This window comes from Miscanthus floridulus, chromosome 2 (genome assembly GCF_019320115.1).
Source record: "Miscanthus floridulus cultivar M001 chromosome 2, ASM1932011v1, whole genome shotgun sequence".
Lineage (NCBI taxonomy): Eukaryota > Viridiplantae > Streptophyta > Magnoliopsida > Poales > Poaceae > Miscanthus > Miscanthus floridulus.
Window position 1 is genome coordinate 130,826,092 of NC_089581.1, and position 71,651 is coordinate 130,897,742.

General features: G+C 45.9%; 4 protein-coding genes, 1 long non-coding RNA gene and 1 pseudogene across 14 annotated transcripts; 3 read left to right on the forward strand and 3 right to left on the reverse strand.

Moving 5' to 3' along the window:
• The first annotated feature begins 4,502 nt into the window (after positions 1-4,502).
• LOC136539688 (E3 ubiquitin-protein ligase ATL31-like) lies at positions 4,503-5,783 on the forward strand. The gene has a single exon (XM_066531653.1). It carries the CDS (start codon positions 4,503-4,505, stop codon positions 5,781-5,783), a length of 1,281 nt encoding a protein of 426 aa, XP_066387750.1.
• A 25,642-nt stretch (positions 5,784-31,425) lies between these two features.
• LOC136539690 (uncharacterized) lies at positions 31,426-33,609 on the forward strand (annotated as a pseudogene).
• A 576-nt stretch (positions 33,610-34,185) lies between these two features.
• LOC136537067 (indole-2-monooxygenase-like) lies at positions 34,186-39,789 on the forward strand. Its single transcript, XM_066529155.1, has 3 exons — positions 34,186-34,557; positions 34,647-34,817; positions 39,694-39,789. The coding sequence occupies exons 1-3, from the start codon at positions 34,186-34,188 to the stop codon at positions 39,787-39,789; spliced, it is 639 nt and encodes a 212-aa protein (XP_066385252.1).
• Positions 36,214-39,586, reverse strand: LOC136539689 (uncharacterized). 7 transcript variants are annotated; one of them, XR_010779736.1, is made up of 5 exons: positions 39,086-39,586; positions 37,683-38,991; positions 37,471-37,532; positions 36,939-36,983; positions 36,214-36,586 (listed from the first exon to the last, which is right to left on the reverse strand). It is a non-coding gene; the product is annotated as an uncharacterized lncRNA (long non-coding RNA). The 7 variants fall into 7 exon arrangements; XR_010779733.1 differs by having other exon boundaries at positions 36,214-36,983; positions 37,471-37,515; XR_010779735.1 differs by having other exon boundaries at positions 36,214-36,983.
• Positions 39,790-42,971: 3,182 nt separating the features above from the next.
• LOC136530100 (transcription initiation factor TFIID subunit 10-like) lies at positions 42,972-49,710 on the reverse strand. 4 transcript variants are annotated; one of them, XM_066523050.1, is made up of 8 exons: positions 49,390-49,709; positions 49,140-49,324; positions 48,992-49,056; positions 48,791-48,853; positions 45,918-45,975; positions 45,765-45,815; positions 44,005-44,056; positions 42,972-43,291 (listed from the first exon to the last, which is right to left on the reverse strand). In XM_066523050.1, the coding sequence occupies exons 2-7, from the start codon at positions 49,275-49,277 to the stop codon at positions 44,051-44,053; spliced, it is 381 nt and encodes a 126-aa protein (XP_066379147.1). In that variant the 5' UTR covers positions 49,278-49,324; positions 49,390-49,709; the 3' UTR covers positions 42,972-43,291; positions 44,005-44,050. The 4 variants fall into 4 exon arrangements, with proteins under 4 accessions (XP_066379147.1, XP_066379145.1, XP_066379144.1 ...); XM_066523048.1 differs by lacking the exon at positions 44,005-44,056 and having other exon boundaries at positions 49,140-49,303; positions 49,390-49,710; XM_066523047.1 differs by lacking the exon at positions 44,005-44,056.
• Positions 49,711-64,516: 14,806 nt separating this feature from the next.
• LOC136539691 (cellulose synthase-like protein D2) lies at positions 64,517-68,029 on the reverse strand. The gene is made up of 2 exons (XM_066531654.1): positions 67,140-68,029; positions 64,517-66,591 (listed from the first exon to the last, which is right to left on the reverse strand). Exon 1 carries the CDS (start codon positions 68,003-68,005, stop codon positions 67,700-67,702), a length of 306 nt encoding a protein of 101 aa, XP_066387751.1. The 5' UTR covers positions 68,006-68,029; the 3' UTR covers positions 64,517-66,591; positions 67,140-67,699.
• Between the last annotated feature and the right edge of the window lie 3,622 nt (positions 68,030-71,651).

Consider the following 71,651-nt stretch of genomic DNA (forward strand, 5'->3'; position numbering starts at 1 on the left):
CAACTTTATTCCTTGCTAATGCCAAATGCATATCCCTTTTTATATAATTTGGGTAAGTCCTACGGAGTATAATCCTATACACATGTGATGCTGTTAAGTTGTTTTGTAGGTACCTAAGGACTTTGGTGGTGCCATGTCATCCCGCCAAAGTCAGCAAGCAGATTAACTCAAGTTATGGTGATTTGGAGTTCAGGTGACACACATTTAGAAACTTTGGGAACCCATACATGCATTTTGTAAGTTTATGGACTTGGATGATAGTCCCTACCAAGACCGAGGACTGACAATACATTTTACTCTATGATTTCCCTTCAAATCTGTAGCTTTCTGGTAAAATACAAAAGGGAAACTAAGGGAGGTGAATAGCCAATTATCGGTGTTTTGTAAACCGGACTAGTAAACTTAAACGATTATCGCGCTACTCTAGGAAGACAATGGTTGCATCCAAAAGATACGAGGATTTATACTGGTTCAGGCCGAAGTCCTACGTCCAGTCTCAGAGATGATCGAGTGCGTGTTCCTCGCTTGAATGCTCTAAAGTTCTTACAATGGGGGGTACAAGAATGGTGGAAGAGGCAGGAGATCTAGAGCTAGGAGATGGGCTGCCCGAAGGAAAGCTTCAGGAGCCCTTCTACGGTGTAAGAATGAGAGAATAAGAGTTGGATTGAATAGTTTCGGATGGGTGCCCTAGCTGCCCTTATATAGAGTTCGGGGCCAGGGCGTACACAAAGAAGGAGGTTCTCCCGACCAAAGGGTTGTGAGCCTGAGGGAGGTCCTAACTAACTTAGTTTCCAAGCTACGCCGTCTTGTGGAGCATGTCTGGACGTGGTTGTCGTCATTATCTTGTGGCCACGTCACGGCATGGTATGACGTGGTGCTACTGTGCCGACCATGGCGGCACTGTAGGCATGGTGCTGGTTCGCCAGCCGTCCTGTGCGACGTGGTCCTCACCGTGGTCTTCGTCATCACCTTCTGGTTTCCTAGGGCGTCGTACAGGAATTGGTAGCCACCCCTGGGTCATTGATCGCCTTGTTGGTTTGAGGAGCTGAGGGCCACGATCCCGATCGTTGGGGTCGAGGCTCTCGTTGGGTTGGATGGCCTCTAAATCAAGGCCTTCGTCGTGGATCCCATCCCGTGGTGGGTAGAATTGTACATGCGTCCTGTGGAACCGTATTTGGACAGTGGATCGCCGTACCGGTTGTCACCGCCGTGCGGTGTTGTCTTGTTTGCACAGCGTGGCGCAGGGATGGCGTCTGACCGGACCGAGGCGACCGTTGTCCCCTCGGTCCTTGCGGAGTCAGAGTAGCGTGCTTACTTTTGTCAGAGCGGGCACGTTTGTCCAAGCTTGACCTTTCCCCGTCCCTCCGGGGGTCATGACGGTGGGGACGTCGTGAGTATCTTGCGCGTCATGCGGCTGAGACGGAAGGAAGGGGTGGTGGCTGACCCTAGCCTTGGTGTCTGGCCTGGATCGCTTGACTCAGTTGGGCCTCAGTCATTCGGGATTTTGCCAGCTGATATATTATGGGCTACGCGGCCTGCCAACTAATCGGTGCCTTGAGACACCCCAGGGTTATGACCCTGACACCAATAAAATACCGGGGTCTAATGAATTGTTAAATCAGATTAAAAAATTAGATTCAATGCCAATAAAGAGTGATCCAAGCTCATGCTTTGAAAACTGCAATGTTTCCCTCTCAAGCACAACGATGATGATAATAAAAATGATAATTTCATCACATGCTCCCACTAGCTAAAACTACTTTGTTTGATCAAAATCCGGCTAAACAGCTGAAAGTTTAAACCGGTTCATTGTAGCTTCAAACTATTTAGTTTGCTTGGACACATGAAAGTGATATGCGTGGTTTTATTTCAAAAGTACTTTCACAATCTAATACTACATGTTGGATCTAATTATCTAAAAGTACTCTCACAACAAGAAAAATGGTGGTTAAATTTAAAGCTTAATGACCACACAAAGACTAAGCACGAAGTATTTATAACCAAATGATGTCAGGACAACGTGAGAACGAAAGTCTAGTGTCAAAAAAAAAAAGAAAACAGAAATGCTATACAACACATATGTATTTTAGCATAAAAAAAACACATAGATTTTTTTCACTACTACAAAAACGATTTGTAGCAACGCCTTTTTTTCTTTGTAGGGGCGGCTCTATATTGAGCCGCCCTTACAAATTGTTGTCAAATGAGCCGCCCTTACAAATGAATTTGTATGGGCCGCCGGTGTTATCAGCCGCCCCTATAAATGACCCGATTTATAGGGGCGGCTCTATATCCAGCCGCCCCTACAAATCGGATTTTTAGGGGTGGCTTAATATTGAAGTGCCCCTACAAATAGACGCTGAGTATTAAAAATTAAGCACTAAAATTCAAATTTTGTAAACGACCTCGGATGGAGAAATAACCAAAATGAAAGTTATAGATCTCGAAAAGTTATGAAACTTTATAGTTGACAACTTTTTGATTTGAAATCATCTTGTCAAGGAAAACTATATTTGAATTTCCAAAAAAATTGAATTTTGAATTTTTTAAACGACCTCGGATGGACAAACAGTAAAAATGAAAGTTGTAGATCTTGAAAAGTTATGAAACTTTGTAGATGATAACTTTCTCATTTGAAATCATCTTGTCATAGAAAACTACGTTCGAATTTCTCAAATTTAAAATTCAAATTTTATAAGTGACCTCGGATGGAGAAACTATCAAAGTTGTAGATCTCGAAAAGTTATAAAACTTTGTAGTTGACAACCTTTTTATTTGAATTAGTTTAGGGCCTCAAATAATCAATTTATGCTCAGTTTTGTATAATATGTGGGGAACCAAAATGAAACATAGACATAATTGATCGTGAGGTGCAGTGGTAGAGGAGTTTACGCGCGAGCGAGAGGTTGCGGGTTCGAAACTCGACCGACGCAAAGTGTGCAAAAATCATGAAAAAATGTTGCAATGATAGAGTGGGTGTGTGTGGTTGTCGGTGGAGACCTCCTCGGATTAAAAAAATTACTATTTTTTTACCCCTTTTTCGTGATTTCTGAAAATTAATTTGTAGGGGCGGCTCAATATCCAGCCGCCCCTACAAATCGATTTGTAGGGGCGGTCTGGAAATCGCCTCTACAAATCAACGATTTGTAGCCACCCTTTCATAGGGGCGGATGAAAAAACCGCCCCTACAAAGAGTTATGAGCCGCCCCTAAAAACCTTTTCTTACGTAGTGTTTATATCTCTCTCCCTCTATCTTTCTCACCGGTGACCAATGTTCCCCAGCCCGGCGTTGGCCAGCGCGGAGTTGACGTTCTGCATGGCAGGGAGGATGTTGTTGGTGTCCCCGCCGGAGACCTCGTTGCCCACGGCGATGTACTTGAAGTTGACCCCCGGGAACGCCTGCACGTTGCTCTGCACCCACGTGGCCGCCGCGCTCGGGTCGGAGGCCAGCGAGGAGAGGTCTGAGTTGGGCACGTCCATGATCACCCCGATGTTGCTGCCGCTCAGCGCGTTGAGAGCGTTGGTGTCCAGGAAGTAGATGCGCATCTGGTTGATGCCGTTGGACTGGTAGAGTTGCACCACGTCGCTCACCGACGGCAAGTTGTCGCCGTTCACGCTGTAGCACACGCCGATGGCATGGCAGCGGCGATGGCGGCGACGGATCTATGATTTGTCCTTCCATAGAAAAAAAAATTATGATCTATGATCTGTGATCTGTGGAGGCTGGAGGTAGAAGAAAGGTGGAGGCTAATCTTAATCCTATGGTGCAAAAAAAATCATGTGTTAAAACTGCATAAAATATATGGTTGTATCGCAGACAGACTCAGAGCAAAAGGGTTGGTTTCCCATCTCACCACGCGGCTGGGCATACAACGGGGGTGGTTTGGCTTTGGCCTAACCACTCATGTCAGCATTGAACTCTCTGGGGTTCTCCTGCGTCAACAAGGTCAAACGCAGCAGCCCATACTAAGGCCTCCTTTAGATGCGGAAATTTTTAACTTTCGACTACTGTAGCACTTTCGTTTGTATTTAGCAAAAATTGTCCAATTATGGACTATTTAGACTTAAAAGATTCGTTTCGCTAATTACGGGCAAACTGTGCAATTAGTTATTCTTTTTACCTACATTTAATGCTATATGCATGTGTCGAAAGATTTGATGTGACGAAGAATTTTGAAAAATTTTAGATTTTGAGTGGAATCTAAACAGGGCCTAAACATTACTCCTTCCCTTGGTATATATTCTCTGTCTGTCCTCAAACAAATGAGGGAGCTCTGGCTGGCTGGCTGCTACTCGATCGTTCCCACGTCACTCCTAGCTCCCACGTCTCCACCTCCTCCGTCCTCCGCCTCTTCATATTTTTCTCCCCCTCCTCACATCACCGTCGTCACGCGCACGCCGCCGGCCGCCCCACTTCCCTCCTCACCAGTCACCGCCGACCAGGCAGGCACCACGCATTTCATCATTCTCTCCACACCCGAGACGACATCGCATTCACATACATGGCGCCCACGCCGCCGACCAGCACGTGGTGGCCTCACCGCCACCGCACATTCCTCCGGCCGCTGGCACTCGTGCTCGCCATCGTCCGCCCTGCCTCGTCGCAGCTGCTCCAGCCGCCGCCCGGCGCCACCGTCTCCAGTGCATTCTCACCACCGTCACCACCACTCATGGACGGTGACGGCGGAGGGGGTAGGTTTACCCTCACCACCTCGCTCCTCTTCGTCGGTCTGATCGCCACACTCTTCGTGCTCGGTTTCTTCTCGGCCTACCTCCGCCGCTGCTCCGGAGCCGACACGCACCATGGAAGGCGCGGTGCCCTCGCCGCCAACGCCGCCGTCGCGGCCGCAGCGGCCGCCGCGTTCGCGTCCGTGGCGACCAACGGCGGCGGGAGGAGGCGAGCCGCGGGGGCGGGGCTGGACGCCGCGGCGATGGAGGCGCTGCCAGTGCTCACGTACGCGACGGCGTGGGCGGTGAAGGCGGGGCGCGGAGCGCTCGAGTGTGCCGTCTGCCTGTCCGCGTTCGATGACGCCGGCGAGAAGCTCCGGCTGCTCCCCGGGTGCTGCCACGTGTTCCACGCCGCGTGCATTGACGCGTGGCTGGCCGCGCATGTCACCTGCCCCGTCTGCCGCGCCGACCTCTCCGACCCGGCCGTCGCGGACGCCGGCCACGTCCTGGCCGCTGACCTCGCTGCCCAGTCCCTGGCGGCCGCGCCCACCGACACGGTTGTCATTGTCAACGTGGACGGGTCAACTCCTGCTCCAGGAGCAGGAGCAGGACAGGGCACCATGTCGTCGGACGAGGGGCAGCAGGCGGAGACGGCCGAGGAGCGGGTGGACCGGTTCACGCTGCGGCTGCCGGAGAGGCTCAGACGGGAGATCGACGAGGCCAAGCGCCTCCGCAGGGCACTGAGCGCAGTGACCGCGTCGACGACCGCGCTACCGAGCGGCGGGCCGTTGGCGTCGTCGTCGGCAGCGCTGCGCACAATGTCGGCGGCGCGACCGAGCCGGCGATGGTCGGCGTTGTTCCGGGCGTTGTCGGGATCTCAACGGATGAGTGAGCCGGACCGTCATCGGAGGGTAGTGCCATTGCCTACGGCCAATGCGGGCAACGGGGAGGTGGAGGTGGTGGTGGTGCGAGACGACGTGGACAAGTACTACGCGCACAGCCTCACGTTCGCTGGCTTCGTCATCGACGGAGACGTGGCGGCTGGCGACTGGATCCCGGAGGTCTTCCAGGTCAAGACCGACGTTCCGGCCGTCGTGGCATCGTCGCATCGGTGAAGAAGGCGTCAGAAGGATGTTTGTTCATTTCAGCGATCCGATAGTTAGAGGTAGACAGATTAATTGCACCTTGTTCGATGAATATACAGCAACTGTACACTTAGAGTTATGTTAAGTGCTCTTAATTTGTACATAAGTATGACTGAGTTGTTGAATAAATACTTCAGCCATGGAGAATACAGTTTACGAATTTGCTGGTTTCTTTATCCGGTACGTTCACTGAAGTAGTGTGACGAGTTTGTTCATTCGATCGAGGCTCCATTTCAGTTAATCTATCGTCGTCGCCGACGATGTTTACCTGCTGGAGTGCACGCATCAGCAGTTAGCACTTAGCACCGTGGAAAGTGGTTGTTTACATTTCTCGAGTAAAGTAGTACTCAAACAAGAGCACACAATGACACAATCATAAGTAACAGATCCATCTTGGAAAAAGTCAGCAGCTTGTTGCCGCCCCTGAGATTCCGAAATCAGAAGAGGGCGATTATGCTTCACAAGACCGACATGATCCTCATTAGCAGTAAACCATGAGACTGACACCAAATTATGCATCTAGCTAGCTAAAGTCAAGGTGCTAAGCTTGAATAATGTTAAATGTGCTGTTTAATTATGCAGCTAAGATGGCAATTGACCTGTTGCAGTCTATGAGCTAGTACCAGTGGATCCATTCCCCCATATCTTGGCAAAAAAGAAGGCCTCTTAGACAAGTAAGCTTCATACTTTATGATCTTGCATGATACAGATGCAGATAATTTATTTTTAAACCATACCGACAATATTTCAGATTATGCAGAGACTACTCTTTCAAATTATGATAAACTAAGAGTACAATATTTCAGAAAAAAATTGTTAGATATCCAGGTCATTACAAGCGCACTAGCTAATATACATCCTAGAATAACCAAACCCAAGTCAGGAAGACTTGAAAACTTGAGTACCTAGGCAGCAAAATGCAATGGAATGTATTGTATATACCCAACTGCTAATTGAATATGTTGTCAAAAAAAACTGCTAATTGAATAGACTCCCCACGGTCAACACAGCAGGCTAGATCTTAGTCAACTCTTGTGTATTTTAATCTTAATTTATTATGTCCTTGCAGTGCTGTAACACATCGAACCTTTCCTAGTTCAACTCTCCTGCCGAATGAGTAGTGGAGAAGAGCTATATAAAGTTTCCAGCAATTGTGTATTTTAATTAGAGTCGCAGCTCTTAGGTTGCTGTATTTTATTTTATTTTATTCCGGAGAGACAGCCCCCGATCTATACGGACGACGCGAGATATGTTAATGTATATACTCTCTCCGCACAAAAAAAAAAAGTCGTTTTAGACAGCGACATGGTCTCTAAAATATAACTTTGACTATTTATTTTTATAAAGATATTTATCAAAAAGTGATATATGTAAATTTTTTTGAAAGTATTTTTTCAAGACAAATCTATACATATGGTTTTCACATTTTCAAACTCAACAACTTAAAAGTTATTCATGATTTATATTTCTAATGTTTGACTCAAGCCTTGTTCAAAACGACTTTATTTTTTAGCATGGAGAAAGTATGGATCAAGTAGTTCATATAAATGGGAACTATACATATAAAGTTTAGTTATTGTTTAACAATGTAATACCGAATTCTAAGGAGTCCATAAGGTGGGTGTTGACGCTGAAACACGTTACACACTTAGAGCATGCTATGTGCAACCAGTACCTGTACCCCTCACCGCTCTCGTTGTGGAAACTGTCTGGGTCAGAGTTAGGAATCAACTAGGCCGGTTTTGTCTGTCTTTATTTAATGATTATTGAATATATAAGCAATGAGAAAGATGTTTGTCACACTTTTGTGGCAAGGGACGGCTAGGTTTACGAGCAAACTAACAAAGGATAACTATCGCACTTCACTAGTAGAGAACGGACCTTTCATCCGAGGCCAAAATGAGCTCTAGTCCCGACATTTTTTGCGCCCGGGACTAGAGAGACCTTTAGTCCCGATTGGTGTCTCCATCCGGGACTAAAGGTCCCTGCCCAACGGCTACTGCGCTCGGCACAGTGGCAGGGGATCTTTAGTCCCGGTTGGAGACACCAACCAGGACTAAAGGTGGACCTTTACTCTCGGTTGGAGCCACCAACCGGGACTAAAGGTTCTCCAACCTTTAGTCCCGGTTGGTAACACCAACCGGGACTAAAGGGTGACCTTTTAGTCCAGGTTGATATTACGAACCGGGACTAAAGGACTTCCATCCGGGACTAAAGGTCCCTCACGGGTCAATTTAAAAGTAGGAGCGGGGAGAACTATGTCACATGTGGTGTGCAGTTGAGTTGGTAAGGAATCTACGCGTGATGAGAGAGGTCTTGTGTTTGAATCCCACACAGCGCAAGCGAGGTCTTAAGGAATTCGTTTATTTTTTTAACTGAGGAGGGGGCTTTACTCCCGGTTATTGACCCGGGACTAAAGGGTCTTCCCTTTAGTCCCGGATTCTGACTCCCGGTTGGGAAACCGGGATTAAAAGGGGATGCCAACCGGGAGTAGAAGCCTTCTCTCCATCAGTGCTTACATCACAACAAGCGACTAGTTTTTGGACAAACTAACAAAGAGATCGTAGCCTCTTATGATGGCATAGCCTTAACGCTAATGGCAAGGTTCAAAAGAGGAAAGGCTTGTGGTAGATACCCTAAGCATTGATAAGACACATGGAAGGACATAGCAAGTGACAAAATGCTTCAGCAAGTTGAAAACAAGCATTGATCTAGAGATTCTAGATAGGTCAAGCTTTTGAATTTCCAACCGAATCCATGAGCAGGCAAGAGAGAACATGTCAAACTGACAAATTTTGCCAATTCGTCAGTTCAATCTATGATTTCATATTCATGGACATAGATAAGATCCCTCAATTTAGTAGCACCTTGTCATGGCATCACTACCACAATCCCGAATTGCCTTTAGTGTCCAAAATCACCAAGGAAATGATCCTTAGCCACAAACCATTAAGCAAATTCACTAAAGAATATAAGACAAGGGAAATTAATTTCTTTAGCGGTTTTGGCACTCAAGGATGGTTTCCTTGGAGTGAGGCTAGCCACCAAGAAAATTAGAACCATACTTAGTTCGTCAAAGAGACAAGAAAATATTACAGCCACCAAGTAAATTAATTTCCTTGAGGGCCAACAACCCCTAAAAATTATCTAGACCATCAAGGTAATAGTTGTTTCTTTGGCTGCCCTTCACCTCCAAGGAAATTGTGATTCCTTGGCTGCCATTGTAGTTGTGATTTCCTTGGAGGCTAGCTGTGGCAGAAACGTCCAAAATAACATGCTTACAGAGGTGCTCATCTTCCACCAGACTCTAAGCACCCCGAAAGCAAGCTACAGTGGTGGTATCCGTCGGGCACACCCCAAGAGAGAACCCGAAAGATCCACATTTTTCCCAAGGATTCAATAATGAGAACGAGTTACAATACTTGTCCATTTCATACATCAGAAGTTCTTAAAAATTACATTATTGCATTACCAAATGTTAGAGTGCGGAATAATAAATAACGGAATTTAAAAATAAACATCTAGCGATAAGAGGCGAGGATCCGTCTGAGCCCACCAGAAGAATCCTCCACACAAAGGTACTTCTCATGAATTACCTGCAACAAGGGTAAATAAACCCTGAGTACATAATGTACTCGCAAGACTTATCCGACTAGTGGGAATAATATCCTAACTTCAAGGAATATGATAAGCTTTATGGTTTGCTGGTTTTTTTGGCAGAAAGAAATACTATTAGTGAGTCCTTACTTATGATATTATTAATAGTTGTATTAATTTATTATCTATCCATTCTATGTAAGCACATGTTCTACTTTCAAGCAAGAGTTAAGCAATAAGTTCTATTTCATCATCTTTCATCTTTCAGTTCTTACTACGGTGCTAGACCCAAAAACAAGCCGTACCGGATTGCCCGGCGATTCACGAATCAGTGCCCCCAGCTGGGTGTAACAGAACCGACCAATTATATGAAATTAAGTAAGAAAATCATCCGCCAGGGCAGACGATTTAGCAAACTTAAGCCCGTATAACCCGGTAGTCCATGAAATCACGAAGGATTTCAAACCAACTCACATACCAGCCAAGATCGTAATAAGTTTAGCGGTCACCATCACATATTACATAAAAGTTCACATCTCAGATACATCAGAGTTTAAACATAGTTATTACAAAACGAGTTTAAATAGAAGTAGCGGAAGCCATTTGTTCAAAACCACACACACTCACACGGAGTTCAAATACAGTGCCAGCTAATGATCATCTCCAACAAAAGCATCAGACGAGACGTAAGGAATGACCATGCCCATGGTCCTAAGCATCACCCATCGCAGGATAAAGGCAGTTGATACAGTAGCCGTAATACATCTGCCCATCTGCAAGAAGTGGGAATAAAACCCTGAGTACGAGAAGGTACTCAGCTAGACTTACCCGACATAACCGAAAATAAATGACATCAGGGATTATGAAGGGCTTTATAGTAGGGTAGCTGACTCCTTTGCAAAAAGAAGCATTTTTAGCATTTCAAGAACCTTTCCAAAAGCATTATTGTCAAGTTAATTATTATTAACCTATCGACTAGATTTGCACCTATACTGGAGCAAACATGTGATTAACAAATAATGATAACCCATGATCATCAACAACTTCCATAATGTCATATTCATTATAATTGTCCAAGTGTTCCATTAACATTACTACGATGAAGTAACTCAAGTCAAGTGCTCACTATCCAGGAGCGATGGAGATTCGAATCGATTCCTAACCAACTGGTGATTTATTCCTTACACAAACCTCACTCACCCGCTAAAGTGAGGTATCGGTCACCGAGTCAACTATCCAGGAATCTCGAGTTTGCCAGGAACCACATGTACCCGGGGGCCGACCGACTGCACTTTGGTCTTATCATCTCGCCCCCGTGTCCTACCACACCTGCTCCGGCACAGTGCGCTGCGGGCAATCTACTCGGTCCGAATAATCTCCCAGCTTCACGGTCGAAAGGTACTTTGTTCGGCTAGCTAAATGTAAGGCATCCGTTCAACATGACTCGAGGCCCAACAACAGTTGGTCCTTAATCGACACAGACGGAAAGCACTACAGTCCAAAACTCTGTATGTCTCCGTCCGGTCTCAACTTCATTTAACACTTAGTTATACCATGACTACATAGTTATCCAAGCAGATCCAGGTAACCACCTATAGCTCGCATGTGACAGGAAATCACCCGACTTCTACCGGTCTAAGGCAGCTAAGCATTGACTCGACTACGGATACCAAGGTAACAAGGATATAGTATAACAAAAGTAGACAAGGTATCATGCAGCAACAGTTGCAAACAACTCCTGAACGTAATGCATCAATTAAAGTAAAGCATTTAATTAATAATTTCAAACCGGGAGAAAATGCCTCGGGGCTTGCCTCTCTCGAAGGAGCTCGGGCGGTGATCGGGGCACTCTGGAAGTTCCTCAACGTCCTCCTCATCGGCTTTGGTCACTTCCTGCGGCTACACCTCGAGCTCCTTGGGTATGATGACTAGGCTCTCAGTTTGCGATCTTGTATGATGCAGGTGCGTAAGTGCTTATGCAAAAGGTGCATCGGATAAAATGAACACAATGGATATGCTTGAATGCAAGGTAGTCAACATCATCCAAGAACATGTACTACAAGCACATGTCATCTACTGCATTCTCTTCTACTACTAATATGCTAAGTCAACACATCTCATTAAATGCTTCAAAGATACACCAAAGCTTCACTAATTTCTTAATCATGCATAAAACAACATTTGATTAAACCCTAATTAATAATAGGTTTGAATAGCAACACCTAATTTTATAGCTTAGAAAAATCTTAGAAAATTACCATAGCATAGTACTACCCTAAGTAGTCTACCATCATATTTTTATGGCATTTGGATAAGTGGAGTAACCAATACAAAAATGACAACCTTGGACCTAATTATGAGCATGAAAATACTTTGTATTATGAAAAGTGTCAAACAACAGATGAAATATTTTTCCTATGTTCTACACAGCAAATAATCACTGTACAAAAATTATCACATGCATGTTTTATACAAATTTTGCTCTCTAGCAAAAATAACAAAAATCAGCCATTAAAGGCACTTGAACTACATCTCACAATTTTTCTACAGGACATGCATGGCATATATTTTTCCTAGGAAGTACATTACACTAGAAGAATAACACACTTGGAAGCATATTTTTCTGAAACATATAGGTTTTACTACACATTTTACAAGATATCAGCAATATCAAGGATTAAATAAAGCTCTACAGAAAAGTATCTCAAAAATGACATGCAATATTTTTATCATGTAGATCTGGTGACAAGGAACCTAGCAAAAATTTGTTTCAACAAATTTGGAGCAAATTTGAGCAAGTTATAAATTTCCCAAGGCATTTAACAGAATTATGAAAAAGCATTTCGAAAACAAAATTGAACCCTAACGGCTACGCGTATCCGGCGCTATACACAGATCCAAAACAAAACGCTAGGTGCACCCGGTGCTATGCACCCGGACCTATTCGCACCGTTAGCACTGATAGGTGGGACCCAGCGGTCAGTCGGCCCCACGCGTCAGCGAAACAGAACAGAGGAGGCGGCTCGCGACGGTGCGGCAACGGTGAAGCTCGCCGATGGCGGCGATACTACAAGCATGGCTATTACATCCCGAACACATTGAGCTAACTAATTGGGCTTATGACCGAAGCTAGCGACCACGATGGCGGCCATGGCGTAGTGGCGGTGTGGGACGACGGTGAGACGTCGGAGGCAACCATGATAACCCAACCTAGGGCTCGTCCATGCTTCCACGAGCTACTATGAACCTATTGCGCACTCTATCAAGAAACGTGGTGGTCTGAGGTGACCGGGCCACAACGACATACCACGACGGCGAAAGATCGGCGAGGTCCGCATGGGGCACGACGGCTCGCCGGGCTACTTTAGCGAGCAAAAGCCGGTGAGGTAAGGCGATGGGTCATGGAGGAGTGGCTGTGGTGGTGAACTATCAACACGGGCGAGCTAGTGCGGGAAATGCCGATGGCGACACGGTGGTGGTCTGTGACGGCTGCTGTGTTGCTGCGAAGGCGAAGGGAGAGAGAGCGAGAGAGTGGAGTGGGGAGTGAGGAGGAGCGCAGCGCTGCTCGGTAGATGTAGGCGCGCGCGTGGAGGGCGAGGCAGACTGGGGCTGCCGCGTGGCGTGCGTCGCCGGCGCATGGCGGCCACGCGGCGCGCGTGCTCTGCCGCTGGTCGGGCATGGCGTGGCGCGGCGTGGGCAAGCCAGCGAGCAGGCGAGCGTGGAGGCAAGCCAGGCACGCGAGTTGGGCTGGGCCGAGGCAAAGGCGCGGCACGCGGCGGGGTGGAGCGTGGGCCGGCTTCGGCTGGCGGGCCAGAAATGAGGCGGCGGCCCGTGAAAGGAGAAAACCTTTTTTTTTCAAATTCTATTTTCAAGAAATTTTCAATATCAGTTTTCAAATACCCTTTTGAGCAAGAAAATAACATCTTTTGAAAATGGCCCAAAAATAAAAGTTGCTTAGAATTTAATCTTCTACAACTTTGCTTTAGGGACCAACTAAAAATTTTGCAAGATTTTGAATTGGGAAGCAAAAGCTAAATAGGGAGGATTTTTGACCATTTTCAATAAAAATCTCAAATGCATATTTTGTCAAAAGTTTGAATACAAACTTTGCTCCAAAAATTGTGCTAAATAATTCTAGATGATTTACAATTATAGCCAAACATGTTTTACTAACCTAGCAAGCATAATTAGGGCAAAAACAATTCTAAACAAGTGTATGCAACATTCATATTTCACGATCATGTTTCATATGTTTCGAAGCATGGTTTTAGTTATTATTTACATAGTTAGGCATGGATACTTAGGATGCTTGATGATGCACAATATGCATGATTTATAGTGCCTAAATGCTGGCATAACACCGGGGTGTTACAGCCCTCCCCCCTTATAAAAATCTCATCCCGAGATTTGGGTTACGAACCATTTGTTATAAAAATCTTCATAAGCTTTTTGTAGATATTCTCCCATTTCCCAAGTTGCATCTCCCTCATCATGATGATTCCACTGTATTTTGTATGTTTTCACCACACTATTCTGAGTAGCACGTTCTTTAGTGTCTAACACACGGACCGGTTGCTCACGATACACCAAATCTAATTTGAGTTTGATGCCCTGAGGTTCTATTCTTTCCTTCAGAACACGCAAACACTTCTTGACATGTGATACATGGAAAACTAGGAAGACAGTGCTCATTGTCTTAGGCAACTCTAACTTATAAGCTACTGGACCTCTTCTTTCCAAGATCTTATATGGTCCTATGAATCTAGCGGCAAGCTTTCTTCGGACTCCAAACTGTTTCTTCTTCATTGGCATGACCTTCAAATAAACATAGTCACCAACTTCAAACACAAGGGGTCTCCTTCTTCTGTCTGCATAACTTTTCTAACGCGATTGGGCCGCCTTCATATTTTGTTGAATAATATGAACTTTCTTCTCGGCCTCTTCTACAAAGTCAATGCCATAATACCTTCTATCTCCTGGCTTGACCCAATTCAATGGTGTTTTATATTTTCTGCCATACAAAGCTTCGAATGGAACCATCTTGATGCTTTCTTGATAACTATTGTTGTAAGCAAACTCAGCTAATGGTAACCATGACTCCCATGATCCCCTAGAAGACAACACACAAGCTCTTAACATATCCTCTAGAACAACATTCACTCGTTCCGTCTGACCATCGGTCTGAGGATGATAAGCGGTACTACGAATCAAACAAGTTCCTAAGCCTTTGTGTAAATGTTCCCAAAAGTGAGCCGTGAACTATGGCCCTCTATCAGATACTATAGTCTTTGGTATACCATGCAACCTCACAATTTCTACAATATACTTCTCGGCATATTGAGGTGGTCGATATTCTGTCTTGACAGGCAAGAAATGAGCGGTCTTGGTAAGATGATCCACAATCACCCAAATCGAATCATGTCCCTTTTGAGTAGTGGGCAAACCTGAGATAAAATCTATACTTATATCATCCCACTTCCAACTAGGTATGGACAACGGTTGCAACAAACCGTAGGTTTCATATGAATAGCTTTCACTCTACAACACGTGTCACATCTAGCAACATATGTTGTAACTTTTTTCTTCATTTTGGTCCACCAATAACGAGGTCTTAGTTCTTGATACATCTTACTACTTCCCGGATGGATAGATAGCTTAGAAAGGTGAGGTTCATCCATGAGTTTATTCCTAAGCTCTCGATCCTTGGGAACCACAAGACGGTCGTCAAACCACAACACGCCCTATTCATCCACTTTAAAGTGCTTAGATAGCTTTTCTTTTATTTTCTCTTTGATGTGGAATATTCCCTTGTCCATTTTCTGGCCTTCTATTATCTTACTCTCCAAAGAGCAACTAATCTGAATACTATGTAACATAGCAGGATGCATCAGATCGAACCCATCTTCAAGTAATGGCTGCACATTCAAGTAATGTGACTTTCTGCTCAAAGCATCTGCCACTACATTGGCTTTTCCAGGATGATATTGCACATTCAAGTTGTAATCTTTGATCAATTCCAACCATCTGCGCTATCTCATGTTCAGCTCTGGTTGGGTAAAGATGTACTTAAGACTCTTGTGATCTGTGAAAATATTGCACACATTACCAAGTAGATAATGTCTCCAAATTTTTAGGGCATGCACAACTGCAGCAAGTTCAAGATCATGTGTCGGATAGTTGACCTCGTGCTTTCTCAACTGACATGAGGCATAAGCAATGACTCTTCCTTCTTACATAAGAACACAACCCAAACCAGTTTTTGATGCATCACAAAACATATCAAATGGTTTCTCAATGTCCAGTTGTGCAAGAACATGAGTAGTGGTCAATAGTTTCCGCAAAGTGTGGAAAGCTGCTTCACATTCCTCTGTCCACACAAACTTGTGATCTTTCTGTAGCAAACTTATCATTGGCTTGGCAATCTTCGAGAAGTCTGGTATAAAACAACGATAGTAACCGGCTAATCCTAAGAAACTTTTAACCTTAGGAACTATGGTCGGTGCCTTCCAATCCATAACCTCTTGCACCTTACTTGGATCGACTGAAACTCCATTTTCTGATAGAATATGACCAAGGAAAGGAACTTTCTTCAACCAGAATTCGCATTTGCTAAACTTAGCATACAACTTATGATCTCTAAGTCTAGTCAAGACAATTCTCAGATGCTCTTCATGATCCTTCTCGTTCTCAGAGTACACCAGAATGTCATCAATGAACACAACCACGAACTTATCCAATTCTAGCATGAAAACTATATTCATCAAAAACATAAAGTATGCAGGAGCATTTGTCAAACCAAAGGACATGACAAGGTACTCATACAACCCATATCTGGTGGAAAATGCAGTTTTTGGTATATCTTGTGGCCTAATCTTGATCTGATGATAACCGGATCTCAAATCTATCTTTGAGAACACCTTAGCCTTGGCTAACTGGTCAAACAGAACATCAATATGAGGCAAGGGATACTTATTCTTGATGGTTACAGTGTTAAGTGGTCTGTAATCTACGCACATTCTCAAAGTGCCCTCTTTCTTTTTCTTCACAAACAAGGCGGGACATCCCTATTCAGACTTGCTTGGCCAGATAAACCCCTTTTTCAATAACTCTTCTAGTTGCTTCTTTAGCTCAACTAATTCATCTAGAGGCATCTGATAGGGTCTCCATAAAATCGAAGCTGTCCTAGGGATTAACTCAATTCTAAACTCAATATCCCTATCTGGCGGAAGACAAGGTAGCTCATCTGAGAATACATCCAAAAACTCACACACTACCAGAATCTGATGAATAGGAATAACTTCAGTAGCACATGTCACACTTATAAGGTCTGTTCTTTGAGGCAATGGTACCTAGAAAGTACCCTCACCTAGGGGATCCTTAAGGGTAAGTACTCGACTTCCTGTATCTATAACTGCTCCCCAATCCTTCATCCAATTCATACCTATAATGACATCCAGAACTAGTCCAGGCATAACTATCAAGTTCACTCGAAACTTCCTGCTACCTAATTCAAGGGTTGCCCCTTGAACCATCCGATTGGTCAAAACATCAGCCCCTGCTGAACTTATATGGTAACCATAACCCAATTTCGTGCATAGTTATTCATGTTTCTATGCAAATGCTTGACTCATAAAAGAATGCGATGATTCAGAATCAAATAGAACAACAACAGGGTTTTCGTTGACAGGAAACTTACCAGCGGTTATAGGCTCTCCCTCAGGAATCTCATCCACAGTCATACTATGCACCCGAGCATTATAGGTCTGTTGCTTCTTCTTGGGCGGATAAGGATAGAACCTTAAGAAGTGACTAGGTTGGTCACAATTGTAGCAGGGCCCCCTTACTGTACCAGCAGATCCCACAGCTCCCTTGGAACTGCCCTATACCGCAGTTACGGCTGCCTTATTAGACTGTACTGCCATCTTGTAAGGCTTCTGGGGTCCCTAGAAATTCTGACCTATCTGCTGTGGTGGCCTGAACCTAGCGCTAGGTGTAGATGGATGATAGGGAGGACAACCTCCCACAGGTGCTCTTGCTTGGGATAGACCACCTTCTAGGGCTCTCTTGCGAGTCTTAGCTATGGTGCTGGCATTGTTGTTCTTTTCCTGCTTCAGGCAATCACTGATGAAATCATTGAATCTGGCGCGGGTGTTGGTACCCACATGCTTCATCATCTTTGGATTGAGTCCTCTCTTGAAACTGGCGATTCTCTTAGCATCGGTGTCAACCATGTCAGGAGCATAACGACACAAGTTGTTGAAGGCATGCAAATATTGCATCACGGTCTTGGTGCCCTGATTCAATGCCAAGAACTCTCCCAACTTCATCTCGGTCAACCCAGGTGGAATATAAACTCCATAGAAGGCCTCAGCGAACTCTCTCCACGTAATCTGAGCATTTGGAGGGAAGGTTGTGCGATGGTGCTTCCACCACATTCTCGCTGGTCCTTGCAACTGATGTGCAGCATACTCAGTTTTCAATACCTCAGTCATCCTCAACACACAGAATTTATCTTTCATAGTGTTGATCCATTCTTCAGCATCGAGTGGCTCTATTGCTTCCTTGAATATTGGCGGCCTGGTGTCCATAAAATCTTTGAAGCTGCTGTATTGATTCACCCCAATGCCACCACCCTAATTGTTATCGCGCTAAACATTGTTGGCGATGGTACGTAGAAAATCCTCCATGTTCTTCTAGGATTGTTCCGTGTTGCGCTGACTCCCGAGAAACTGTGCGAGGAACACCTCTAGGGTAAACGGGGGAGGAGGTGGCAAATGCGGTTCATGGGGAGGCTCATTGTTGTTGCCATGGTTTCCACCACCACCACCGGTCCCCGCACCATTAGCAGCGGTCTCAGCGGCCTCATACGTGGTACAGCGAGTATTTGTCATCTGCATATTTTAGCAACAAGTAATGATTAAGTGAAGCTGTAATAATTGTGAGTGAAGGAAAAATTATGCCGTACTAAATTTACTAGAGAGAATAAATTCATACAATAAAACAGAGGCACAATAATCGCATCCCAATTAAAACAACGTCACTAATTAAATTACTTCAACAGTAAACATCGCGTCCATACAACCAAATTGCCAGCATACATACACTAGACTTTTATGCGTTCAGATATCGCATTACTAGCCAAGTTCCAATCACATGCCAAGTCTCATGATTTCGAAGCAAGATACATTAGGTTACATGCCAACAAAAGAAAGGTCATCGCGATAGGACCTAAATACTAGCGCAAGGCAACTAGCCTACTCCTTGGGGCCATCGTTGGGGTCAGAGACGTCACCATCGCCCCAGGTGAAACTATAGGCTCATCCTCGTTGTCATCGTCGATGTCCATGCTAGCGGCGTCTGGAGGAGCATATGGGCCAACCCCATTGTAGAGCGCGTGAAACTCCTCATGCAGGTTGATGTTGTACTCCTCTAGCTCATCGACCCTCTACAGTAGAAGGTCCCTCTTGTCCCAGGCTTCATTCCTCTCCTGAACCAACTGTCCAATCATGTGGTCTGCATTGTTGTTGACTTGAGTCAACGTATGCACCCGCTGCATAGCTCTATCACCTCTCTCTACCGCCTGGTTTCGCTATAAGTTCATATCAGCCAACTGCTCCTGCAAACTAGCTATAGCACGTGCATGCTGCTTCTTCTGCTTTCTCACCTTGAGCTTATCATGACCATGTAAGCCAGTCAAAGTCTAGTAGGTACTCTCAAGACCCTCATACGCTCTGATGGCGGCGAACATAGCACTCATAGCATGGTTGTCGCTAGCCTATCCCTCAGCTGGACCTCTGACCAAGGCACTTCCCTGAGGCTAAACCCAAATAGCATCACGAGGATCATCCCTAGGAAAGGTGCCAGCTAGAGCTGCTGCAAGCTCACTGGGAAATCTGCTCATGATATCCCTGATGACACGGAAAGCTGCTCCCTCTACACCCTCAACAGGAGTGCGACCTTCAAACTCCAAGTGCCAACCATCCCACTCTGGAGCATCACCAAGAGCAGGAACCATGATTTCTACAACTGCAAGCCCATCCTCTGCTAACTAGCTCTCGTTCCAAGAGTACACCAGCTCTTGACCCTCTGGGTACCCCACATCATGGAGCACTCTCCAAAGCAAGGTCAGCATGCCAAACTCGCTCAAGAAGGTATCTGTGGTGTGGTGCTCCCTCAGGGCCAATGGACGTCGAGGTGCTCTTCCTCCGGTGGACTTACGGGCGGTCTGCTTCGTGCGGGCCATCTATAGCAAAAGTTCTTTTATTACCTCGTGGAAACATATTTTTGGTGATACAACTTTTATCAAAATGAGATAATCAATTTATAAGGGGAGGAATGCATGACATGAATGAAATGCACAAGTAATATGATGTATGTACGTGCCGTACGTTCTCACAAACTTATGAAATAAATAATTTCTAGCGACGAATTCGGTGGCATACAAACGATCTCTCAAATACGTAGCTAATATGTTCTACACGATAACGTTGTTATGTACCTGCAGAAGATTCATTTCAGCCCAATTCTCGATGAATGCATAAAAGCAGTAAATTTTATCTACACGTTCTACATGAATCCCCAGATATGTGTACAATGGTAGTAACTACCCGAACCATCGTCCTATTGATGGCATCGCCTCAATAGACAGAATACCCCCACATGAGATACCTTTGTAAAACATGCATAGAACATGTAATTACTCTAGTATCATATAAGCATTCACCCTAGATCGGCGGTGTATCCAATCATGCTCTCACAACTCACCGTTACCGAGGCGTAGAGGCAAATGATCCATATATTACCACTCAAACAAGTGGCACTCATATAATAGCATGCCGTATGAGCGATGAAAAAGAAATATGATGCAAAAACCCCAAGTCAGTACTTAATTAAGCCACCAAGAGTCCTTAACTAGGCATAAAGGATATGACCACGGGCACACTTTTTAGTTTGGAAATCATGTTTTTCAAATGCCTTTTTGTTTTAAATACACTTGTGAACAGTAACATGCTAAACCATGCTCTAATACTAGCTGTAACAGAACCGACCAATTATACAAAATTAAGTAAGAAAATCATCCGTCAGAGCAGACGATTTAGCAAACTTAAGCCCATATAACCTGGTAGTCCATGAAATCACAAAGGATTTCAAACCAACTCACATACCAGCCAAGATCATAATAAGTTTAGCGGTCATCATCACATATTACATAAAAGTTTGCATCTCAGATACATCAAAGTTTAAACATAGTTATTACAAAATGAGTTCAAATAGAAGTTGCAGAAGCCATTTGTTCAAAACCACACACTCACACGGAGTTCAAATACAGTGCCAGCTAATGATCATCTCTAACAAAAGCATCAGACGAGACGTAAGGAATGACCATGCCCATGGTCCTAAGCATCACCCATCGCAGGATAAAGGCAGTTGATACAGTAGCCATAATACATCTGCCCATCTACAACAAGTGGGAATAAAACCCTGAGTACGAGAAGGTACTCAGCTAGACTTACCCGACATAACCGAAAATAAATGACATCAAGGATTATGAAGGGCTTTATAGTAGGGTAGCTGACTTCTTTGCAAAAAGAAGCATTTTTAGCATTTCAAGAACCTTTCCAAAAGCATTATTGTCAAGTTAATTATTATTAACCTGTCGACTAGATTTGCACCTATACTAGAGCAAACATGTGATTAACAAATAATGATAACCCATGATCATCAACAACTTCCATAATGTCATATTCATTATAACTGTCCAAGTGTTCCATTAACATTACTACGATGAAGTAAGTCAAGTCAAGTGCTCACTATCCAGGAGCGATGGCAATTCGAATCGATTCCTAATCAGCTGGTGATTTATTCCTTACACAAACCTCACTCACCCACTAAAGTAAGGTATCGGTCATCGAGTCAACTATCCAGGAATCTCGAGTTTGCTAGGAACCACATGTACCTGGGGGCCGACCGACTACACTTTAGTCTTATCATCTCGCCCCCATGTCCTACCACACCTGCTCCGGCACAGTGCGCTGCGGGCAATCTACTCGGCCTGAATAATCTCCTAGCTTTGCGGTCGAAAGGTACTTTATTCGGCCAGCTAAATGTAAGGCATGCGTTCAACATGACTCGAGGCCCAACAACGGTCGGTCCTTAATCGACACAGACGAAAAGCACTACAGTCCAAAACTCTGTAAGTCTCCGTCCGGTCTCAACTTCATTTAACACTTAGTTATACCATGACTACATAGTTATCCAAGCAGATCCAGGTAACCACCTATAGCTCGTAGGTGATAGGAAATCACCTGACTTCTACCGGTCTAAGCCAGCTAAGCATTGACTCGACTGCGGATACCAGGGTAACAAGGATATAATATAACAAAGGTAGACAAGGTATAATGCAGCAATGGTTGTAAACAACTCCTGAACGTAATGCATCAATTAAAGTAAAGCATTTAATTAATAATTTCAAACCGGGAGAAAATGCTCCGGGGCTTGCCTCTCTCGAAGGAGCTCGAGCGGTGATCGGGGCACTCTGGAAGTTCCTCAACGTCCTCCTTGTTGGCTTCGGTCACTTCCTGTGGCTGCACCTCGAGCTGCTGCTCGGGCTCCTCGGGTATGACAACTAGGCTCTCGGTTTGCGATCCTGTATGATGTAGGTGCGTAAGTGCTTATGCAAAAGGTGCATCGGATGAAATGAACACAATGGATATGCTTGAATGCAAGGTAGTCAACATCATCCAAGAACATGTACTACAAGCACATGTCATCTAATGCATTCTCTTCTACTACTAATATGCTAAGTCAACACATCTCATTAAATGCTTCAAAGATACACCAAAGCTTCACTAATTTCTTAATCATGCATAAAGCAACATTTGATTAAACCCTAATTAATAATAGGTTTGAATAGCAACACCTAATTTTATAGCTTAGAAAAATCTTAGAAAATTACCATAGCATAGTACTACCCTAAGTAGTCTACCATCAGATTTTTATGGCATTTGGATAAGTGTAGTAACCTACACAAAAATGACAAGCTTGGACCTAATTATGAGCATGAAAATACTTTGTATTATGAAAAGTGTCAAACAATAGATGAAATATTTTTCCTATGTTCTACACAGCAAATAATCATTGTACAAAAATTATCACATGCATGTTTTATACAAATTTTGCTCTCTAGCAAAAATAACAAAAATCAGCCATTAAAGGCACTTGAACTACATCTCACAATTTTTCTACAGGACATGCATGGCATATATTTTTCCTAGGAAGTACATTACACTAGAAGAATAACACACTTGGAAGCATATTTTTCTGAAACATATAGGTTTTACTACACATTTTACAAGATATCAGCAATATCAAGGATTAAATAAAGCTCTACAGAAAAGTATCTCAAAAATAACATGCAATATTTTTATCATGTAGATCTGGTGACAAGGAACCTAGCAAAAATTTGTTTTAACAAATTTGGAGCAAATTTGAGCAAGTTATAAATTTCCCAAGGCATTTAACAGAATTATGAAAAAACATTTCGAAAACAAAATCGAACCCTAACGGCTACGTGTACCCGGCGCTGTACACAGATCCGAAACAAAACGCTAGGTGCACCCGGTGCTGTGCACCTGGACCTATTCGCACCATCAGCACTGACAGGTGGGACCCAGCGGTCAGCCAGCCCCACGCATCAGCGAAACAGAACAGAGGAGGCGGCTCGTGACGGTGCGGCAACGGTGAAGCTCACCGATGGTGGCTTCTTCGGTGACGGCGGCGATACTACAAGCATGGCTACTACATCCCGAACACATTGAGCTAACTAATTGGGCTTATGACCGAAGCTAGCGACCACGACGATGGCCATGGCGTAGTGGCGGTGCAGGACAATGGTGAGACGCCGGAGGCAACCATGATGACCCAACCTAGGGCTCAGCCATGCTTCCACAAGCTACTGTGAACCTATTGTGCACTCTATCAAGAAACATGGTGGTCTGAGGTGACTGGGCCACGGCGACGTCCGCACGGGGCACGACGGCTCACCGGGCTACTTTAGCGAGCAAAAGCCGGTGAGGTGAGGTGGTGGGTCACGAAGGAGCGGCTGTGATGGCAAACTATCAACGCGGGCGAGCTGGTGCGGGAAATGCCGATGGGGACACGGCGGTGGTCTACGGCGGCTGCTGCAAAGGCGAAGGGAGAGAGAGAGAGTGGAGTGGGGAGTGAGGAGGAGCGCAGCGCTGCTCGGTAGATGTAGGCGCGCGCATGGAGGGTGAGGCAGACCGGGGCTGCCACGCAGCGTGCGTCACCGATGCATGGCGGCCACGCAGCGCGCGTGCTCTGCCGCTGGTCGGGCGCGGCATGGCGTGGGCGAGCCAGCGAGTGGGCGAGCCTGGAGGCAGGCCAGACGCACGAGTTGGGCTAGGCCGAGGCGAAGGCGCGGCACGCGACAGGGTGGAGCGTGGGTCGGCTTCGGCTGGCGGGCCAGAAATGAGGCGGCGGCCCGTGAAAGGAGAAAACCTTTTTTTCAAATTCTATTTTCAAGAAATTTTCAATATCAGTTTTCAAATACCCTTTTGAGCAAGAAAATGACATCTTTTGAAAATGGCCCAAAAATAAAAGTTGCTTAGAATTTAATCTTCTACAACTTTGCTTTAGGGACCAACTAAAAATTTTGCATAGATTTTGAATTGGGAAGCAAAAGCTAAATAGGGAGGATTTTTTACCATTTTCAATAAAAATCTCAAATGCATATTTTGTCAAAAGTTTGAATACAAACTTTGCTCCAAAAATTGTGCTAAATAATTCTAGATGCTTTACAATTATAGCCAAACATGTTTTACTAACCTAGCAAGCATAATTAGGGCAAAAACAATTCTAAACAAGTGTATGCAACATTCATGTTTCACGATCATGTTTCATATGTTTCGAAGCATGGTTTTAGTTATTATTTACATAGTTAGGCATGGATACTTAGGATGCTTGATGATGCACAATATGCATGATTTGCAGTGCCTAAATGCTGGCATAACATCGGGGTGTTACACTGGATACCCCTAAAACACATGCCCCGCTTGTACCCTAGGCACAAGCAGGACTAACCCATCATCCTCCTGTCCTAGGTGTCTAGGTTCCCAACCAAACTTAGACTCCAAGCCCCCACTCCTGAGTCCTGGACTCAGTGCGGTGCAAGGACCTCCACCATCCCTGCCTCTAATCAGTCGGTTCAGAAAGAGCCAGATCCACAACAAGAGAGCAACGAGTCTTCTCTGTGCCCATACCCAAGTATGTGCTTGGGATAATAGATCTATGGCTTGCCTCGAGACTTATGCAACGATCGGTCCTTAATCGACATAGACAGGGAAAAAGTATAACCGAGCTATGCCCTGTTGGCCACATGACACACCTCTTTACACCCACCAATACCCAAACCATATCTCTGCCCAGTCACCATTTACCTTTCCATCATTTGATCATGAGTGATCATAATAACCTATTTTTGAGTAACGGCAGGTTACTCACGATACTGATATCCTAAGCATAGCAGCTACCCGACCTATACTAGTAGGACTCATAGGTAATTATATTTATGCATGTAGTTTTCATAAAATGCCTGTACTTAAATGCACATCATATATATGGCTCAGTGATCAGTAAAAATATGGGTTATGCACCAGGGCTTGCTCCTGCACGAGGATCTCCTCCTCGTACTCCTCAATCACTTCCTCGTACTCCTGTTTGTCCATGGACACGAACTCTATCAACTCGTGATCTACATTCTTGAAATGATGGTGCAATGCTTAGTAATACGACAACGACTCTTAAAATAAAATACATCTATCTAACTACTAAGCTAGTGCTACCGACCAAGGTACTAAGTTATCTATTGTTACCAATAATAAGTATGAAGCATGACATACATTATCATAACAACTGCAAGTATTCTTACTCCTAATGCTGGTTTACGCTATATATGATAAAACAAGGATAATAGCTACTCTATTTATCAACCGACTCTAGGACTACAAAATTTACAACAAGCACAGAATAATCTAATGAGCCTACTATAAAATTTTCATAACTATAGCTATCACCAATTTACCACAAAAAATCCTACAAATATTAATCTACATAATACTAAGCTTTCTAGTTTGGATTTATGACCCCATCACTATCACAGCTAATTGTAATCTAACTACACTAACAGATAGATGGTATTTTTGTGAACCTAACAAACTTGGTTTCACTATTTTTGGACCTCTATAAGATTTACTATAATTTATCAAAGTTTAGCTAAAAATTATATTGAATAAACATTTGTAATTAACTGGAGAATTGAAAAATGAATTCACAGCGTGGCCCGCAAGCGACGGCTCAACCCACCCCGGCATCCCACCTGCACGCATGCGCTGCAACCGACGTGGCCCACGCTACGTGACCCACGGTGGAGCGCGCGCGTGGTTGGCTCTTTTACGAAAGAGCCCCTGTTCTCTACCCTATTCATGAAACCCACTCGAGCACTATTTCACCGAGTCATGGAGTTTGCATCTACCATCCTACTCTTTTCCTTCTTTGCCACGACCACGTCCCCCGGCACCCGTGCGCGCACCGACACGACGACGCTGGCATCGGGCGGCTACGTTGGCCACACTAGGACCCTCATAGCCCTATCTAAGGAGCCGATGCTCACCTCGATGTCAACGCGAAGCGGTAGGAGGCGATACGGTGAATGGGGACGCTATCCCGAGCTCCCTCCATGATGGTGGACTTCTCCCTACGACGGCGGGCATGTTCCCGTGAGCCAAGGTACCAACATCATGAACAAGCTCAAGTATGGGCAACAGAGACTCACCCCAAACCTACCGGTCATGATGGCTTGACCAGAGACTGACCGAGCAAGCCTGGCCACACACGCCCAGCAAGCCTCATGACAGCGGCGATGGCACAACTACGGCGGTAGCGATGAGCAGGCAGTAGCAGGGCGAATTGGGGTGCGCACGGGATAGAGTGGAGCAGGGTGAAGGTTCAGTGCCAATGAATTGGATGGAGGTGGACTGGGCTAGGGGAATTAGGCGGGCACTGCCATGGGGTCTTAAAGTGACCGACGATGAAGGAATTTTGAATTGGAGCTCGACACCGGCTGGCTACAGTAGTGGACGGGTTCGGCACATAGCTAGGTCTCTATTCCATCCTTAGGCGCATGCAATTTCACTGATTTGGCCGACGCTACGTGCATGCCTCAGCGTGGCCTGACGACAGAGGAATAGGGAAAGTAGACAGTGTTCGGCTCGGCGCTGTCGTGGCGGAATCGGCCATCAACTCTAAGTACAAGCGCGCATGGGCGATGGGGAACAGCAAGGCATGCACAAGACGCATGGCCACACTGTCACAACCCACAAGCCGACGGTGGCATGGCACCGCGCCACAGCGGACGATGCCAGCCCAGTGAAGCAACAGCGCAACGTTGACTCCGAAGGGATGGCAGAGCAGGCGGCACTCCCACGCATAGCAAGGCAACGTGCGGCAGAGCCAAGCGTGGCCACACGGCAGTGACACGGCACCGTCGGGCGAGCGCGGGGCGACAGAGCGGCCAGCGCGTGGTACAGCGGTGTGGGTCCGCATGGCTGTGGACGAGCGTGTGCGTGCGTGGCGTGCCAGGGCAGCAACACGGCGCGGTCTGCAGCGTAGGACCAGTGACATGGCCAGCCTTAGCGGGGCGGGCGACGGTGGCTAGAGGCAGGCCTGGCAGCGGTGCGTGCGCTTGTGCATGGTGTCCTAGGGTAGCAACGACGGCGTGGCCAGTAGGGCGGGGCTAGTGGCAGGGATGGCCAGTGTGGTGGCAGGCACGCGGGCGATTGGCCAGGGCGCGACAACGGCAGTCGTGGCAGGTAGCAGGCGCGGTGACGCCGAGCGCCGGCACGGTGCCGCGCCCAGACACAGCACCCGTGTCCTGCACGCATTTTAAAGCATCCCAAAAACTCAAATCCGATGACTCTAAAGCCCAACCAGTTGTTCTACACTCAAGAGGGTACATAGGGCTATCAAACTAAGCCAAAACATCTTGCCACTACTTCGTCGACCCCTTTTTAGACTTACGAGAATTGACTAAGCTTCAAACGGTTTCGCGTCGAATTCCATTTTAAGCTACTTGATACACTAGCTAGCGAACCCCGTCCTCGATCGCACATATTTCATCATCGCCTACGAAGTTCGTGCTACAAACTCTACTAACGTTCCACATATGCGTTCCATAGCATTTCTGTCCAATAAAAATTCCTTAGAACCCTAAGTAATACAATGCGGCATGAAATGTAACATGTGTTTCGTGTTTCAAATGAACGTTTCAAGTTCTGTATATTGCTTTACGCTCTATAACTCATATATTTATACATAAGTATGATGCTCATGTAGTGTTTTAGTAAAATTTGAACAATGTAACACCGAGGATGTTACACTAGCCCTCAAGTAAATGCTTACTGCCAACAAAAAATATGCTTGCCATAATAATTCAAGATTCTAATCACTAAAATCAATTTGGCACGTGATGACATGCATATAGATCATTTTATTGTGAATCCCAACCATGATATTGATTCATCAATGTATCAATATGAATTTTACAAACTTGCATGCAATCACATATACCAAAGTCTGCACCCAAAATGAAAAACTGATCAAGCAATACAAGCATTATCTAGGTCAAAATATCACTGAATTTGGATTTCAAATAGGCTCCTTAATGCTACTTTCTTCCTTCTTCATTTCCTTTGAGCTTCCAGTTACACTCCTTGTCGTGTCACCCGTTGCATGGTCTTTACATATATCAAACTAAGCTTCCTCCTTATTTTTCACAAGAATGATGGATTCAGGTGTATATGAAGAAAAATAATGTTGGTTTGATTCTACAAAATTGCAGCAGCAGGCAGACTGGTTAATGAAATGACCAAACATGTGCATCCAATTGTTCAATATTGCACCCTTAATTTGTTAACTACCCAAGGTAACAATATAAAGCTAGCTAGTTATCTTGGTAGAACTCACTGGTGCGGTTCTTCTGTGAACCTCCCCAGCGTCTACTGGCGAGAACAACATGGCAGAGGATGACATGTGGGCCCCACATGTCATTTTCTAGGAGGATGGTTTTAGATGGCCTGTGTTTACGTAGTGCTGCTAGAGAAAATAACAAAAAATAGGTCATATTGAAATAGGTGGCTACCCAAATAGACAAGTAGGGGGTCTGATTTGATAGCACTGTTGGAGATGCTCTTTAGCCTAGCCTAGCTTGGTGGAATCGCTCGCCCCACTCATTTCAACTAAGCTAGGTCAGGACCCTCTTTTGGCTTGCTGGAGTCTGGCTATGGGCCTTTACAGGTAACAAAACAGGCCCACAATGCATTGCTAGAGTATGGACAAGGGGTAAGCTAAACAACCAAACACACCCATAATAATGATTAACTTATCTTAGATCCAGAATTTACTAGAGTACCATCTAGCATACACATTTTCAAATCCCATACTTTTGTTGTGAAGTCAGTTATTATCCATCCCGCAGATGCGCCCACTCTCCTCACCACTCCTTGCTCCACTTCTCTCATATGGCCACACCTAACTACCTAGTGAGCCCCGTCGCACGGTCAATGGTCCCCCTCCCGACCATGGCAGACATCATGACGGCGTCTCGCGCGCGTGCCTTCGCACGGCCAGCTCCTTCTTCCACGTCACGGCCACCCACGGTGAGAGGGAGGACACCATGGAGCTTGGTCGCGCTGAGGGTGGCGTCCAGCCATGACCTGGCGGCGCCTGCTACACCTTGACTCCATGCGCTGATTCCATACAACACCCACCTACTTCAGAGGTAGCAGTAACTCAAAGTAGAAAGCTATATAACTCATCATCTGGTACAACACTATAGTCTTATGATGTGTTGCAAATTATATGATCTTGGGATACTTGATGGTCAAGGGGTTAAAAATTTGTAATCTAACACGAGTTATAGAAATTATGGATCAAGATTTCCATGTGGGGTGCTTGATTTGGTTGTAATCTAACACTGATCCTCTCATCATCACTAACCATTTCCCACTTTTTCTTTCTTGTGTCTCAAACAGAAAATTAATTCAATTATGTTCATTTTGGTGTGGAATGTGGTGTGTGGGCGTTTCTATGTAGTCTCAGTTGATGTTCTACAACCCTAATGTATCCTCAAGTGGGAGCCTAGGTGTCCTGCGGTGCAGGGATTTTGTATGGTCACCATATGGGGTAAAAATACTAGGGTGCAATAGTATCAATGTGTCCTTCGAGTACAACATCATTTTTAGTGATGGTAGGCCAACGACTGGGTCCTCCATCATCGAGGCACTACAATTTGATCAGGTGATGGGCAGACACAACCTAATAATGCCATTGTCACATTCACGTGAGTCAGGTCATATCAGTACATCGCAATATAATATTTTTTTGTTGGACAATATTCATCGGATGAGCTATTTTGCTGCTCAGCAAAGATTAGCATGATCGTTGACCAACTGGAAAATAATTAAAGGAGTACCGTAAACATAGGGAGGCTTTTGCCCCCCCTCCTTCCATCCCTGATCATGACATACCTTCTAGAATTAGGTTTTCAAAGTAATGGACGCAAAGAAGTCATGAAAGCGGAATGATAGATCCTATCCTAGTTTGTCCCTGGTCATGACATACCTTCTAGAATTGGTTTTTCTAATATCTACTCAACAACAAGAAGGGGGAGCCGGTGACGTCGAGTGACAAGGGGACATCTGAATCGACTGTATTGAACTGAGCCGTAGCAGATATTAGACATGGGGCTTAAAGACGTGCATCTCACCGGCTTCGAACGAGATGTTGAGGATCTGGCTGTCGCCCTTGTATAACAGTCTTGGAGGGTGAAAGGTCTCATTACATGTGAGGCTAAATTGGCCCTACCAAGAACAACACTTGTAGTCACCTGATGCTGAATGGGTAGGGAATGTCTACATTGCCACAATTGTGGACGCATTTTGGCTCCGAACTGTGAGGGTCCAGAGTGCTAATCTAGCTAAACCGAGTGTCATCCACTTGACCGACTCGCTTTAGTCTAAACCCACACTATGGATCTTCATGAAGATGTCATCCGTACCTCCTCTTTAGAATCTTTTATGGTTGAATTACACCACAAGAACCAATCATCAAGTGACTCACATATCAAGATCACATTATACGAAAGGATTTTTACTATTCACTGAAACGTCATTACCATAAAACATAACATCTACATGATCATGTAGTAACCCATGTTCTAACCAATGGCATGCCGGCGTGGGCGCTGCAACCGGCAATGCCCCTCCCTAACGCAGGAGCGGGACACCCACCCGATGCGGTAGCACCTCCCCGGCGGCCCTTCTTGGTGCAGCCCTTCCCCAGCGAACCTCCCAGCATCTAAGGTGAAAAGAACATGAGAGATGATGACATATGGGCCCCACGTGTCATTATATAGGAAGATGGTTTTGGATGACCTGTTTTAGATATTGTTGCTTTAGGAAACAACATAAAAATAAGTATTATTGAAATAGGTGGCTACCCAAATAGACAAGTAGAGGTCCGATTTAGGTAGCACTACCTGTAGATGCTCTTAGTCCATGCTGGAATCGCTCGCCCACTTGTTTCTACTAAGCAAGTCCAGGACCCTCTTTTTGGCTCGCTGGAGTCTGGCTAGGCCTTTACTGGTAACCAAACAGGCTCAAACTGCATTGCTGGCTACGCAACCAAACACACTCATAAACAGTGATGAACTTATCTTAGATCCGAAATTTACTACAGTACCATCTAGCATACACAGGCGCTGCTCGGACTTACCTTATATATAGGCTTGCTCGGCTTCTTTTTTTTTTAACTGGACAGATAATTTTTCTCGTCACAATAATTCAGTCAATAGTTCAGTTACCAGCGAGCAGGGCCACATTTTCAAATCCCATTGTTGTGAAGTCAGCATTATCCACCCGACTGCAGAATGCAGACGCGCCCACTCTACCCACTACTCCCTGTTGCATTTCTCTCCTATGGCCGCACCGACCTCCCCAGCGAGGCCCGCCCCCGCCGCGCGCCTCCCGACCATGGCGGACATCATGGCGGCATCGCGCGCGCAGGGCCTGCGCGTGTGCCTTCGCACGGCCGGCCCTTTCTTCCGCGTCACGGCCACCCGCGGTGAGGGGGAGGACGCCGTGGAGCTTGGCCGCGCCGAGGGCGGCGTCCGGCCGTGGCCTGGCGGCGCCGTGCTGCACCTTGACTCCATGCGCATGACGCGCGCCACGCTGAGCGTCCCGGACCGGCCACTGTTCGGGCTGGGGATGCTCCTCGGCGCCGTCGCCGTGCCGGCTTCGACGCCGGTTGCAGGCGCGCCGAGCTGCTCGCCATCAACGACACGCCGTTCTACCACGACAAGGTATAGTATAATCTCTGTCTCTATCCCCTGGACGTGCTTCTGATGTATGTTGATTTGGCAATGTTGGCATGCCATGAAATTCCTACGGTTTGGTAGCTTCAGAGTTTGCAGTGTAGTAGTCTAAATTCACTTGTTCTGACTTCAAATTCAGTCGATAAATCAATCAGTATTGGCAGTGTGGTGTTGCGGACCGTAAATTTACTTTCTGAGTTTGTGTCAAATGTTTGAAATGGAGAAGAAGCAAGGATGCGTGAAGTTTGAAAAATACTATTTGCAGTAGAATCATTGACAACAAATAGTCTCAGTATTTTAATAGTTACTTCACACGTTTTTGCTTGAAAACTGAACATTGGTCCCTATTCTTGTCAATTCCCATATCATTCTTGCTATTACCTTCCCTTTTTTTTAGAAAAATAATAATAATATTTTTTGCCTACTAGTTAATGGGATGCAATGATCTTTTTTTTTGGGTGGGGGTGGGGTGTGTGTGTGTGTTGGGGGGGGGGGGGGGGGGGGGGGGGGGTGGATGCAATGATAAAAAATTGGAAGCTGCAACTACTAGACGTAGATTATTACAGATTCATAAAATTAATGCTTGCTTTTTGGAGTGCCTGATCTCGACACAAGATGTCACATTTTGAATGCATGATACTTCCCATGGTGGACTCGAGCAACACATTTTTGAAACTTTTTTTTCATTTTTGTCAGCTCGTTAGATTTTACACGAGGATGGGTTTCAAAGCAGTTCATGAGGTTGATGGATCATCAATCAGTGATCTTGGTCACATGTTGGTGTGGGGAGGTAGGGGTACAAGAATGGATGCTAATATTGAAGAGCTCCTTATTAAGTGGGGAAAAAGATTCAGACCACAAGATTAAAAAGTGGATGCTAATACTGATAAGTTTTGTTGAGACATGCAATTTTTGCAGCATACAAATCTTGTTTGGATGCAGCAATAAGGTACAAGCCTTGCTTCAATTTTTCTTAACATACAGTTACTTTACATCAAGATCATGCTATGTCACAGTTGTTCAGTGTATCCAATTGAATTTGTTATAAAGTTTTCAATACAGTGAATGTGAATACATAAGGTTATCTCCTTACATTCTAAAATAGTGGTGAGCTGTTATTTGATTGGGAAAGTGTGAATTACATTTGCCTACAAGGACTTTCCATTTTATCTTGATTGAAATGGAGTGAGTAAATTTTCTCAGAGAATTTTAGGATTCTGAATGAGTTTGGTCCAAAATTTCCCCATTTAAATAGAGCTACGAGGTATGAAAAAGGTGGATTAAATTTTTTAATTACCCATCATCTCTTATCTGACTAATGAGTTGACATGTCATATTTAAAGCCAATCCATGCACAAGGGAAATACCATAGTAGATTAGTAATTCCTGGTTAAACATCATATGGTATTGTGGCCTGCTTATTCTATAGGCTCAACTGTGAGGTTTGTAATGGCATGATCTAGTGACATGGTGTAGAGATTTCGTTACATAAATCTGATTGTTGTGTGTGTTCCATTTAGCGTCTGCTGTCTCCTCTATTTTTCATTCCATGGATCTGAGTACTCATATGCAATCCTTTGATGGTGACATGAAACTAACCCAATTGTCATATTGTCGCGTGGAAATTGCAGCCTATCTAGGATGGATCTATTTTTTTCCCTGGTGCTTTGACAATGTGATCACTGCTAGGAGTAATAGACACTTGGAAGAGCAGTTTATAAGGAGAGAACAGAATAGAAAAGCATCCCAATGTCTCATGATAGTTTTAAGAAAATGGAGTGTAGGTGAGTGCAGGACACGTAAATGTCTCTGTCTGGGACGCATAATTCACCCTGAATTTCTTGCACTTAAGAGAGAAGAAGCACCATAATTCTGCGTGGTAAAGTTTCAGTTGGGCACATCGCAAGGATGTTTTTTTTTTGGATATTGGGGATAATTCTCCGGCCTCTGCTGCAAGCAGTGAGCCAGTGACAATGATTATTTATTTCCTTATATTGGACTTTGACCTCTAAACTTCATTATCATGTTACTGTAAAATAACAACCTTAGTATTTTGATATCCACTGCTGCTCTGGCTAATCTTGTCTTCTTGTAGTTATAGGCCACATTAGTATTTTGTTATCAACTACCTAGGGAACCCAACCCACTGCTGGCGGCGAGGACTTTTGGTAGGCTAAGGAAGGGGCAATTGCTCTGGCTGTAGTTCTTGATCAATTAACCGACGGCTTGCCGGCGGTGAAAGCTGTTCTGGCGCTGGTCTTCCCTCTCCTACTCTTCATTCTGCTGCGCCACTTCAGTGATGCAGCAAGGAGCAGCCGAGAACACAAGAGGATGCCTCCTTCCCCTCCGGCGATGCCGCTGATCGGGCACCTCCACCTCATCGCCGGTGGGCTCCCACACGTCTCTCTGCGTGACCTCGCCGCGTGGCAGCAGTGTGACGGGGGCCTCATGCTGCTCCGCCTCGGAACGGTCCCGACGCTGGTGGTCTCGTCCCCGCACGCCGCGCAGCAGATCCTGTGCACGCACGACGCGTCGTTCGCCTCGCGGCCGGGGTCCGTCGTCGGCAACATACTCTCGTACGGGCCGTCGGACGTCGGGTTCGCGCCCTACGGCGAGTGGTGGCGGCAGGCCAAGAAGCTGGTCACCACGCACCTGCTCGCCGCGAAGAAGGTGCAGTCCTACCGCGCCGCCCTAGAGGAGGAGGTAACTGATCGTCAAGATCCCGGGCGATTCACTGCCTGATCGATTGACAGTGCTTATGGATGCCTAGCCCAATTGCATGATGATTTCAGGTGGGCGCAGTGATAACCAGGATCCGTGTCGCGGCCGTGGCACACGCGCCTGTGAACATGAGTGAGCTCCTGAGCTCGTTCATCAACGACATACTCTGCCGCGCTGTCAGCGTGCTCGACGACGGCAAGGTCGTGGCCACGACGGAATCCTTCCCGGACACCAATGCCAAGGTGCTCGGCAACAAGTCCGACATCCTCACCACATGATTTTTAGGCGAGTTATTGCATATATTTTATATTAAAATTATAGCTTTTCATTTATTGTAATTTCTGTAGATATAATTTATAATTTTTTGTTCTAGAAATAAAAAACATGTTAAATAAAAAACCTCAAGCCTGACAAAATTTTGTTTGTGTTGGAACCAAGATAATTAACAAGTTACAATTATTTTTATAGTAAAACAAGGACATAAATTTGATATGTTATGAGACAAAGATAAATAATAAATCATAAAAATAATAATTTACTTATGCTATGTTAATGGTACGAGAGTATTGCCTAAAATTACCTTAAAATTCGGGCATGTCTACCTGGGGTTCGGGTGATTCAGACATACCTGTCACCCAAGTGTCTGCAGGGCCCTAGAACACTCGATTGAGGAGGCAAATAAAATCAAGTGTTTTTGGTACATGTAACGCATGATTGTTATGATCATGGATCCAAATCAAATAAACCAAAACATATCCAAATAATAAAAAAAATTTAATAAAAAACAAAAAAATAGCCAGATTATTTCTATGGAAGTTAAATTGGAAATTTTCAAAGACGAATCAAATAAAACATACAGATACTAAAAAAAAGCCAAAAAAGATCAGATAACTATTTAAGTAATTATGACCATTCTTATTTAATAATAATTAATTTACACCAATTAAATACAAAACTTACACCAAAATAGAAATAGTAAAATATGATCCAAGATGTATCAGCCATGCTTATGAGTCATGATACAATATTTTTCTCTCACAACAAAACAACATCAACCGGCTTATAAGCCACAGAAACGATTAAGCGAACAGGGTGGAAACGCTGCATGGTGTCGTGCATGCAGGCTGGTCCCCTCGTGAGATCGCCGCAGGATCCTCTGTGGCCATGATGGACCGGCGTTCCTCCTGCAGGGACTGTGGCCACAGAGTGGGTTGCTGCAGTAGATCCAGGGGCGCATGTAGGCATGGTCTCGAACACGGCACAACGTGGACTCCACTAGCCTAAGGACACACGAAATCAAACCGATAACCAAGGATCAAATATCACTTGGTGTTATATGGATTTAGCGTAAAATTTAGGCACCTGAAATAAAAAAAAGGTGTAATTTAAAAGCTAGGACGTGATTCCTCTTCTTCCTGTTTCCGAACAAACACACGATTGTTGGCTTTCAAGTTTCAACTATTAACTTTTTCCCTCAAAATCCAGGTTAAGAACCGGTATATACAAGTGGAGCTTGCATCCCTCGTTTTGTCCAAACTTCCTTCGTGAAGATGCAATCCTTGACCAAATACTGCAGGACACGTCAATTATAACAACAGGCGCTTGTAAGCGGTATATGGATTTACTGGTTTAAGCAAGTTTAGCTTTTTAAACAGAGTTATGTTAATATTAAGGTTTAATGTCATTACAAATGAGAAAACCAACATTCGAAGACAAAAAAAACACTCGGTTCTCATGGTCTCTAATAGCCATCTAAAACAGCACGTGCACTACTTTGACGCACTTTATTCTGATCGTGTTGAATCTTCGAGACATTTCTAAGCGGTGAAGAGCTTCACTGTCAGGGAGAGCCTCTTGAATCAGTGGCTGTTGCAGTGATTTGTCATGGCACAAGGCTTTGAGCTTGCCATCACGGCACAGTCCGTCTCCACGATAAAAGGGCAGTGAGGCCAGCAAGTTGCTAGAATGATTCCTTGAAGCCTTGAAGGCAAACCGCCGCCTTTTGAGGTCCCTGCAATGGAAAAGAAACTGCCATGAAGTTAGCTTCCGTTGGCCCTCCCAGTCCAGGTCTTGCATCATGTTTCTTTGGTTTTAGCAGGGGGCTGTGCTAATGATGTCAGAGTATTAGATTCTTCCCTTGACCATTGCAATCCACCTTCTGTCATTGTTGTCGGATAAGAAACAGAGAATCTATATATCGGGTCAGGAACATAACTGAATTTTTAATGCATGATTTCCATTAGCCTTTAAAATATCGTTCTAAGGAACCAGGCCTGAAATATTCTGAATGATTTGTTGTTCACATCGCCAAAATAATGGAGACTTAGACCAAAAAGGGGGAAATAAGTAACAAATGGTGAAACCTCATTGAATATTTCTCTCCTGTGCCACACAACAACTTCATGAACCTGAAAACATGTACAATACGACATTTACCTGCATTAACACTATGAACTGAAGTAGAGGAAAAACACTAAAATTAATGTTTTTGGTGCAATGCTAAAAAAACAGTGCCATGGAGACAGTTGTAGATTATAATCCTAGCTTTTGTAAGCAAATGCAACAGACTAAATAGCTAATCCGAAACTGTATCGTCTAATATATGCACTGCTATCTTCTCATGGAGGACTCACATGACCACAAGCGATCATGGATTGATTCCATAATTAACATATGTAATTGGCAAATCTAAAGCAATTGGGTTCATAATCCACAAGTAAGTAGCAGCTGTACTAAACTACAATCCACCAAAAGTGTAATATAAATTTTAAAAATCAAACTAAAGATCAACCAAATCGATGTACAAATGTATAAGATCGAGAATGCAAAAATAAAAAGCTTCATGACGGAGGAAGGCGATTGGTGCCCAAAGGAGGTTGAAGAATGGCGTGTTACCTATATGCAGTTTGCATGTCGAAGGGTCGGCAACACCCGTAGCGGCTGCATTGAACTACAATCTATGAAAAATGTAATACAAATTTACAAAATCAAACTAAAGGTCCACCAAATTGATCTACATATGTATTAGATCAAGGAAGCACAAATAAAAGTTTCATGCTACAGGAAGGTAACTGGTGCCCAAAGGATGTTGAAGAATAGTATGTGACCTATTGCAGCTTGCATGTCAGAGGGCGGGGCTGGTGACAGCACGTTGAACACGGTCACCACTACTCAGCATCCTGTGGACGCAATTCAGCACAGGTTGTAAATCCAAGAAAGCGAAACAGATGATGACAGTAGGCAAGAGCGATAGAGTAAGTCTGCACACACAAAAAAAAACAAGAGGGAAAAAAGTAAACTTCTTTGAGCAACACAGCTAAGATCTGAAAGAAAATTTGAGGTATGTAGCTACCATCATGAAATAAAGGCAACGGAATATATGTTCACGTAGATAAATTAGAAAGGCACAATGCGGAATCTATCTAGCCTAAGATATTTGTGGCTTGTAGGCGCAACCATAAAGTAAAGGAACATTATATATAAGCGTCCTTATGAATTAAGAGGCACCATAGAACCAAGCCGTAGTAGTAGAGTGTTTGGACACAGCTGGTCAATAGAAATAGGCAGTATTCAATGTACCAACCATTATAAACAAAATAATTCTCTAGAATCTCATGCCATCTTTAACTAATCCGAAGGAAATTATGTCGTCCTATTATCTTACTGTACACCCCTTGTTTAACCATGGTCTTTTATTTTTTTATTAATATTGTGGTCTTTGAATGATGTCCAAAAAAAATCGAGCACCTAAAATATTTCAGTATCAATTTTATCCAAAAAATTCCAAAAAAAAATATGAATACAACACCAACACCATACAGTAAAAGAGTAAGACGAAAAAGAAAACAAATAACAGCATATAAGTAGACATTGTACTTTAAAAAGGGCGTACCAAGTGCAGAAAGCTCCCGCTCTGTGCGGGGTCTAGAGAAGGGTGTCAATGGCAAGCCTTACCCTCGCTTGTGCAATGCGAGGAGACCGCGACTCGAACCCGGGACCTTCCGGTCACAGACGGTAAGACTCTACCGCTTGCACCAGACACTGTACTTTAGCAAAGATAAACAGGGCGTTCGGCTGGTCATGTCCCGGCTTGTTTCTGCTTATTTCAGTTTATTCTCTCTCACAGAATACTATTCAATCATCCAAAACCATCTAAAATTAGCCCAAAGGCTACCGGCCGAACGCCCTGAAAATAAATGTGTGGCGTGGACAAACAATAGGAAAGTTGGGCTGGATAAGCAGTAAACTAAACGTAGATTTCAAATCTTTGACGACAGCAACAGTAAACTAAACGTAGATTTCAAGTCTTTGACGACAGCAGAATCCTCCACACCAAAATCATAGACGAGCCCTCCTTCTCAATGCTGGCCCAAATCTGAACCGTGGAGGCAGCTTCTTCGCAATGATGGCCCAAATCTGAACCATATATGAGGCAGGAGTTAAGGCAAAATATCTGCCGAAAATAAAACAGCACCCAACGAACAAATAAATCATGGATCGATGTGATTACCTGGGAATGAACTCGTCGATTAGGATTCAAACGAACATATAAATCACAGATCGATGTGGCTACCTGAGGATGAAATCATCGATTAGAATCCAATCACAAATCGATGTGGTTACCTAGGAATGAAGTCGTCGATTAGGGTTCAAGAGGAGCGAAGCAGCGGCGCTAGGGCAGCGCTGGGGAGGTGTCCCAGAGGGGCGTCGTCGGCGTTGGGGAGAGGCGGCGCTGGGAGGCGCCGGGTACGTGGGGCAGCGTCGTCCATAGGGAGCGGTGCTCCATGGGCGGCGGCGTCCATGGAAAGGGGCCGCGATGGAAGGTGCCGGGGTGGCAGGGCGAGCCACGAGGAGAGAAGAAGAAGGGGAAAGCAGGAAGCAAGGAGCGGGAGGGCGGCACGTCGGGAGAGATGGAGAGGAAGAGGGGCGCGGGCGGAGGCGGGGGCGTCGCCAGCGGTGGCGGCGCGGTGCGGGAGGACGGGGAAGAGATAAGCGGCCTGTTCGCTTGATGGTAAACTTATTTTTCTTTCACACTAAACTAATCGATCGTACGATCATTTCAGCCCAACCGAACACCAGAAGGTACATGCTTTTTTTTTTTTTTTTTTTTGCTGGAAGGCTGTGGAAGGAGAATCGGAAGCCGCGTGTTATATCTGGTGGGCTGGCTCCAGAGCAGAAGCTGCACAATACGGCGAGAAGCTGAGGGAAAGCTAATGGATGCAAAGAGGGAGCGGCGGAAGCTGCTTCCGGCGGAATCCACTTCAAACGACCATAGCTGCAGGATGGAAGATGGAACGAACAACAATATTTGGGGTGACGTGGACGTGTGTTCTGAGCTAATGAGGATTTCCATGCTTACGACTTGATATACTCCCTCCATTTCAAATTATAAATCGATATAAATCAATTGTTTATATATATATATATACTAGACACTGTTGTCCGCATTTCGCTGCGAGTGATGTGCTTGGTATAGAAAAATTTTTGAAAAATATGGCTCATATGTCTAATATGTTTTCTCATCGTATTGCTACGAAAGGTTGGTCTATTTGGTACATTAAATGAGAAAATATGAGAAGCAAAGGTAACATGACTTTTTCATTAAAATGTTGTAAACCAACATAGAGGTTGGTTGTCATTACATGGTGCCTATTCTAGGCCAATAAATCAATGACATGTTAGTAGAAATAAGTATTTGATGGTGTTGGGCTCAAGCAACTAACATACTTAGATTCAAAGCACAACATTGGCTAGGATTACATTATAGGTACAAAGAACAAAAACTACAACACAAGTACGTTTCCTAACGCGAGGGTTTACAAAAGAGTGAATTAGGATCCACTCCCCTTAGGCGAAACTACAACACATTTCGTAAATATGAAATTACACGAAAGATTACACAACGTCGAACACTAAAATACACCGGGATTTAAAGTTACATGGTCAAGAGCAATCTAGTACAGCCAAGGCTTACTCCAGAAATCATGATAGACGAGGGCAATGGAGAAACAACAAGATAATGATTATCCAAAATATGGCGTATGACCAACAGATCCAGAAATAGGAGACTGAGAAGTCAAACATCGTGAACCCTAAGACCAAACTAATCAACGATAGACTTAAATTTCTTCGAAAACCAGATCCCTTCTTCTCAGATTACACCATCACCTCTGTCAGACGAACTTAGTTTCACAATGATGACTAGATCTCATAGCTCTGCTTCAGATTCGAGAGGGATGGGAATGAAGAAGAAGAGCAAGGATCAAGGGTATCTTATAGTGACGAACGAAGATGAGGCGTAGCGCACCAAAAGTAGAGACAGCATGGATGGGATACACTGGCGGTTCACGTTGTGGGGATAAAGTCGGTCATGGCGCATTCCCTGCGCAAGCGAGCAGAGGGGGGAATAAAGGAGAGGAGAGAGGGTTCGCTCGACGAGGAAGGTGTGCGGGCGGTCGTGTCCCCAAAAGAAGAAAGAAGGGAGGGGGTACGGTACAGGGACGAGGGCGAGGATCAAGAACGGACCAGAGGCCACGAAAAAGAGAAGCACATAGTGCACAAGAACGACGAGTGCGCCACGATGTCGTGGCCATGCGAGGACAGGGTGCTAATGGGCCCGACACCAACGGCGTCCATGGGGCACGCGGTGATGGCGACCCGGCTTGCGTAGCGTGGTCGACCTGGGCATAGTGCTTGGGACTTGACATCCACTCAGGCTTTTCTAAGCACTTCCTACTACCCCAAGGCTAACTTTCCCCAAGTGTTCTTCTTTCCTTTCCTTTCTTGTCCACAATATGCGTCAACCTTTGTATGAAGTGAGATCGCAACATATATGCTTCCTCTAAAACCACCTCCTCTTGTTTACTTTGAGAGAACACTATTTTATCAATCCGTTGTGGATTTCCCATTCAAACACCCGCATATTTGTATCAAAAGTGGTATGGCGGTGTAACTTGGTAAAGATACTTGGTCAACAACCTCGATACCAGCGCGTGCCGAGCAGCGTCATCATGTGGCAGCTGTTTCACAGGGGCCCTCGGTTTTGTCGCGGCACCATAAGCTATTAACAAGGCAACTACTACCAACTTACACGCAATAAAAACAGTGGGGTCATAGACCACAGAATCAGAGGAGTATTGCATGGGAAGATTCAAACAAGGGTTCCTTTCGCAACAAGGGACACAGACTTCAAATCCAACAACAGATCTAATTTAAAGAGATTCAAGTGTTCTGCTGGGACATCCACAATTAGTCGATATAGTGTCCTATGTTATCCAATCACGGCTAGTCTGCTGGCATCCGAATGGTAATTTCTCTTATAACTCACTTAACATCGCCCTTGAAAATCCTAAGCACGTCTAACGAGACTTAAGGTAGATGGACACAATAACACAGCAAAATAACTAAAATGCATATTCCGAACGTCCTTAGCTGGTACAACATACAAACACTTACTCTCCCATTCTCGACACATCGTTCACCTTTCCTAAGATCGGACTACCTCAACAACTACGGATGAAATACAACGGAAAGATTACAATACCGGTGGACAGCGACGAAATACACTACTAACTATGGGTACTTCATCCCAAGGCAACTAATCTACTTTGGACCACACATCTTCATTCCCGGGCTCGTTGGATTCTTCTACCGCCCTAGCTATGGATCTGCCTCCTCTCTTAGCAATGGCTGAGTGAGAGGAATCAAGGGTTCTACTTTTGACACTTTTCGAGGGTGGAGGTGCTGGCGGTACTGCAACATCGGTTCTCCTTCTTTTCTGACGGCTGGACAAAGATCCCCTCCACGATCAAGGGATCCTGCCGTTCAGCAGCCAGCGTCCTCCACTTGGCCTTGGTGACAAGGTAGGCCTCTCCTAACTAATTGATGGACATGTCAATCTTCAGCCTCCTTCAGAGCTTCCGACATGGCAGTCTCTCGACTCATCGGCTGCCGCACTGGCATGCGCTTCGGCACGCTGCACCTGGAGCATCCCGAAGATCTCGGTTTCCTCGGCTCACCGAAGGCACTTCCTTAGCTCCGAGGCTTACCGGTCATACTGCTTATCCAGAGCAAACAGATACGTGGTCAAGTGCACCACAATAGGACTATCTTCTTGCACATCCCGCCCTTGCAAAGCCTCCATACGAGCCCTCTATGCCCGTCGATTCTTTTCCAAAGGTGAAAAGAACCTCATGGGGGTATGGGCAATGAGCTCTTCATAGATCTGACAAAAGTAACACAAGGCTTTGCGGGCCACAACCTAGTAGGTGTTGACGAAACAAAACCCAGTTGCGGTCATATTCCAGGCTTCAGTGATGTCAGGAAACCATTATTAACAGAGGCGGCAATTCAACGCGCCCATCTCTAAAAATAGTTGCATTAAAATAACTAATCCATATGAACTTGGATGAGACAAACTTTATATTAAAATTGTAAAGAAATACATCATATTAGCAGTACTCTAATAATAATAAAACATCCCGAATAGCAATGGGGATACACTTTGAGATTATGGTAGTCCACTGTTACAACGAACTGATCGGGCAAGAATGCCAGCATGCCCATTCATTCCACATGATCCCTGTATAATATCTAGTTCCACTTGGACACTTCGTACAAGTTGGCCTAATCCAATCTATTCCTCTCTTGTCGAAGGAGCCATTCCTGCTGAAGGCCTGTCTACGAAGTACTCCGGGTGTTTCAAGTTCACACCATGCTGCAGAGAGAAGTCTCATGTGAGTATCAAGGTATATAAGATCACAAATGGAGCAAAAGCTAATGTGGTGGAAAGTAGTCCAGTGACCATGACCAGTAGTTACTATGAAATGAATGGAATATGACTTAACGGAGCTGAAGTTCCTAAGCCTAAACAGGATAAAGATTTCACGAATTAGGTTACATTTATCAGTTACTCCATTCTTCCAACAATGATGCCATGAGATGTTATTAAGTATTAAGGAATCTGGAATTTACTGGAGCTTCAAATTAGAGGTACTACAGAAGCACACCTTCAAAAAATCAGGATTTTCACCAAATCTATTTTCTAGAAGGATGTCTGGATGGTGGATGCTGAAGAATTTCTCTATCAACATCATGAACTTTGTATTTGAAATAAAGCACAAAAACAATGCCTTTGTGCAAGGTTTGGATATAACATAGACTTATTTTGGAATATAAGAAAGAACAAAAACACCATCATCATGCTTAATAGAACTGGTATGGTACTAAATATACACTGATTGATTACTAAAGGTCAACCGGAAAAGATAATTTACTGTGGACTGAAGATATACCACAGTTTTCAACAGCCTTAAGAGTTGTGCTAATCAGACTGCAAGATTTAGGCAGGAGAAAGGAAATTCCATGTTCCTGCAGGGATTGTACTGTTTTCAGTGAAATTCCTAGGTTCTAGATTCCAGAAGTGCTTACTTCCATGCATATAGTGGTCTTCTTGTCGATGGTTTTGCATAAACCTTTAAACCTATAAAGGGTATTGTCACTAAGAAGGTCAGAATATGCAATGTTGGATTGGCAATTTGAAATTTGATTAGCTGCTCCTTTCATTTACTGATTGCCATATCCACTATTACACATTTAATTTAATGGGAGGTGAACTGTGACTTCAGATTTTAGCAACATCCAGATCCCACTTTTCTTTCTTACGACAATGACAGCAAGGTTGACAGTTATAGTTTAATACAGGCAAAGAAAACCACACTAGTCTGATCTCTATATGGCCTTGCATATTTAGGTCCATGCACAGTATCAATAGCAGAAGATGGTGTGTACCTCACTCTTGCAAAAGATACAGGTCATATGGGCACTGGCGCACTGCCGCTGGGTTGCTGGAATTGATCGTATCTAGTCTAAAGGAACTCAATCATCATAAGATCTCCAACTATGCAGCACGTGATATTTGCTTAAATATCTATCCTGCATCGTTAAGTTTTTGTTCGTGTGGGCTGTTCTTAACTGCCGCTAACAGTTGGGTTTCCTCATGAATTTTTGGAAAATTGTGAGGAGCACAAACTGGATCTACATAACTGTTTAAGTTAAAGAAAATAGTGGGGTGATTCAATTTCAAGTCCTGACAAAACATATTGATGTAGTGTCCAAACCAAATAATGCGACCCTGACCGATTTCTCTCTCAAGAATACAGATCTGCCCAACTGGTTGGAATACAGACGATAGTAAATGGTAAGCTGCTGCCAACAAAAAAAGTAAAAGTGCAAACTGCAGATTTAAATGGAACATAGTTGTTAAGGCGTCGCTATACCGACGCCATATCGTCGTCATATCGCCGTGGCGTTTTTCTGGCTCTCGCCACGGCGACGCCACGGCTCCGGCGTGTATGGCGTCCGCCATAGCGCCGTGGCGTCCCCGTGGCGCCGATTTGGCGTCCTGTGTCGCCTTTGTGCGCTGTGGCGGGCGCAATAGACGGTGAGGGTGAGGGTGAGGGTACCTGTATAGGCCGAGTGGCCGATTGGAGCCCTCCGTGACCGAGCCCGAGACGCAACCGCAAGCAGCCCTTCGAGCCGCCGCCGCCGTCGGCCGCCGGGACGGTCGCCCTCTGCCCGCCCCCGCCTGGAAATCCGTCCGCTTCGCCCTCCGTCGGCCTCCCCCGCCCTCCGTTGGCCTCCCTCGCCCTCCGTCGGCCTCGCCATCACCGAGGAAAGTGAGTGTATGGCAGAGGAAAGGGAGGGATGGAGAGAGGGATGGGCTGGGCAGGATCCATCGGAGAGAGGGGCGGGCGAGCAGAGTCTGAGTGATGGACGGGGTGAGGTCTAGGGTTTGGACTGGTATTTATTTAAGGCCGAGTGCATCTTGACCGTCCATTTCGATCTAACGTCCAGGATGAGGCGGGCCTTTGATTTGGGCTGTGGTGGGCCGAATTTCGTTAGGGTTTAGGTCTAATATACTGCAGAGAGAGTTCTATGTCTTTTGTGCTACATTTACATTGCTATTTTGATTTGCTAATATTGTAGACTATACCTTTTAAGCTACATTTGCATTACCATTTGTCAATATAATTTCCTAATATCCTAGACTATAACGTATGTATTCGCCACGCCGATGTGTGTATGGCGTCGCCACGCCGCACGCCATAGACGCTGTAAAGGTGTGAAGGTGGTGGGTCGCCGCGCCTCGCCACGCCGCCGTAAAAACTATGAAATGGAAACATGGTTACCTCACGCAAAGCTTTAGAAAGATCATCCATGGTTAATACAAGACGTTTATCCTGAAAATAACATTTTTATAAAATGTGATAAGTAAGCAGTAAGGATACTAAACAAGATTTAACGCCAGGAACATGAAAAGTTCAACTGGTGAGTAAATACACCTTAGGCTGTTTGCTCTTATTGTCTTTGATAGGTGCTGCTACCCTGGCCTTGCAGTGCCTAGTTCAAGGGAAAGAATAATGTAATAGCAAAATTAGTGCACACAACTACAATGTGTATAATGCATGTTGCTAAGAAAATCTTAAAATAGTTTGCTATGCTATATAGTGAAGAGTAGAGTGTGTCATACACTGACAACACCCCCCCCCCCCCCCCCCCCCCCCCCCCCCACACACACACACACACACACAAAATAAGCAAACTTACGCAATATAATCCAAAAGAACCCACTCTCCCCTCACAATGAATCTGTTTTCCCACAGGATTAGTAAATTGATGTGATACATGAGCCTATCATGATGATTGATCAGGCATCCTTTAGTTAATTAGGTATGCTTTTAGTTGGTAACTCATCATGATGATGATACCAAAAAAATTCTAATTGGCCTGTTTTCTAATTTCAGTATGCTTTAGTTATTCATCACTTGATTAGCCAGGCCACATAAAGAATGAGCTCCATTGGTAATATAGTTATAGAATCTCCACAAAATTAGGCATACACTTTGTAAATGTATCTTGTATGTTTTAAAAAACTTTGAAGAAGACAATTGCATGTTACACTGTTACCCCCTTTGGATTTCCATTAAAAAAACCAAGCCTCAGCTGGTATATAACCTGTTTATAAAAGTAACGTGACTATGCAAAAATAAGGGGGGGATTATTAATATTTCTTAATTTTGCACGTTGTATGATATAACACGAAACTCTAAGGAGTCACGCTGAACTAACTGCTATTATACACTATTTGTAGCTTTAGAACTTGCCAACCCGCACCCTGCACGAGACAACCTAACTTTAAAATGAGGATAGGTCTCACAAATTGAGTAGTATAGGCACATCCATTATGTATCAGAACATAATCCTTTAACAAAAATGAATTCCTTTAATGAACAAGAACCTTGGGATGGAGTCAGTGGATGCAGAGGGATCCACGGAACCCTTGGCTAGTATAAAAAATTCCAAGAGAGATCATACTATATATTTTGACAATGAAGACGGGGTTTATTCTTTTCTAACAAGAAATATCCACCGGACTAAACCATCACTATGGTGGCATGGTAAACTTTGCGAGAGCAGCAAAGAGCGAACAATGTTTCAGCAAGTGGGAAGGTGATTGAGTTACAACCGGCATAAATGCAAGTAAGTGATAACTAGGATCATAACACATTCTGAATGGAACAGTAGAAACATGAAATGTTGTAACAATAGGAAAACGTTTGTCATCATTCCGATATTATTACATTGGCTGTGGATACGTGGTTCTTAAGGCAGTAAGGTGAGACCTACATCTGTCCCTCGTGTCAGTGCTCCTTCCCTCAGTCTATGTACCATGGATACAGAATTACGGATACACACATACGTCATTTTTCCAAATCTCAGTACAGGGATATGTTTTAATATTTTTTGAAAAGTGAATAATGGGCCTGCTTGGTTGGCTTCCAATTTTTTCCCAACCAAAATCATGCCAAGCCAAAATTTTTAGTCATCAATTGGTTCATTGCCAAAGAATAAAGGGCGTACCCAGTCCAGAGAGCTCCCGCTCTGTGCGGGGTCTGGGGAAGGGTGTCAGTGGCAAGCCTTACCCTCGCCTGTGCAATGCGAGAAGACCGCGACTCGAACCCGGGACCTTCCGGTCACAGGCGGTAAGACTCTACCGCTTGCACTAGGCCCGCCCTTCGTTCATTGCCAAAGAATATGGCACAAAAAATATGTAATAAGATATATACAATAGAGAATAAGAAGTAAATACAAGCACTGATGGGCCACAATAACTATTAGCAGCCAGCCCACTAACTCATTAGAGCCCAATTCAACCAACAGTTCATAAAGCAAAACCCTACCCTCTCCCCTCAATCTGTAATCTACCGATTCCTCACTGGATGCCGTTTCCATGAATCCTTCCCGATGCTACCGCGTTGGAGCAACGACGAGCCTGGCTGCTCCAAGAGCACGCCTCCCAGATTGAGGGCCAATGCCACCCCTTTTGAAATTGAGCTCTACTCATATGCAGATTGTGTACTGGTGCTGCCTCCTTCAGATCTTGCTATACAGTTGATCGGTGAAGAGCTGCGATGACCACAGGCGCCAGAGCCAATGGAGATGAGAGTGAGGGCAGTTGTAGGTGCAGCCTTGCCTGGTTCTCTTCATGCTCTTCCTTTCATTAGTCTCTCCCTCCCTTCATGGTATCAATGGCTCCAGTGCGCATATACATGGTAACCCCCACGTATCAATGGAGCATAGCTCCCTCTCCCTCTCTCTCCAGATGCGCCACCACTGCCACTGCCTGAAACTTCTCCTTCCTCCCACTTCTTTTCCCTTTCCTCACTGGTCTGCGCTCTCAAATCGACCACTGCTGCCATCCCCTTCCAGACTGACTGTGCCACGGCTGACTAGAGCAAGTTCTGTGCCAGCCACCGGTGCCGGAGCCAGCAGGGATGGCAGCAGCTCGGGTTCTTGGCCTTGATGGCCCCCTCCCCTCCCCTCCCATTCTTCTTCGGTTCTCCTTCCCTCCCTCTCTATTTGATCATGGCGACAGGGACGCCTAGATTTCCAGCAAGCCTTATCGCCTAAGCGACGCCTTAATAAACATGTGTTCGACGAATAATTTCACAAGTACATGCAATTAGGGAGGGATTTTGATTGAAGCCTAATAAACTTGCCGAACCAAACAAAAATATGGAATTGCGTATTGCACAGAAGATTTGCATTCATGTGGAAGAAAAGAATGATAATGTTTAATTCTTGAATATGCTATCAATGAAATTAAGAAGGGAATCCTTTTACTTTGTAATAACGATACTATGAATTTACTCACTGAAGAGAATCGCTAGCAATGTCTGATAGGAACTTCTGGGTGGCTACAGCAACCAGTCTCGTTCTGTAAAACACGAAATCAGATTATGTGTGCAAGAAATCAAGCAATTTGTGTTTTTAAGTTTTAATCCATGGCACTGATCAGATCTCAGCTTACTACTATCCATCAGGAAGAGAGATTGGAAAGAGGACGAGCACTCACAGGCGAAGGTCGGGGCAGTGGAACCCGCTGTGGCCGAGGTAGTGCTCCACCAGCTCGTCGGGAATCTTCCGCACCACCGAACCAAGCATCAGGGCTAAACCGCTGACAGAAAAGTAGAGAAGGCAAGAGGGAAGTGGCGGCACCATACTGTGGGGGTGTAGTCCATGAGGGATGAGAGGAACTCGGTGAGCGCAGCCTCGTCGTCATGCCGTCCGTCCCCCCCTCCACCCACTCCCGGACCCATGCCCCTGCCAGGGCCTCCTGCGCCGCCGCCGCCGCTCATCATCCTGGACCTCACGCCCTGCCGCCTCACTGCCCCCACCGCGCGAGCAGCTGGTAAGATTCGAAGGGTAAGAATCGCGAAGATCGCTAATAAGAAGGGGAGGAGCGGCGCTCACCGTGGGAGAACGCCCGCTGGCGGCGACCTGGAAGCTGCGATAGGTGTCACCGACGACGACAGCAGCTCGCGGCCTGCAACTGGACGTCTGGACCCACTTGTAACAAGAGGCGGGAGCCCAAATAAACGGCGAGGAGAGGGGCGGCGCCGATGAGGACGGGGACGGGCGCTCGCTAGGGTTTGGCCGCGGCGGGGTTCCCGTGCTGGCGCGGCAGTTGGCAGGCGGCACAACGTCAAGCCGGCAGCGCCTAGAAGCCGGAAGGATGTATGGCGGCCGTATTAATGGCGACCAACCCAACTACCGACCGCCTCGGCGTGCCACACAACCCAAGTCATCTTATATGCGTAGATACATGTGTAAGGACAAATGTTTCTGAATTATTTTCTGACGGTAAGAGGAGAGGTATTAAATGTATGTACCTGTTCAACTTATTTTTATTTGATAGGAGCATGAAGAGGAGGCATTAAATATATTCGTCTACTTTCGACCCACCCTGTGTAGGTGAAGATATCGAGTGCTTTTAAATTTACTGAGTGAATTTCTACATAGCATAGAGAGTCACTCGTGTATGCATAGAAATTTACTGCCTAGTATCTATTGATAGTAAATTCATTCATGTAAAGGAAGAAGGCATATGTGATGTAAATTTCTCATGTCATAGTAGCTTTTTTTATGTAAAGGACACGTAAAAGCACAGTGATGTAAATTCCTCTATCGTAGTAATTTTTTACATGCAAAGTATACCTACAATTTATATTGTCCTTGCATGTATGGCCATTCAATTTTTCATTTACTTCATTGAATGTGTCCACTTGCTTCATCTATCCACTGCCGAATGCACGGAGGAAGACCAGTTACGACGCGCTTCATCTGAGTCGTGAAATTTCTATCTAACGCACAAACTAAATAGAACGTACATAAACACCCTGGGAGGCCGCTTATTCGGCGTGCCTTTATATCTCATATATATATATATATATATTATGTAGGTACATAATAAAAGCTATGTATATATAGAAAATCCAAAATGACTTACAATTTAGGCCCCGTTCGCTTTGTTGAAAAAACAAGCCGAAATACTGTTTCGACTGGTTTGTTATGAGAGGAAAACACTGTTTCGATTGAAAAAATAAGCTGAAAAGTATAGATTATAAGATAAGCGAACATGACCTTAAAACGGAGAGGGTTGCATCTTTAGTCGGCATGTTCGTTGGTTGGTTTCTGGGCTGGCTGGTGCTGGTTTATTGTGAGAGAAAAATACTATTGGCTGACTGGTTTGGGCTGGCTGAAACCAACCAACGAACAGGCTGAGTGAAACAACTCAGAGTCGCCCAACAGGTACCTATATATTATTTATGACGAAAGGATACATTCTCACTTAATATAAGTTTCACTCAAAAACTAATAAATAAAATTTGTTATTACAGTCTTAACAACATAGTAGGACCCACTCTAAACTCGTGTTTTCCATGTTGTCATAACAAAAAGGAAAGCATCAGGAAGACCACAGAACGAATTAATCTAACGTAGTTAGTTCACCAATCTAGGTTTCAAGACCTTCTGAGTCCTCTCGACACCATCATGCATAACTTCTTTTTCCTCTTTCTGCAACAGAGCCCACATATATCAATCTGATGAGTAATAATACAACAGAAAGGAACTTTCCAAATAGCCCATGGAACCAAGGCAAGTCCAACATAAACAAACATCAGGCTCGTGGGGAAACAACTCGCTGACACATGATGTTAAAAATGTTATTTGGCACACTTTCTAGACCAAGAGCACATTATAGTACTCTACTACTCGAACAAAGATTCAAACCAACTGATCAAAGAAGATTGGTAGTTTCGTTTTGCAACAGAATGCATGCATCTTTTTTATGTACAAAACAGACATCTAGGAACCTATACAACGCTTTGTTGCTACATTTTCTTTAGTAAGAATTTTGTTCACTAATATTAGCCAGGTAGACCTTTAATCTTCCATGGTATCATATTTTCAATAAACAAAGATTCTGGAAAGGCAAGAACTACATTTTTAGGAACCTACACATTGACTTGCTGGCATCAATTTCGAAGTTTTAACATTTGTATGCTCTATCATTAGAAAGATATACGATTCTATTTTTCAATGCAACAAATTGTGCATCATTTGGACTTCAGAGCTAGAAGTTATGGCCATGTTGGTGGAGACTACACATGCTGTTGGTGGCTGCACGAGAATGAATGATGACTCCTCAAATACTCCACTAAGATGACCTTCCACTTGCTTTCATTTATGCTTATGTTCACACCCAACTAGGATAGATGTTCCTAGTATAAATAAACCATGTAATCCATCATTCGAAGGGAGTTGATTTTGATATGATATGAAAATTGAGCATGGTTCTTCTTTGAGAAAACCTGTTGAGTAATCTCCGGTGCTAGTTGAGTGATCTCCGAGTGATTTAGTTCTATCCTATCCACCACCACATATCCTTCCGCAAGTTGATCCTTGACAAAATTGCAGAATCAATGCTCTGAGACAACAAGAGGTCACATAAACCCTGCAATCACCATTCCTCTAATATTCCTAGTGCAAGAAATTGCTAAATTTTACCGGAATTCCATCTGTCTTGTAATATAGTGTATTTTACAAAAGTGAGGACAGATTAAGAGAGCACACAAAAGGTGCATATGCCCTCACTTTATTTCCTAATTGGATGTTGCCATCAACATAATTACTAGTGATTGGTTGACAAATTGAAAGTATTTAATTCAAAACCAGTTTGTATCTCCTAGAATCCCTCGCTGATGAAGTACACAGGGCGCTGCACCTTGAGGGCGTGTCCCTCTTCCTCCCGCTCCACTACCAGGGCGGCGCTGACCACTTGCGTGGTGGCCGCTATGTACAGCAGAAGGGATTCTCCATCAGTTGGAGGAACCAAGATCGAGGCCCTTGTTAGAAGCAGTTTGACCATGTCAAGTGCCTCCTGGGCCTCGGATGTCCACTCAAAGCGGTCGGCTTTCTTCAAGAGTCGATAAAGGGGGAGACCTCATTCGCCGAGGCGTGAGATGAATCGGCTGAGTGCGGTGAGGCACCCTGTAACTCGCTGAACCCCCTTTATATTCTGAATTGGGCCCATTCTTGTGATGGCCAAGATCTTCTCCGGGTTGGCTTTGATGCCACGCTCGGAGGTGATGAAACCAAGCAGCATACCCCTCGGGACCCCGAAAACATACTTCTCGGGATTGAGTTTGATGCCATTCGCTTGGAGTTTCGAAAAGGTCTGCTCAAGATCGGCAACGAGGTGGTTGGCCCGCTTGGACTTGACCATGATGTCGTCGATGTAGGCCTCAACGGTCCGCCCGATGAGGTCCCCGAAGCATTTGAGCATACAGCGCTGGTATGTTGCCCTAGCGTTCTTCAGACCGAACAGCATTGAGACGTAGCAGAACGATCCGAAGGGGGTGATGAAAGATGTCGCGAGTTGGTCGGACTCTTTCATTGCGATTTGATGGTAGCCGGAGTACGCATCAAGGAAGCAGAGGGTTTCGCACCCCGAGGTAGAGTCAACAATTTGGTCTATGCACGGTAAAGGAAACGGATCCTTTGGACACGCCTTGTTGAGACCCCTATAGTCAACACACATCCTCCATTTTCCGCTCTTCTTTCGTACAAGAACAGGATTAGCTAACCACTCTGAGTGGTATACTTCCTTGATGAATCCGGCCGCCGATAGCTTTGCTATCTCTTCACCGATGGCCCTATGTTTCTCCTCATTGAAGCGACACAAGTGTTGCTTCACCGGCTTAGAGCCTGAGTGGATCTTTAAGGTATGCTCAGTGACCTCCCTCGAAATGCCTGGCATATCCGAGGGTTTCCACACAAAGATGTCTTTGTTGCCGCGGAGGAAGTCGATGAGCGCGCCTTCCTATTTGGAGGAAAGCGTGGTACCAATGCGTACCGTCTTGCCCTCGAAGTTGTTGAGATCTATGAGGACCTCCTTAGAGCCCTCTGCCGACTCGAATGACCCGATCGACTTCTTGGTGTCGGGCGCTTCTTCGGTGACCTCCTCCTTAAGGGCGGCGAGTTCCCCGGAGGCAACGATCGCTGTGGCGTGGCTGCAACACTCGACCTCGCACTCATAGGCGCGCTGGAAGGAGGTGCCGATGGTGATGATCCCATGGGGGCCTGGCATTTTTAGCTTGAGGTATGTATAGTTGGGGACGGCCATGAACTTCACGTAACATGGACATCCTAGGATGGCGTGAAAGGTTTCGGGGAACCCAATCACTTTGAAGGTGAGGGTTTCAGTCCTATAATCGAACTGATCCTCGAAGGTAATGGGCATATTGATCTACCCAAGTGGCATGGCCTGCTTCTTGGGCACGATGCCATGGAAAGGTGCTTGGGTTGGGTGGAGGTGCGTCCGGTCGATGCCCTTCTTGTCGAGCGTCTTGGCATACATGATGTTGAGGCTGCTGCCTTCGTCCATTAGTACTTTGGTGAGTCACTTTGGGCCGATGATCGGGTCGACCACAAGAGGATATCTCCCCGGGTGTGGGATGCTATCCAGATGATCGGTCCAATCGAAGGTTATGGCAGACTCCGACCACCGGAGTAAGGGAGGTGTGGCCGGTTGGGCCGTGTAGACCTCACGGCGTGCGGCCTTCTAACGACATTTGGAGTCATAGGTTGCTGATCCTCTGAAGATCATAAGGTAGCCGTCCAACATTAGAAAGCCATTGTCCTTCTCCTCAGCGTCATCCATGGTGGGGGTAGGGTCCTTTCCTTGCTCCCCTTTGTTGGAGCCTCCAGACAAAAACCACCACATGAGGCTGCAGTCATTGAGCAGATGCTTAATCGAGAAGGCATGGTTCGGGCATGGCCCCTCGAGTAATTTCTCGAAGTGGTTCGGAGTGCCCTCCGTGGGCTTCCAACCACCCTTGCGGTCAGCAGCGGCCATGAGCGAGTCCCCGCGTCGTTGCTTCTTGTTCTTCCTTTTGGTGGAATGATTGGAGGTGCCTTCGCCGACGCCCTCGTCCCATCTTGCCTTGCCCTTGAGATGATCGAAGATCGCTCCGACCGCCTCTTCTCCTAAGGCATGGCTGGTGGTGATGTCTAGGAGTTCCTTGGTGGTTTGCGGGCCCTTGCATCCTAGCTTATGAACCAATGACTCACAAGTAGTCCCAGATAGGAAGGCTCCTATAACGTCGACGTCAGCGATGTTGGGGAGCTCATTGCACTGCTAGGAGAAGCATTGGATGTACCCTCAGAGGGTCTCATCGGCCTTCTAACGGTAGTTCTTGAGGTCCCGTGGGTTCCCAGGGCATTTGTATGTGCCCTAAAAGTTCCCCACAAAGATCTCCTTCAGATCCGCCCAACTCTAGATCGCGTTGGACGGTAGGTGTTCCAACCACGCTCATGCCAAATCGGCTAAGAACAGTGGAAGATCATGGATAATGAAGTAGTCATTATCCACGCCACCGGCTTGGCAGGCAAGTCGATAGTCTTCGAGCCTAAGTCCAGGGTTTGTCTCCCTAGAGTACTTAGGGATATTGGTAGGTGCTCAGTACCTTGGCAGGAAAGCAGCGTTGAGGATGCGCCGGCTGAAGGCCTAAGGGCCTAGCAGGCTGGGGCTTAGGCTCCGATCCTCACCGCTGTCGTAGCGTCTGCCACAACGAGGATGATAGCCATGGTGTGCTCCTTCTCTCGGGTCGTTGTAGGTGTGTCTACGGGCGTCAAGGGTGTTGCATGTGTCACGGTTGCGGCCGAGGCGCTAATGCACTGGGACCACGGTGTGCTGCCTGCCACCTTGTGGTGCCTGGTGGACTGACACATCCTTGGTAGGGCACATTGAGGTTGTGCGCTGGTTGGCGTTGAGCTCGCGTCATCGAGATAGTGAGCTCTTAGCCTGTTGCACCGCCGCACGCTTGAGTAGCGTGCGAATCTCGCGGTGGGCCTGATGATCCTCAGGCGTCGAGGCCTCTAGAAGGCCATGGAGCAAGGCCATCGTGGTAGCGATGTTCTAGCTCGCCCAAGCGAAGCGAGGTAGGGCTTCATCGTTGGCGATGATCCTTCGATTCACGTCATGGGCCCTGGCGTGCGTGCTCCCACCATCTTTGCGGCGCTCGATCTCCCGATCGAGCTCCGCGCATTCCTGCACAAGCTAGATTCCGGCTTCCTCGATCTCTCGCTTTTGGGCTCTCAGCTGCTCCACCCCAATGTGAGGTGGGGCCATTGTCTCCCCTTTGGTTTTGTCACCGAGGTTGCCCACCGGGGTAGCCTCCTCCATGGGGATGCTTTCGACGTGTCCCTCGGAGGTACCCGCCATGAAACATTCTCGGGAGGGGTGATGGCTCTCCTTGCTGGAGTCAGAGCCAGAGTCCGACCCAGCTCCTCAGCGAGGAGGCCATGGAGGGATTCTATGATGCTTTCGATCATCCCCATGCACTCGTTCGTGGGGAACGGGATCGTGCGCTGTGCCACGAGATGGCTAACAGTTGCCGCGGCATTGCGGAGTCCAAACGGAAGCACCGTCGAGGTGCTCCATGCGGAGTGTTGCAGAGAGAGGGTGAGGCAACATGGGTCCTCCCTGGATGCCTAGGGTCCAAGGGAGATGCTGGGCTGGTGCTCAAGCCTCCCGTAGTTGAAGCTGATGGAGGGGAGAGATTGGATAGCGGCGTGAGCCAACGCCAACTCTCCTCCCACCATGACGATGAAGTCTAGGTCACCAAAACATACGTGTACGCCCAGGACCTAGCTAATTGTGTGGCTAGCCATCCAAGGCCTGATATGGAATGTGCAAAGGTCCCCTACCTAGCGCGCCAACTATCGGTGTTTCGAACAAACACCAACTAGTAAATTTATATTTGTTGCGCGTTAGGCCTGGATGATGCGCTAAAGGACACAAGATTTATACTGGTTCAGGTAGATTATCCCTATGTCCAGTTTGCTGCTGCTCATGTTATTAGCACCAAAAAAGGTTCGTAGTAGGGGGTACAAACGATCAAGAGAGGGACATGTCTCAAGTCTCTGATGGAAAGGTCGAAAGGATGCCAAGAGCCCGATCGCTACTCAGCTATGTGTTGTGTGATCAATTTGATCCATCCCCCTAGTGGGGTGCCCTGCCCTCCCTTTTATAGACCAAGGGGCAGCAGGGATTACAAATGGGAGAAAGAGGAAAAACCAGAGGTAGAAGGTCCTTCGACGGTGCTGGATCTTTCTTTTCCCTTGAGCCTGCCATGCAGACATGGCAGACGGTGCCAGGGATAACATGTTCATTGATTCTGATAGGGCCGTGCTCTGGCCTTGTTTAGCAAGTGGTCATGTCCCATCCTACTCCGGCGGACGGTGCGGCGTGCCAGGGTGCTGAGCCATCACCCTATGGGGAGCAGACGGGGAACTGACCACATGCCCGTTACTGTAGATGATGTGAGTTCCCTCCTGGATTGTAGTGGTTGTCGTATGTTTATGTTAGGATCCACGTCCGAGGGCTGATGGCGGTGCCCACAATACTGTAAGACAAAAGTCGGTGCCTACAACACTGTTCGGGCTCTGTCATGACTAGAAGGGCTTAAAGTACCCATCCCATCGTATCCTGACGGTACTTTCCAGTAGGCGTGCAAGGCATGGTCCTCGATACTGTGGTTGACTCGAATGTCCTGTCTTACCCGGTGCTCGTCATTATGAAGGAGCAGGGTGCAATCGTCGGGTGAGGCGGAGCCAGCCCTTAGTCATCGACCGAGGCGGAGCCAACCCTCGAACGTCGGGCGAGGCAGAGCCCGCCCCTAGACGTCAGGTGAGGCGGAGCCAGCCCCTAGTCGTCGGGCGAGGTGGAGTCCAGCCCTTGGGGGTCGGATGAGGTGGAGTCCAGTCCTCGGGGGTCGGGTGAGGCGGAGCCGGCCCCTGGTCGTCGAGCGAGGTGGAGTCCAGCCCTCGGGGGTCGAACGAGTCAGAGTCCAACCCTCGGGGGTCAGGCGAGGCGAAGCCAACCCTCAGGGGCCGGGAGAGGTGTGGCCATCCTACGGTCGTATGGACAAGAAGTGCAGTTGTGTTCTTGTCTGTTTGAAAACATCAACGTTTGATGGTTATTAGCTCTACCTCATTGGGTACCCTAGTACTAGGTCCCCGACAACACCCTAGTGTGTAATGCGAATTATTTATGCAGCCATCTTCCAAAAAAACGAGTGTTCTCCCATTTTCTAAAACATTGAGTGAAATAATCTCTTTACTTCATCAATGTTTAGATATTTCCATAAACGTGAACCTTTTTTTTCTAGAAATAACTAAAGCGAGGAGTCAATTATCCCGATATCTCCTCTAAGCAATTTACAACATGGTATCCGTGAAGTCATTCTGTAAAATTAAACAATGAAGAAATCTCTTCCTACTCCGATATAGAAAGCCAAAGAAAAGATATCACATGCAACTCATCCATGGACCTAGAGGATTATATGTCCATAATCTAATAGACCAACACCATGACGCCGCCGCCCTGGCCGGCCCTCGCCTCCACCACTGCTGACCCCCCTCCCTTTCCCCTCTGGCAACTCATCAGAGGCCAGAGGGAGCGGAGATCCATTTCTCTAATAAGTTTTTCAGTAGATCAAGTTCTGTTAGGCTTAGGGTCTCTCCATGTCAGGTTTTTTGGTATTGGAGATTTATCTCCTCTTTTTCGGCGACGGCGAGGAGGTAGGGTGTGGATTTCGTTTCTCCATGTTGACTCTGATGAAGATGAGGGCGACAACTACGGCATCAGCAACTTCCTCGGCATGAAGACATAGAGAATTAGGTTTTCGGACTTCGGCATCAAGGCGAAGGTGATGTTGCCATCGTGGAATAATTTTCTCCAATTTCTTTTCCATTTTGTTGTGGTTAGATCCGACCATGATGAAGGTTGGGTGAGAATAAAGTCTGCCCCTCAAGCCGATTACTGGTATTGAGTTGGAAAGATTCAGATATGTTTTCCTTATTCTTCGGTGGCAGAAGGAGGAAGAAGAAAGATATAAGAAAGAAGAAGTTCATGCTCAACTCCACCTATAGGAATGTTGGTTGCCATTCATTGGGTATATGTTCTTAGGCCTTTTGCTGAGTGTTTGACTGTGCGGTCATCCATATGAATCTTATATAGGTCTGGGCTTGAGATTTGGAGCTATACAAAGGATGGGTATAATATAGATGAAGAATAGTTTTTGGTATACGTATTGTATTCTAGAGTACAGAGCATCCAGGGCTAGATCGCCGGCGTTGGACTCAGCGGCAACGGCCACGGCCACGTCGCGCCCGTCCAGCCCAGTGCACGGCTTCGGCGGCGCCATGCCTGGCCTTGTATGCTTGTGAGGAGAGCGCATCTCTATATATATGATCCAAGTTCAAGAATCGACTCTCTAGATCCATGTGCCAGCTTACCATACCAGAGGATCTTGATGGATTGTTTCGTCGGCGGAGCGAAGATTCGCTGCTGATGTACCGGGTCGGAGCGACGACGAGGTGGAGTTAGCGCATGTGCTGTATGCGAAACAAAACTGATTCGTTACCTGAGTATTTGTGAGGGGGAAAATACACGAGTATTTGGGAGAGGGAAAAAAAAGTCTGCACAATAGTTGCTACAGTCTGAGAGCGGTTGTGTAGAGTGGCACGGTACTCAGATTTGTGAGGGAAGAGAAGAAGCCTGCACAGTAGGTGTTACAATGGTACAACAGTGCTGGACTACGTGGCTTTATAGGAGAGCAGGAAAATGGTGTACACAAGTATAGGTAATTAATAATAATGGTAGATGGTAGATCTATATCTAAATCCCACTCCAAGTTTTATCTAGCACCAGAGCGTTCCACGTCATCACTTGCCATTTCCTGTCTTTATTTACTTGATCTGAAACCGTCCGGCCATCTTCACTCGATCCCACGGCCAATCATATATGAAACAGCTCCCTACCACACCTATAACTCCCTCACCCACAATCCATGTAGATGAGGGGTCTTCGTGATTCAATTTCCCACTGCACCACGTCCATTTATGTTCTAACTAACCACGGCTGCCCGCGCTTCACTACGGGTGATGTGCTTGGTATAGGAAAAAATTTGAGAAATATGGATCATATGTCTAATATGTTTTCTCATCGTGTTAGTACGGAAGGTTGGTCTCAATATTGTAAACGAACATAGAGGTTGGTTGTCATTACATGGTGCCTATTCTAGGCCAGCAAATCAATGACATGTTAGTGGAAACAAGTATTTGATGGAGCTGGGCTCAAGCAACTAACACACTTAGATTTAAAGCACAACATTGGGCAGGATTACATTATAGGTGGAAATAGCTAAAACTACAACACAAGTACTTCTCCTAACGCGATGGTTTACAAAAAAGTGAATTAGGATCCACTCCTCTTAGGTGAAACTATAATACGCATCCAACAACTACGGACGACAACAACGGCAAGAGTACAATATAGGAGGACAGCGACAAAAAGCATTGCTACTATGGGTAAAGCATCCCAAGGCAACTAATCTACCTTAGAACCACACATCTTTATTCCTGTGCTCGGTAGATTCTTCTACCACCCTGGCTATGGATCTGCATCTTCTCGTGGCAATGAATGAGTGAGAGGAACCAAGGGTTCTGCTTCTAACACTTCCGAAGGTGGAGGTGCTGGCGGTTCTGCATCACCGGTTCTCCTTCTTTCAGGTGGATGGATAGGGATCCCCTCCAAGATCAGGGCATCCTGCCTTTCATCAACCAGTGTCCTCCGCTTGGCCCTAGTGAACAGATAGGCCTCACCCAGCTGATGAACATGCCAATCTTCGGCCTCCTTCAGAGCTTCTGGCATGTCAGTCTCCCGGCTCTCAGCAGCTGCAGCACTGGCATGCACTTCGGTGAGCTACACCTGGAGCATCCGAGTGAAGATCTAAGCTTCTTCGGCGCGTCGGAGGCACGCCCTGAACTCCAAGGCTTGCCGGTCATACTGCTCATCCAGAGCAAGTAGGTACATGGTCAAGTGCACCACGATAGGACTATCTTCTTGCGCATCCCGCCCTTGCAAAGCCTCCATGCGAGTCCTCCATGCCCGCCGATTCCTATCCAAGGGTGGAAAGAACCTTATGGGGGTACGGGCAATGGGCTCTTCATAGAGCTGACAAAGGTACCGCAAAGCTTTGCGGGCCACAACCTGGTAGGTGTCGGTAAAGCTAAACCCGGTTGCGGTCACACTCCAGGCTTCGGTGATGTCGGGGAACTCTTCACTCTTCCCAATGTAGATGGTAACCTCACACCGATCGGTGCCATGCTTCTCATACTCACGGCCCTCATACTCGGGACGATCTTTGACTTCGAGCTTTTACAGGGTGGCATGCAGGATTCTAGGAAAACCCTCAACGTTTAGGCAGTAACTACTAACCCAGGCTCCTGCCATTTCTAGCGGTGGCTACAAAGAAGGGCTGAGCAAAAAGCTTGCTCAAAGGGAAAACCTAAGCGAGCTAAAGTGCGCCGAGTGGTGGTACCAATGGCTAAGCCAGGCTCTGCTTATAAAGGCGAAGCGGTCTGTGGTCCTGGAGTGGTTCACTAGGGTTCCTATGCGGGATCACTATGAACGAATCGACCAAATTCCACACGTTCGAGGCGAGTGACGTGCGGTGCCATTATTGAGTAGTACGACTGCAGGGCAAGGGTTCGACAAGAGCACAGAAAAGGGGTATGAGGAGACGTGGGTCATTACTTACGTGACTCACGGGCGAACACGGAGCACAAAACCACAGTGCAGACCTAACTCTGTAACAAGAACGAGTAGGCCATGCACACTACGACACGTGTGACACCTATGGATGGCGTATCTGCCAGCAATACGGCACAATAATGCACAAACAGGATATGCATGAATGAATGTCCTATGCGTTCGAGGTGAGCGATGTCCGAGGCCATTAATGACTAATACGGCTGCAAGCCAAGGTTCCGACAAGAGCCCAAAAAAGAGTGCGGGGAGACTTGGGTCATGGTAGGCGTAACCGCAGGCGACGCAAAGCACAAAGCCACAAGGAATGAGCGCCTCTGCAAGCATGGATGCAGATGCAATTATGGTAGTTGTAGTAATGGCAACCAACCCCAACCACCAACCATCTTAGGAGCAACGTGCACACAACCCAAGCCGTGTCTTAGATGCATGGATACATGTGTAAGTACAAATTGTCCTGCATAGTCGGTGAATCATTTTTATCTAATGGTAAGGAGGAGAGGCATTAAATGTGTCCACCTGCCTGACTTGTTTTTATCTGATGGTAACATGAAGGGGAGGCATCAAATGTGTCCACTTGCTATCGACCCACCTTGCGTAGGTGAAGATGTCTAGTGCTTTCAAACTTACTTAGTGAATTTCTGGATACCTTAGGGAATGGCTTTGGACACTGCTCATTTCGTGCGTGTAAAAATCCTGCCACTTTCCTTTTATTGGTCTCCGCCAGACTAAATAGTGGACTGTGCCAGGACCAATGACCGCTCCACCATTACAAAAGGCCTAGCCTAGCCACTTGGTACCACCACTCGGTGAGTCTCAGCTCACCTAGCCTTTTTCCCGAGTAAGCTTCTCGCTCGAGCCTTCCTTGTAACCATCATCCACCAAGGATGGCAGGAGCTTGGGTTAGCAGCTATTGCCTGAACACTGAGGGTTTTCCCAAAATCCTGTATGCCACCTTGCAAAAACTCGGAGTCAAGGATTTCCCTAAGTATGAGGGTCGTGAGTATGAGAAACATGGCACTAAGCGATGTGAGGTCACTATCTACATTGGGAAGAGTGAGGAGTTCCTCGATATCACTGAAGCCTGGAATGTGACCGCAATCGGGTTTTGCTTCGTCGACACCTACCAAGCTATGGCCCACAAATCCTTGTGGTATCTTTGCCAGATCTATGAAGAGCCAACTGCTCGTACCCCCATAAAGTTCTTTCCACCTTTGGAAAAGAATCGACGTGTATGGAGGTCTCGCATGGAGGCTTTGCAAGTGGGGGACGTGCAAGAAAACAGCCCAACTGTGGTATATCTGGCCAGGTATTTGATTGCTCTAGATGAGCAGTATGACCGGCAGGCCTCAGAGCTGAAGAAGTGCCTCTGCTGAGCTGAGGAAGCCAGGATCTTTTCTAGGATGCTTGAAGTGCAACTCACTGAGGCGCATGCCAATGTGGTAGCCGCAGAAAGTCATGAGACTGCCATGGCAGAAGCCCTGAAGAAGGTTGAAGATCGGTGCACCCAGCAGTTGGAGGATGCTTATCTGGTCACAGGGGCCAAGCGTAGGACACTTGACACAGAAAGGCAAGAACCCTTGGCCTTGGAGGGAATGCCTGTGCACCCATCGGAAAGAAGGAGAACCGGTGTTGCAGTACCACCAACACCTCTATCCTCAGAGGTATCAGAAGTAGAGTCCTTGCTTCCCCTCACTCAATCACCACCACAAGATGAGGCAGATCCTTAGCCAGTGCAGAAGAAGAACCAACCGAGGTCAGGAATGAAGCTGTTTGGTCCGACAAAGTAGATGAATTGTCCTAGGGGACATGTACCCATAGTTAGTAGTGCTTTTCATCACCATTCTCTAGTGTTGCAATCTTTCTGTTGTATTTCATCCGTAGATGTTAAGCATCGTTGAGTCATAGGAGACAAACGATGTGTCCAGAATGGGAGAGTGAGTGCTTGTATGTTGTATCCATATAAGGGTGTTTGGGATGTGCATTTTGCTTTATCCGTTGTGTTTGCTATGTCGATTTACCCTTAGACCTCGTTAGACTTACTTAGGGCTCTCGAGGCAAAAAAAGGGGTTACAAGAAAAGCAACCATTCAGATGCAAGCAGACCAGCTATGCTTGGTTGACATAAAACACTGTATCAGCTACTTGTGGGTGTCTCAGCAGAACACTTGAATTTCCTTAAAAATTAAATCCGTTGTAGGATTTGATTTCCTGGCCCCTTGCCACAAAAGGAACCCTTGTCTGAATCTTTCCTTACAATCCATTGTTAGTTTCGTGGTCAGTGACCCCACTGCTTGCATCTGAATGCTTGAGATAAGTGCTAAGATACTCCACACTTCACAACGCTGGTATAGAGGTGGTTAACCAAGCACCTTTGCCAAGTTACACCACCGTATAGCTCTCGCAACAAAATATTCTCCTTTGGAAAATATCCTTGTGTTCTAATGGGAAATCCACAACGGGTTGACGAAGTAGTGCTTTTTCGAAGTAACTGAGTTAATACAATTTCTAAAGAGAGAGAAGAGCAACAAGGAAAAGTTAGTATCCGAGTAGTCTGGAGTGATTGAAACGCTTAAATTGACGCCATGTCCTAATCCCAATGTCCGGTTTGACCGCGCTACGCACGCATCGACACCTGCGGACGCTGTCAATACCGAGACCCACTTGCGTTCAGCTCTCGTTTGGCAACCGTTGGCAAGGCTCTGCCAACCGCTGCTAAGAGGAAGGCTGGTTGTGACGCGCTTCATCTGAGCCGTGGAATTTCTATCTAACGCACCAACTAAATAGAACGTATGTGGACACTCTGGGAGGCCGCCGATTCGATGCGCCATATATCTTTGTTGATGGGAAGCATCTCTCTGGGAATCTAGATTTCCCATCAGCTTCAGTGTCCAAATGCAGAAGCCTTACAACCATTGACACACCAAACAATGCGTTCACAGGGAGGCTACCAACTTCAATTGCAAACCAATTTCCTTTGGTGAACTCTGCATGATGATATATCTAATCTATCTAGAGATTTATTCCATGGATGAATACCAGGTTCATTCGGCAATAGACTTAATATTGAGGAGTTGGATCTATCCTCCAATGCACTTTTTGTTGCCATCCCAAAATCCTTAACCAATCTCACTTACCTTGCCAATCTGAACCTTTCCTTTAACAGGCTGGATGGACACATGCAAGGAGGACTGTTCTCAAATATCATACTCAAATCATTGATGGGGAATTCTAAAAAAAATCACTGATGGGGAACAATGCATTGTATGGCCTTCCCCGCCTTGGTATAGCACAATGCCAGAACACCAGTAATCAGTCAGACCAAAAAGTTCTGGCTAGCTACCTTAGCCACTATGGTTTTCTCTCCACTTGCAGAGCAACACTTCTAGAACTGCACTTTTGATCTCTTTGTTACAGGATATTTTCTAAGGGTGACATATTAGGATTCCTTTCATCGAAGAAAAGTACACGTAAGGCCAACACAAAATAAAATATCTTTGTTGTACCTAATAGATGGACAAAACCATACAAACCGATGGGAAGTGGACAAGGTTTCAAGAATGTATAAGCATGCATGAACCAGAACCATCACAGATGCTAGCTAAACTTTTCAAAAAAATATCACTGTAACTCAAGCCAGTAGACCAGCAGAAGGGATCATGGGTATTCATCATATGTATAGAACCATCCCATTTAAAAAGGCATTGGATGAAACTCGAGGATCAGTCAAAGCTCTATGCTCAGCCGCAGTTTACTACAGTCATCAGCACCGCTCACTTTGGGCTACAAATTACATGATTTCTAGAACTCCTGCATTCAAAAGTGCAAATCGGATTAGTGGAAGTACGACATACATGTTTTCTGGAATCATGACAACTTTATGGGGTAAGCTGAAATTCATTAAACAAATTGTAAAATATGAAAGAATGGTGTAGTCTAACCTGTGCATATACACGGTTTGACAGATGATACACATAAAGGACAAATTCATGTATCTGCTCACAACACTATCAGTTATGTTACCACTCACACCACTATGAGCCTGTTACCCGTAGGCTCTTCAAAGCACATAAGTTTTATGGTTCATACAACCATGTTTTCACACATGTTTCAGTATTAAGCATCCAAAAATAATCTCTATGGAATTAAACAGGCTAAAATAAGAGTGATAATGCTAATGTGACATGATGAAGCAAACTTTTCTCTCCATTCATCATGTAAACACCAATATGAGAATTGCGTAGTTAATACAGTGCACTCCCTATCTAAGATAGCAATTCATTGTATGGAGCCCTTCATAAATGGCATCATATTCCATACAGTGCACTAAATAAAAGAAAATTACATTTTAATTGGTCAATGCTGATATGTGCACTAAGGTAAAATTACATTTATCGTCCTGGGTATAAACCTCCATCAATTATTCATAATATTTTGTTTTAGCTTTTATTATACATGGGAGCAATGTTGTCTGATACACTGCTAAATTAAAAGGTATAGTAGACTGCATAAAAGTGAGAAGATGTAGCAAATAGCTTTACTTGAATAGAAACAAAGATACGAAGGACCATTCATTCTCATTTGCAACAGGTCTGCACCTTTATCTGTACCTATACATCTACAGTTTCATAACAGAGCAAGATAAAATCATTACTCTTTATATTACCTAGTACCTCAGATAACAGATGGAGCATTAGTAAATCTATCTAAACTGAACTACACATTTTGGCTCCTAAGCAATATCCATCCCTGTGTGGTATCTGTCCCTGTGCGATATCCTGAAAAGAGCATTGCACATGAGATTGAGATTAAACTGTAAAACCCTATTTTCTGTCAATGAAGATGAGATTGGACCAACTAAGAATGCAAAGCTAGGCAGATGAGCTCACACAAATAAAAAAAATCATTAGCATCTATCTCCAAGCACTTCTGGCTGAAAGAACCTCTTTAATGGAGATGCTAATTCTCTTTCAAATGACCGAGTGATGCTAGTCTTTGAAATGCCTAAGTGAAGGTGTGCAACCACACCGAAAGGTAGTAACCATGGAAACCAAGAACATATATTGAAAGAAACTGCAATGAATTTATCAAGTAGAACTGGCATTTCATCGAACGCCTAAAGTGCAAGCAGTAGCAGCACAGAGCAACAAGCACAAGAAAATCACATCCAGCGTGGCAACCACCCGAGTGTCTGGGCCGACCAGTAGCAAGCACAGCTGGTAGCGGCCTACTGGCATGGCTGGATGCCTCGGCGAGGGCGAGGTCGATGGAGGGACCCAGGACGAGAGAGAGAGGCCTGGTCCTACCTATCGGCGCGGGGAGGATGCTCGGTTCACAGGGCACAGCTTTGGCAGCTAGTCAAGTAGCCATGAAAAGCCAAACCAAAGTTCACAGACAACAGACATGCCCCAGAGCCAAATTGCATCCTCATTCTTGTGCTTAATTCTCCACATAAGGAACAGAGCAAGGACGGCCATGCGGATAAGAATGAGAAGCCTGCAGGAAGCACCAGAACCATCAATGTTAATCTACAGGACATTGTTACTATAAACATTTGCAATTCTATTTTGCTAGATAGAACCAAACGATGTCTGGACTATGTGATGAAGTTGTAGGATGTAATAAAAATGCACAAGTTGGGAAGCATTCTGCAATTTGAACAGCAAATACATACAAAAAAAGTCTGAATGTAGTAGTAACCATTATTAAGTTCACATGTTTGGAACATGGTAGAGATCAGAAGTACAGGACAGATCTAAGAATCTAACAACTCACCTAACCTGCTAGTTTGTTCAAAAGATCACAACAACGGGGACTAATCTACACAACCAGGTCTAACCAAAGTTTGACTCAGAATCAGGGTGGAACATTTTTTTATATATGAACGCAAACAAAAACCACCGAGTGGATCAGAAATAGAACAATGCATTTCAAATTCAAACCAGCCTTGTGTGTGCACATGAATGATGAATCCGATCAGCAATAACGATTGAAAAAAGAACGACAAACAAACTTCAGTCAGGTAGGAAAAGGCATGCATTTACCTGTATGAGCTGAGTATGTCAGCAGGGATGGGAAGCTTCCGAGTGAGCGGTCTCCATGGCTTGGTGGTGAACTCAGCCGGCTGGCCATCAGCTCCTCCTCCACCGAGGCCGCCTCCGCCAACGCCTCCGACGTCCACCTCATTCTCCTTGGGCCAGATGGCATTGCCATAGCCATACGTCCCCTTGGTCTCAAAGAGCCAGCGGTTGTGGTCCCAGTCTCCGGTCTGGCTCCTGGTCATGGCCTTCTAGGAACGCATAATGGATAGCCGCCTCTCCATCCTGGACGCGACAGCGCCAGGCGGCGGGGGCAGCGACAGCGTGGGCCTACCTGCCCCGGCGTTAGCATCGGCGGCACCAACGATGTCCTCGAGCTCCGTGTTCTTGTAGGGCTCCTTGCATCCCGGGCAGACGGCGCCAGCGTTCTTGACGGCGTCCGCGAAGCACTCGGCACAGATCATGAAGTCGCACTCGCAGGGGAGTATGTCGTCGCCGCGCTCGTCGCTCATGACCTTGGCGTCGCATCCGTTGACGGCGCAGGAGGATCCCTTGGCTCCCGCCATCTACGGGTGGGAGGCCTCCGAGTCGATGACCTTGTCCATGAGGTGCGCGCGCGTGACGCTGTTGAAGCCGCCCGTGAAGAGTGAGTTGGAGACGTACTGCTCCTCCACGCGCGCCGTGATGGCCAGGTCCATGGGCTGGTTGTCGGGCGTCACCGGGATGTGCACGTGGTAGCTCGCGTACTGCTGCTGCTGCTGCTCCTCGCGGTCGGGCGACATGTCGCCGCCGATGCCGAGGTCGCTGTCGAGGTCGTCGCGGGAGTAGCTCACGTAGCGGCCCGAGTGCGTGCGGCGGGCGAAGGTGACCATGGGACGGTCGCCTGCGCGCGGGTGTCATCGCCCCCCCCCCCCCCCACCCCCCCCCCCCCCCCCCCCCCCCCCCCCCCCCCCCCGGAGTAGGACATCCACGACAGGCGGCTGCTGTTGCTGTGGCGGAGCCCCCCCCGCCGCCGCCGCCGTTGGAGGCCATGGCGGCCGGTCCGGGCACGATGCTGGATCGAGCTACGGATCCGTCAGTGGTGGCGACTGATCTGCGGATGAGGGAAGGAACCGGAAGCGTCAGGGATGGATGCAATGGAGGAGCATCAATCAATCAACTCAACCAAATAGTATTAGTCAGTCAGTCAGTCAAAAACGGCAGAAGATGGCAACTTTATTTTTCTTCCTTGCTAATTGCGAAAGGATGGAAAGCAAATCCGACAGGGACCGAGAAATCAGGCCGGAATCCCCAGACCAAGATTCAAAGCAAGAAGTAGCGGCGCGGGTCGCACACAGATTCAGATGGCGGAGAAGCAGGGAGGGAGGAAGCCATAGCAGGAGGAGCCTCGGCGGTCGCCGTGCCGTGCCGGGGGACGCCGCTGCGCTGCGCACAGGGTGCGGGGAGCCTCGGCGGTCGCGACGAGGAGCGAAGGAGAGAGCGAGAGCATGGAGAGGAGAGAGAGGAGGGGAGGAGCAGAGCTGCTGCCGCCTGCCATTCACTCGTGAGAGAGAAAGAGGAAGGAGCACCATTTTACTTGTGACGACCATGGTAGAGCCCAGTTCTACAAAGCAAACAAGGCCCAGTAGTATGTATGCACGCGTACTCGCATGTGTACCACCCACTAGTTAGGCATCGACCATACATGTTGAGAATTTACTGTTCTCTGCTACACGCCACCGTCTATTGCATGCCGCCTACGATTAGAGAAAGCCGTACTTCATTTAATACGTGCAGTTGCTTCAGGCCGGTTGTGACGCGCTTCATCTGTGTCGTGGAATCTCTATCTAACGCACCAAATAAAAAGAACTTACGTGAACACCCTAAAAGACCGTCGATTCGGCGTGCCTTCTTATCTTTAATTCCTAGCGGTGTTCTGATGTCTTCCATATATCAACGCTAGCCTGCTCCCCCCCCCGCCGGAGTAGGACATCCACGACAGGCGGCTGCTGTTGCTGTGGCGGAGCCCCCCCCCCCCCCCCCCCCCCGCCGCCGCCGTTGGAGGCCATGGCGGCCGGTCCGGGCACGATGCTGGATCGAGCTACGGATCCGTCAGTGGTGGCGACTGATCTGCGGATGAGGGAAGGAACCGGAAGCGTCAGGGATGGATGCAATGGAGGAGCATCAATCAATCAACTCAACCAAATAGTATTAGTCAGTCAGTCAGTCAAAAACGGCAGAAGATGGCAACTTTATTTTTCTTCCTTGCTAATTGCGAAAGGATGGAAAGCAAATCCGACAGGGACCGAGAAATCAGGCCGGAATCCCCAGACCAAGATTCAAAGCAAGAAGTAGCGGCGCGGGTCGCACACAGATTCAGATGGCGGAGAAGCAGGGAGGGAGGAAGCCATAGCAGGAGGAGCCTCGGCGGTCGCCGTGCCATGCCGGGGGACGCCGCTGCGCTGCGCACACGGTGCGGGGAGCCTTGGCGGTCGCGACGAGGAGTGAGGGAGAGAGCGAGAGCATGGAGAGGAGAGAGAGGAGGGGAGGAGCAGAGCTGCTGCCGCCTGCCATTCACTCGTGAGAGAGAAAGAGAAAGGAGCACCATTTTACGTGTGACGACCATGGTGGAGTCTAGTTCTGCAAAGCAAACAAGGCCCAGTAGTATGCATGCACGCGTACTCGCATGCGTACCGCCCACTAGTTAGGCATGGACCATGCATGTTGAGAATTCACTGTTCTCTGCTACGCGCCACCGTCCATTGCATGCCGCCTACGATTAGAGGAAGCCGTACTTCATTTAATGCGTGCAGTTGCTTCATCTATCTACTGCGGAATGCACGGATGAAGGCCGGTTGTGACGCGCCTCATCTGTGCCGTGGAATCTCTATCTAACGCACCAAATAAAAAGAACTTACGTGAACACCCTAAAAGGCCGTCGATTCGACGTGCCTTCGTATCTTTAATTCCTAGCGGTGTTCTGATGTCTACGGTCTACCCGCTTCCATATATCAACGCTAGCCTGCTCCCCTCCGCAGGATACCAGCTATATATACAGCGCCAATGCGCCATATGTGTGTGATCTATCTAGATCCTAAAACTACAACACTCACGTGTGCAGCAGTTCACCTGGAATCTTCTTGATGAGAGGCAATTCTTTATTTTCCAGATGGCTATATATAGATCCTCCATTTAACTGGTTTGCATGTCGTTTCTTTCAGGTTTTTGTAGGTTTTGGACTTCTGGTGCCTGGATAATTTGTTCGATAAAAAACATCCAATTTTAGCAATCCAAAGGATGGACGCGGCCATCGTCCCTTCAGATTACTGACTTGACAAGATCACCATGGCGCCCTTCATTCCAGGTGCATTTTCTATTCTATTTTGTCTACAACAAGGCGTACGTGTTGCCTTTCTGTCCATCTGACATACACATATATATTCTCATACAGTCATACTCTGATACATTCATTGTTGCTGCCACTGGCAGGCATGATCAAAGGAATTGGATCTTAAAATTAACCATGATATTTTGATCAACAATATTTACTCTTATTTTATGATATGATCAGCTCATATTGTTCCCTATGCAGCTTATTATAATATATCTACGTTCAATTCAACTTCATCTCAAACTTTCATTCAAATAATCTACAGTAGGCATGAGCATGGATATGTTAGTCAGCATTATTATTCTGATTATTTATGAATATCACAACACATGACCGGTTCATACATATATATTCATGCATTATCTCTATCTCTATAATGTGTATATATACTCATATGCTTTGAGTGTTTAACCTGCTATGTAGTAGTCTATTTTTTTTTAATCCCTGCTGCAATGCGCGGGTATACTTCTAGTTAATAAGAAGATAAGAATTTTGCGCAAGTAGCGCCTACAACCCAATCCTAGTGGACCACTATATTTTTTGGGGGGGGGGGGGGGGGGGGGGGGGGGGGAGGGAGGGAGGTTATGGACTACTCATCAGTAACAAAAAGAGCCATAATTTTGTAGAAAAGCTTTTGCTCCAGCAGACTTCCACATGAGAGCTTCATCATGTATAACACTAGAGAGGGGATGGATTCTGCCGACTTCTCTCTTCTTCGAAAAATTATGTCATTTGGTTGATTCCAAATTGTCCAGGTGGTTAACATTGCAAGAGAGTGTGCAACTAGGCGGTCATTATTACTAAGAGATTTAAATAAATAAAAGCAGCTAAAGACATTTTTATAAAAAATAAAAGACTGAATAAAAAAACTAGTTGGTCATTATTACTAAGCAAAAAAATGTAGAGGGCTGCTCCTAATACTCCCTTTTTAAAAAATCGCACGCATCTCAAAGCAACACGGCTCTTTAATTAAATATGTTTTTAGTTTTTTTCCACTAGATCTCGCATGGGTTCGCCCCATCCAAACACAGCCCCTACCTAGCTTAGACACAATATCATAAGGATCTTTGCAATCTCTACATGATTTTTCATCTATATTCATAGTTATTTTCCTTTAAATTAAGGAAAACAAAGGTCAGTACAAACGA

Coding starts and splice junctions, on each gene's coding strand:
- LOC136530100 (XM_066523048.1), bottom strand. CDS start 49,277: ATGATGAGCGGCGGCGGCGGCGCAGGAGGCCCTGGCAGGGGCATGGGT. Junction 49,057..49,139: donor TCATGGACTACACCCCCACA/GTATGGTGCCGC, acceptor GTGGTGCGGAAG/ATTCCCGACGAGCTGGTGGA. Junction 48,854..48,991: donor CACTGCCCCGACCTTCGCCT/GTGAGTGCTCGT, acceptor CGTGTTTTACAG/AACGAGACTGGTTGCTGTAG.
- LOC136537067 (XM_066529155.1), top strand. CDS start 34,186: ATGCCTCCTTCCCCTCCGGCGATGCCGCTGATCGGGCACCTCCACCTC. Junction 34,558..34,646: donor GCGCCGCCCTAGAGGAGGAG/GTAACTGATCGT, acceptor TGATGATTTCAG/GTGGGCGCAGTGATAACCAG. Junction 34,818..39,693: donor TCCCGGACACCAATGCCAAG/GTGCTCGGCAAC, acceptor TTTTGCTGGAAG/GCTGTGGAAGGAGAATCGGA.
- LOC136539688 (XM_066531653.1), top strand. CDS start 4,503: ATGGCGCCCACGCCGCCGACCAGCACGTGGTGGCCTCACCGCCACCGC.
- LOC136539691 (XM_066531654.1), bottom strand. CDS start 68,005: ATGGTCACCTTCGCCCGCCGCACGCACTCGGGCCGCTACGTGAGCTAC.